Source organism: Rousettus aegyptiacus, unplaced genomic scaffold (assembly GCF_014176215.1).
Source record: "Rousettus aegyptiacus isolate mRouAeg1 unplaced genomic scaffold, mRouAeg1.p scaffold_m13_p_2, whole genome shotgun sequence".
Lineage (NCBI taxonomy): Eukaryota > Metazoa > Chordata > Mammalia > Chiroptera > Pteropodidae > Rousettus > Rousettus aegyptiacus.
Window position 1 is genome coordinate 122,702,370 of NW_023416295.1, and position 72,089 is coordinate 122,774,458.

Here is a 72,089-nt window from a genome sequence, read left to right on the forward strand (position 1 = left end):
ATTATACAGAACTCCATCCCCAGATTTCTTCTATCATTGTTCTTCAAATAGGGTTTTAGATCCCTGATTCATTTGAAGCTTATTCTTATCTACTGAGTAAGGTATAGACTTAATTTTATACTTTTTTCCAAATGGTTCCAGCACCATTATAATACTCATGTTTGTGCCAGTGATTTGAGTCACCTTTAATGTAATAAATGTTCATTACTATGGTCTATTTTGGGACTTTCTCTTCTATTCCACTGGCCTGTTTATCTACACATATGCCAGTGCCAACCTGGTTTGCTGTAGCAAATCTCTAGTATGTTTTAATGTCTGGTAAGACTAATCTCCCTTTTTAATTTTCTTGACTATCTCCCTGGATATTTTTGCTTTTTATATTTTTCTTCCTGCACAGACCTCTAGTATCAGTATACGCCACTATAAATATTTCATTGTTAATTTAATTGGGATCGTACTATGCTTATAAAATGATAGAAGTGGGATATTTATAATATTCAACTATTCTGTCTAAGCACAGGGATGTCTTTCCATTTGCTTGAGTCTATTTTTTGTATCTTTCACAAGTGTTGTAAATTTTCTTCACATATGATTTTTTAAAAATATTTTTAAGCTAATTATTAACCTAAATATTTAATATTTTTTAATATTACAAATAGAATTTTCTCTGTCATCATGCCCTCTATTTACTGAGAGCTAGAGGTTAACTCTAACTAGTTAAAGGCAGAAAGCTCTTTTTATTGTGAATCTCAAAATGTCACCATGTACACATCTTTTCTCTTCAGTTGTCTGGTTTTCCCTAAAGTCATTCTTCCATCTCCTGCCAGGAATATATAATATTGTTCACTTATATTGTATATTGGTCTTCCAATAGTATAATAGTGAAAGAAGCTGAGGATTTTATCAAGAAAAGGCAGAGTTATATTTAATCTTTCTATTTTAAATATAATGTCGCATTTATACTTTCAGCTATACCAAATAAGCACTGCCCCCTCACAAAAAAAAACACTCTAGGATTTGTCTCTTTCCTCCTTCATATCCTCTACTCTCTATTCCTTCTCCACTCCACTTCTTTCTTCTTAGTATTATTTGTTAGATTTCCAAGACATCTTTTTTTTCTTATGATTTTTTTGAATAATATATATACCTTTTATTTTGATGTAGTTAATGTTTACATATTAGTATTTTATATTTCTATTATATGTGAATTATTGTTTCTTCCATTTTGTTTTCCTTTTTAGTACAACTATGATTGGAGGAAAAGGAAGGAAGAAAGAAGGTAGGTGAAAAGGAAGAAAGGAAGGAAAGAAGAAATGAAGAAAGGTGGGATAAAAGGAAGGAAGGAAGGAAGGAAGGAAGGAAGGAAGGAAGGAAGGAAGGAAGGAAGGAAGGAAGGAAAGAAGGGAAAGAAGGAAGGAAAAAAGAAAAAAGACTAGAAAAAAGAAATGAAAGAGAGGGTGGGAAGAGAGGGAGAGGAATATAAGATTGTATTTTATCTGGCAACCCTAGGTACAACTCTAATTTATAGATTGGTTCTTTCTTTTTATCTTTATATTAATGATCTTTTTAAAAATTTTCTCTTTCTGTATTCTGACTTATTTCTAATTATTTTTTAAGATCTATGATTTAGTTTTTTGCAGCATCTTATCTTCTCTTTACTCAAACTAATGCATATTTTAATAATTATCTTAGAGTCCTAGCCACAGCAATCAGATAAAAAACAGAAATAAAACCCATTTAAATCAGTAAGGTAGAACTAAAACTGTCATGCTTTGCAGATGATCTGATATTATATACAGAAAACGCTAAAGACTCCACCAAAAAACTATTAGAACAAATGAATGAATAAAATTACAGGACATAAAATCAGTATACAAAAATCTATGGTTTCCATACACCAATAACAAATGATCATAAACAAATTAAGAAAACAATCTCATTTATAATTGCATCAAAAAGTATAAAATACATAGGAATAAATTTAATCAAGAAGGTGAAAGCTCTATACTCTGAAAACTGTACGACATTGAAGAAAGAAATTGAAGGGGATACAAACAAATGAAGAGCTATACCATGCTCTTGGATTGGAAGCATGAGTATTGTTAAAATGTTCTTACTACCAAAAGCAATATACAGACTCAGTGTAATCCCTATTAAAATAGCAATCACATTCTTCTCAGAACTAGAACTAGGCTAAAATTTAAATGGAATGGTAAAATTCCTAGAATAGCCAAAGAAACTCCAAGAAAGGACGAAGTGTGAGATATCATGTTCCCTGATTTCAAACTATGCTACAGAACTACAATTATCAAAACAGTATGGTACTGGTATAAAAATGAATACATAGATCAATGGAGTAGTATAGAATCCAGAAATAAATCCCCCCTTATGTGGTAAATTATACTATGACAAAGAAAGCAAGGATATTCAACTAAGTAAAAACAGTCTCTTTAATAAGTGGTGCTGGGAAACTGGACAGAAACATGCAAAAAAAATTGAATTAAATCACCTTCTTAAACCAAAAACAACTCAAAAATGGATTAAAGGCTTAAATGTAAGACTTGAAACTATAAATCTTCTAGAAGGAAAAATAGGCAGTAAACTCTTTGACACTAGTCTTAGCAATATCTTTTTGGATATGCCTCCCTGGGAAAGGGCAACAAAAGTAAAAATAAACAGATGAGTCTACATCAAATTTAAATATCTTTGTATAGTGAAGGAAACCATCAACAAAAGTAAAAGACAAATGAATGGGAAAAGATATTTGCAAATGTTAATATCCAAGATATATAAGGAACTTAATACAGGTTAACATTTTAAAAAAAAATCCTATTTAAAAATGTTCAGGGGATCTGAATATATATTTCTCCAAAGAAGACAAACAAATGGCCAATAGTCATAGATGCTCAACATCACATATCAACAGGGAATGCAAAACATCAAAATCACCATGAGGTACCATGTCACACTGGTCAGAATGGTTATCATTAGAAAATATCAACAAATAACAATTGCTGGCAAGAATATAAATGGGTACCTTTGTATACTGTTGGGTTAAATTGTAAGTGGTGAAGGCAATATGAAAAATATTATGGGAATTCCTCAAAAAATTAAATATAAAGCTGCTATACAACCTAGTATATGACTTCTGGGTATTTATTCAAAGAAAAGAAAAACAGTAATTTGAAAAGATATATGAACCCCTATGTTCATTGCAGCATTGTTTACAATAGCCAAGATATAGAAGCAACCTAGGTGTCTACCAACAGATGAATGGATAAAAATGTGGTATATCTACACACTAAAATATTACTCAGTAATAAAGAAACAAAATCTTTACATCGGTGACAACCTGATGGATCTAGAGGATTTTATGCTAATTGAAATAAGACAAAGACAAGTACTTATATGTGGAATCTAAAAAAAAAAATAAAAAACAAAAACATAATAAATAAAGAGAACAAAACAGAAATAGACTCATAGATTAAGAACCAGCTGATAATATGTCAAAGGGGCAGGGGTGGGGGATAGGTGAATAGAAAAAATTAATAATATATTTTAAAAATTAAAAAATTATCTTCATTCATTTTATGATTTTTCGTATTTTTTTATTTTAAGGTGCAATAGTTTCTCTGTAATTATTTTAGCTTATTCCTTCTGGTTTTGTTTTATTTAAACTATCTTCTTCATTTTATTCATTACTTCATATTTCTTTTGAATCAAATAGATAATTTGTAAAGTGTTATTTTGTTTCTTCCTAAAAAAATTTGGATATTCCTTTATAAACCCTCTGAGTTTTCAGAGTAATGCTTTCTTTCCCTTGTGCTTCAGGGTAATTTTGTAAATTAATGTTGTTACTCCCCGCCCCCTCCCCCAGGTTATATATTTATAAGTAAGGGATATTATCTACATATGGTAAATTCATAGGTGAGTACAATATGTGAAATACTGTTGCCCCTCCTAACTGTTCATTTGAGTGAATGCATATTTATATGTTCAGAACAAAATTTGGAGGTCAGTACTTCACTCTATTTCTAAGTTTTTAAGTCATTTACCATGAGCAAATTATAATACTTTTTTAATTTTCAGAATTTCTGATTATGACAGAATTAAAATAGTTTATCATTCTTTGATGAAATACTATGCCACTTAAAATCTATGCCACCCACATCCATATCTGAGTGATATTTCTGAATCTTAGGGTTTTAGAAATACAATTATTCTACTATAAATTATAAAAGACTTATGTCACCAATTGGCCTACCTGCTCCTGTATCCTTGCAGGTATAATTTTCAAATAGATATAACATAAAAATAATAGAGGTGAAAGGTTGTAAGACCAAATGACCAGTAAAAAAATTTATTTGCAAAGCAGTGAACCAGGATCTCATGGTTTTATTTTTCCACATTCATAAAATTTTAAATATTTGAAAAACTATTTTTCTCAATATTTTGTTTTATACTTCAAAATAATTAGAGAAAACTGTTTAAAGAACACAAAATTATTTGTTATAAAATATTCTTCTGTAGTTAGATATGAAAGTTAAATTTATAAATGTAATGCAATATATTACCTTGAAAAACTCATATTAATTTTTTCCATCTATCTGGTTAAAAGTGAGCTTTCTAAAATCTATGGTATAGTTGCAAATTGGGAAAAATAGATCCCAACATCTATTTATAGTATATAATATTTTGAATACTTCATTTCCTTTATCTAATACACTTTAAAGGAAAGTACTTTTAAATACTTTGTTATTTTTTGATAGAATATTTTTTCCATTATAAAATTTATGTCAGATATAATTTGAACCTATGCCAATAATAGAGATATAGCTATCTAATTACCCATCATAGCTTGGAAACAAGTGGATCCAGGACAGGCAGAAAGAGAGCTGGTTACCTGAAGATGTATTTGGATGAACTAAAGGGATATACATATTAAATGGTGACATAGACAAGTCGAAGACACTGAGAGCAATGACTACATACAAAGTGTTCAAATGAGCAAGTATCTGTTTGATCCATGGGAGATATGATCAAGGAATGCTACGAAGAAAGATGTAACCTACTGAAGAGAGTAGAAGCATTTTGTGTTGTCAGCCCTGTGTTGCATTTGGAAGGGATTGTTCCATATTAAATCTTGGTATAAGGAAGACAATATGGACTTGCTAAGGACATAGGTTAAATAAACATGAACAAAAAGGAATTGGCTGATCACCTTATAAGAGGCAGGTAAGATGATGACTGTTTTAATCACCAGAAGTTAAGCATGACTCCTCATCGGTAGGTTTCAAGAGTGTTTAAAGAATCACTGCTCAATCTGGGTAGGACTCTTAATTCAGAAAGAATGATTTTATTCAAAGCTTGTACAGTTGAAAGGTTCAGTTCAAGGTGAATTTTGTTCCAGTAGGCAAATCTGGCCATGGAGAAAACCCTCATATGGTTAGGGAGAGAGTCAAGTCCCATGGCTTATTTGGCTCAAGTATTTCTTATATTTTATATCTTATAGTCAAATCTCTGAACACCTGCTGTATATTTAATGGGACCCATCTGACTACAGAAAGTTTAAAAAATGAATATGCTGCAATAAAGATGAAATTTTTTTCAAGTATTAATAATAACTGAAAGTTTTTTTTTAAGGCTTCTAATTATATCCTTGAAGACCTGTGCTTTGAATTTTTGGAAATATCTTAATGTAATTGTATGAATTTGATTTTTATATACATTAATCATAAATGGCTCTACTATAGTAAATGCTGTAATTAAGAATATTAGTAGAACTTGTAAGCTATAATTAATAAGTAGATATTTCAATATATTGCAGTGACTTCAGGGACATAGCACAAATTTATATATGTAAAAGTTATACAATTTCCTTTATTTTTAAAGTCTTTAGAAATGTTAGGACTCGTATGATTTCCTTAGATATTTATGGAATTATTCTTTATAATAGTAGGTAAGTGTAGGACAGAGAGTGAAATCAAATATTTTTTGCAAATTAAGGAAGTTAAGAAGTTTATTTTTTTGCACATCTTTAATTGTAAGTAAGGATTAGATACTGCATAAGGCTCCTCTAGACCATTAACTATGCAGAGACTTTTCAGTGGTTGATTATTTATTTTCAATTAATAAAAAAAAAATTTTATTTATGCTTTGAGAAGTTTTCAATGAATAAACATATTTCTCCTAACAATTAAGTTTATATGGACAAAAACAAAATTAGCCACAAATCTAATTTTATCCAGAAGTTTCTTCTCTTGACTCCTACAACAGTTCTTAATTAGCTAAATTGGCTAATGATCTTTTTTATTTTTGTCTTATTTACCCTGACCACACTTTAGCAAAGTTGACAGTAACTGAAAAAGTAGGTATGTGTAATAGAAATAAAAAAGGTGTGTTACTGGATACATGATTTAAGCTCATAATAGTGAATCCAAGTTTCATATGATATACTGAAATAGAACAACTAATAGTTATGTAAAATCAAACTTTTAATATATGGAGTTATGTTTAGGAGGTGCAATTTGGGTGACAGTGTATCTGACACTGTTAACAAAGATCACTATTAAAATGTGAAAGAAATCATGTAACCACTAAATGAAATGTCTAAAAGGTAAGTATTAAAATTTAATTTTGAATTTGGTTGAACTTAACTAAAATTATGATGATGATGATATATATTTGTGAGTTACTGAAAACATTTCAAATCATTTTTAAACAAAAATAAACTGTGAAATTCTAGTAATTAACTTCTAAAAACATTTTACACAATTGTTGATCCTTTCATTCATAATACTCCTTTATTGAAAGAATCCTTTCTTATTTGGACTTCCCATTTTTCCCCTTACACGGCATCTTTGGTCTTATACCTCTTATAACTGAATCTTCTTTTTCTTTGGCTAAGGTTCTCTTGGCTGCTCTTGAAGGCCACCAGAAACACCTTTTTTCATTCAGTCACAGGGGTAACTGCTTACTTACAATCCATGTTTTACTATACAAAGTCATATGATTTTGCTTCTTGTCATAAGGGTAGAAATTCATAATAGTATTGTACAAAATTCTGTTTGCAAATTTTGCTTTATTATGAATTTACTTAGGTCGAATTGAACAAAACTGTAATGACATATTTGAAAAATAATTAAAATTAAATTAAAAGACATTCCAGTTTGTGTCCAAAGGTTCTCATTCAAAAAGGACAAGTCTACTAAAGGCAAGGAACACTTTATAAGAACTGAGTCATCAACTTGATCTTCTAAAGTAATCATATACTGAGAGCAGAGGGCAATAGTTGCTGTTTAAACTCATTATGAGTCATCAGTCAAAGTTAAATTATACTTGATATATTCTATTTACTAAAAAAGAGCTATGTGCTACATCTAAGATTTTTATCAAATCAGAAAGTAAATATTTGGAAAAGAGAATCTTTGGTAGCTGAAAAATTCTCTCCTCCAAAACAAAGCATTTGTTTATGACAGACAATGTTGGTGGTTTGATCAAATTCTTCTGTGCATTCTGATGTAAACTACAGAACTTGGGCAATACAAGGCATATAATTTAACAATGCCCATCAGCTAAAGACAGACCAATTGATACATTATAGATGCTGTTGGGATTAAAATGTATATCAAACTAAAAAGCTTCTGCAAGAGAAACTACCAACAGGTCAAAGAGACAACCATCTGGATGGGAGAATATATTTGAAAACAATGCCTCTGATTAGGGCCTAATATCTAAAATATACAAAGAATTCATACAACTCAACAACAACAAAAAACCAAACAATCCAATTAAAGAATGGGCAGAGGACCTGAACAGGCACTTCTCCCAAGAAGATATACAAATGGCCAAACAGATGACAAGATGCTCAACTTCACTAGCTATTAGGGAAATGCAAATCAAAACCACAATGAGATAACATCTCACAACTGGTAGAATGGCTGTCATCAACAGGACGTTATAATAAGTGTTGAAGAGGTTGTGGGGAAAAAGGAAGCCCCATACACTGCTAGTGGGAATGCAAACTGGTACAACCACTATAGAAATTAGAATAGATGACCCTCAAAAAACTAAGAATTGTATTACCATATGATTCAGTAACCTCTCTTCTGGGTATTTACCCCCCAAACACTGAAAACGTTTATCTGCAAAGATATATGCACCCTGATGTTCAGAGCAGCATTATTCGTGGTGGGCAGGACATGGAAGCAACTGAAGTGTCCTACAATAGATTATTGGATATTAAGAAGCTGTGATACATATACGCAATGGAATAATACTCAGCCATAAGAAAAGATGAAATGCTGCTATTTGTGACAACATGGATGGATCCTGAGATAACTATGCTAAGAGAAATAAATCAGATATAAAAAGTCGAAAACTAAATTTCACTCATATGTGGGATATAAACTGAAAGCAACAGACATGACAAACAGAGACTTGTAGACACGGACAGTGGATTAGTGCTTAACAGAGAAAGAGGGGCCGGGGAGGTAGATAGGAGTAAAAGGAATGAAATATTTGGTGACAGAAGGAAATCTAACTGGCTGGTGAATATAAAACGCAATATATATACCACTTACTATTGAATTATCACTTGAAACTTATTAGTTAATTAATGTCACCCCCAATTTTTAATAAAAAAAATGTAATGGTCTATTTAGTGCTTCCTGTTTGTAGACTAGCATAACGCACTCATTTGTGGTCAAGAATAAAAAGTGTGTTTTGGATAACATATTTAATAGCTTGTTTAGAAAATAAATCATTGGTCAAACCACTCTAGCTTTAAATATCAGATTTTATAAAAAGAAAGTAAGATTCAAGTTTAAAGCTTACTCGGACATATAGTTAAATAAATATGAAGGAATTTACAAGTTTTTCTTTTTTTTTTCTTTCTAAATCACCATTCTGGTAGCAGCAACTTAGTGTAATTTAAGAACAACAATAACAAAAAGATTTAAAATAGCCTATTCCTTAGGTGCTTGGATTCTGTTGCAGTATCAGCAGATCCGTGGTTAGAACACAAAAGGGTTACTTTTGACTTTGGTTTGTGCTCTCCTAAACAGAAATTGTTTTTGTTACTATTAATGATAGTTTTAGAAAAATGGTAAAATGAAACAAGTCATTTAATGTCAGAGTGGACTATTTTGGATCATAGTTTTATTGTAATTGAAATAAAAAGATAATAGACATATTGCTAAAAACATTGATTCTTAAGGTACAGAATTGTTTTATTAGAGTTGATAGGCAAATTAACTCTCAATTATATATAATGAAAAGAAATAGGTTAGTTAGAACAAGGTACCAAATCAAGTGCCTGAGATTTACAGCATGATTAACAACTACTGCCTCTACTGAAACATGATTAGAAAATTGCAAAACTATTACATTCATTTAGAAAACTAAAAATGAAGGCTCTTCCAATGGTGGAATAGTATCATCAGTTTAAACAGAGAGGGCTTGGTTATTTATAGTTAGAAATTCAGAAATTTTTATCTACTCTGTGCTCTTGCAGATCTTTTCAATAGAAATGTAATAAGCATGAACTAGTCTGACTTGGATGCCAACTAATTTCCCTTTCCTAAACTATCCTCTGGGGCAAATACTAAACAAGCAAAGAAGAGACAATAAATAGGTACAAGAACAGTGAGGAAAAAAAAGAGAAATCAAGGGGCCTACATCATTTACAAAATACAAAACCTGGCAACCCCTAGGTAATGGAGTACTGAAGATTTTATGTTTCAAGCAGAATAAAAAAATAAAACTCTTTTTAATTAAAAACAAAACATTTACAATAAAAAGAAAAACTTTTACAAAGAAAACTTCGAAGAAATATGAGAGCTTGGTCATTGTGGGAGGGTTTATTTCAGAAAAGGTTTATAGCAGAAAATATAAAATCATAAAATAAAATGTCTATACTATATTATATATGGCATAAATTTACTGTTATAACTATTATAATGTATTATATAAAATGCATATATTATATAAAATACTATGTATAAAATGTAGATTTTAAGTGTGTTTGAAAATGAACCAGAACAAGAGAAAATGGACTTGGATTTTGCTTCACAGGACCACGAATACAGGAAGTTAACTGGGGAACTGCAGTATTAAATGATGGATGCAAAAGAATGAGTTAACAGCAGAACAGTTGTTCTTTAAAACAAATATGATTATATAAGTCTTCTCTTTCAGACACCTTTAACATGAATCTCAATGACTTAATGTATACAAGTCTCTTTTTGATTTAGTCTAAAATATAAATTTCACAAGTTCAGATATCTCATCTTTTTTTTTTTTTCAACATATTTTAAGAGCAAAAATTTTTACTTATAAGTTAAAATCATCTGTGGAGATTCAACAAAATATCTAGTGCTCCATCTTTGCCCCATTGAAGCCATCAGAAGTTCTGGGAGTAAGACCAAGGCCTGTCTATTTCACTCCCTTGTATTATAAGATAAAACACAGATACTAAAAACCTCACCAAAATTGTTTATGTTATTATATAGATAATTATTTCCTTGTAATCGCAACACAGCCAAAATATACAATTTTGTCAGCCTCACTTCAGAAACTTCCATATGACCTATCTCAATCACATCACTTTTTATGCTCCAAAAGTAGCCACTTTTTGAATTACACATTAATTTCTTCTTTGCATTTCTTTATAATTTTATCATCCAAGACTATATTCTGACCACTGTAAGTTAGTCTTGCTCATGTTAAAAGCATTGTTATTTCTTTTATGTCTTCACCTTTTTTTCTTTACAATTTTTGTTAAAAAAGGAAAAAGAAAAAAAAAAAACCTGAGCTACTAAAGACTGAAAAATGGAGATATTCTAATTCAACCAGTTTGTTTGAACTATTATTTGGTTATCCAGTAATAAAGTTCATATAGGAAAGGCAAAATAAATGCTTGATTCTTTCCCTTTATTTACCAGTTTTCAAGATAATAAATTATTTCCCCATCACCCTCCACTTAAATTAATTTTGTGTTCATAGATTCAATCATATTTTGTTAGTTTCAATCAATTCCATTTTCTCTAAGAAGGAAATTCAAATTGAGAAGGAGTAGCTTCCTCAGATTGCCTCCTGGATTTTGACTTGAGTTTGATAACTTCTTTGCAATTGATATAAAATGTTCCAGAGTCACGTTGTGCATTTCACGACCTAGAAGGAGATAGTTTTCCAAGAGGACCTGGTTTTGTTTATTGCTTAACAGTATTTCAGCACTACAATCTATGTGCTAGGGATGCTCTAAGCTACCTGGTTTGTCATTGCTTCTAGATAAAGACATAAATATAATATATGAAACAGAGAATTAAATATCTCATAATCTCATATTGATTCTTCTAATTCAAGTTTTCTTTTAGATAATTTACTTAACCTCTTCTATATTATACACATATCTTCTTTCTTCCAAACCAAGAATCATCATTCTCAAAGGCATAAGAGAAGCCAATTTAGGATATACCATAACCACTTATTGATCTAATTTGGTAATCACAATAGTCTCAGAACAGCAATATTAATAGTACCACCACCTATCTAATTCATTCTGTGTATATATTAACCACTACACAACATGCTTTCTCCTTTTTAATCTCTTGTAACTGTAATTCTACAAGTAACTATATGTTTAATACTCACCACAAATCTGTGCCAATGCCAGTCTAGTTATTTGGCTGTCTAAAGCTTTCTCTCTAATAAATTCCTCAGAAGAGCTTGTGGAAAGATATTCTCTGAGTGTTTACATGTTGGTAACAGTTTATATCTTTTATACTTGAAAATCAGTTTTCATGAACTTAAAATTTTTGGATTACATTTCATTTCTTTTAGTGTTTTGAACATTTTGCACTATTTTCTTCTGGCAAAAAGTACTGCAGTTGAAAAGTCTGGTTTAAATGCCAATGGGTCAGCAAACAGAAGGAACTTTATTCTTTGTACAGGGCTATTAATATAGGGACAGGATAAATTTATTTATAAATAAAATTATAATTTCTTATTTTAAATGCCTGTAGTGAACTATGTGCTTTATGTGTGATATCCACACTTTTAAGGTGTCCATTAAGTCAATATGATAAACAAGGACTATAGGCTTAAATGAACATTTTACCCTAAAACGGGAGAACTGGAATTCAAACACATGTCTACTGAAAAATAAAGCCAAGATCAGTCTATCAGGCTATGCTGTCCTTTTGACCTAGGACTTTGTGTTCTGTTTTGCCAGGGAGAGGTCCAGTTTATGCCTGCTGTCCTATAATAATTCCCAAAAGGAGCTCCTTTGCTCTAAAATATTCTGTTTTGGCAGATAAATGATATATGTAGTCACAATATTTCTTGACCATTCAGTGCAGTGATAGATTCAACTTAAAGTTCTTTGATAACAAATAAGAACACTTATTGAAATCATGAACTTCTATATTTTCAGTGCCCACCCTTCATCTCAATTGTGCTGCATTGTGATCCTTTTGGTATTTACTGTACATTGCTACTGAAACCTATAGATTTAAATCCTCCGACGAATTAAAGCAAAGAAAAACAAAACATCATTTTGTTTACTTTGAATGTGTAAGCTTTTCTTTGTTATATGGTCCACATAATAGCCTTCTGACTCTCCTTTATTGGAGGAAGCTACTTCTTTCAGTGTAGAAATTGTGAGGTTCGGCTTAGTTAAAATGGTGGTGGGGTGCGGGAACCATTTTGCTGGGATAGTAAACACATTATCATTTGTGTCGTCCTCCTTGTGGGCTCTAAATTCCACTGATATTAATGGTGAAATATGGTATGGGTTGAGACTCTGATGACATGTGGTCAATCAATTTAAATTCCTAAGAAAGAGACAGAAGGTCTATAAGTGCCCTCCAGGGAAGATGGATACTGCATTAATGCACAGAACCAAGAGACAAGGAAAGAAAATGCCACCTGAGCTCCCACCCTCTGGAAGCTAACAGCAATTTCAGAAACTTATACTATGCTGCGGTTTTGTGAAATTGCCATACCAAGTAACTGGGGAAAAAGCCCTGAGGAGTTGTTTGTAAGACTGATAGCATCAGAGTTTGTTTGCCAGGGATATTCTGTCAGAAATCTAAATGGAGTTAAAATACACAGTGGATACCAGACTCCATTTTCTGGAATGTAAGTGCTCACTGGGGATGGGTGGCTTGGGTCTGGATTCCACTTGCATATAGAGATGCCATCGTGTTTATTTGGGAGAGTGTGTGCTGATCATTATATGCATTACTTTAGTATTTACAGAAGGTAAGAGGTTTATATTCTATCATTATCTAATTATTTTTAACATTAAAGTGATACACACTCATTTAAATAAAGTCAGAATAGAAAGGAACCTTTAAAAAATGAAACTGTCCCAAATCCATCTCCCCTAGCATGCCAATTAATTATATAGACGTAACCACTCTTAATATTTTAAAGTGTATCCTTCCAGAGATTTTCTAAGCACATTTGATATGCTAACATTTAATTTTAAAATAAACTTTAAAAATATACTATTTTCAGCATTTTTCTGGTTTTTCTTTTTCCAGTTAAAATTATATCAAAGACAATTTTTTGTGTCAGTATAGACACACCTACTTTGGTATTTTTTTTAACAGCTGCACATTATTCCATTGTTTGGATATACTCAGATATATGTAACCAAACCCTTTCCTTAGGTAATTACCAGTTTTTTGCTTTTATGAACACTTCTGTCTTGAACTTCTTTATGTATATTTCTATGCACATATACGAGAGTACATTAGATAAATATTGCCAAATGGCTCTTCAATTTACACTCCCAGTCACAGTGTACGGACTACCTATTTATCAATCTTTACAATTATGTTAGTTTGAGTTAAGATGCAGTACCCATTTTTGTTTAGTTTGCATTTTTCATTATGAATAAAGTGAACCTCTTTTCTTACATTTATTGTCCTTAGAGCAATGTGGAATAATGGTTAAATGTTCAGACTCTGGAGTTAGACTATCTGAATCTCAGCTCCACCATAAAATAGCAATGTGACCATGTCCTTATAACTTCTCTGCACCTCACGTTTCTCCTATGTAAAATGAAATAATGGTGATATTTACCTCTTGCTGTTGTGAGGATTAAATAGGTTAAACATTAAACTTGTATAAATTATTTATAATAGTTTTAAAGACATAATAAACACATTATAAACATCTGTTATTATTAAACATATTTTTGTGAATTACATAATTATGATCTTTGCTTTTTTATATTTATTATTTGTCTTTTTATTGGTATATAAAACCTTGTTTGAAACTAAGACCACTAGCTATCTCCCTTGATTCTTCAAAATTTTAATTTTCTTAAGCAAGAATCATATCTCTAGGGATATTAAATAACTAGTATGTTTAAGTATTTTAGAAAATTTTCCATTTATTCATTAATTCAATATTCATTGGACCCAAACTTATTTAAAAATAATTGAATAGCAATGAGAATACAGAAGTTAAAAAAAAATAGATGATCCTTGCCAGTGTGGTAGAGAGACAGAGCCAAGTTTGCTATTTTGATACAATGCAATGAATGCTATAATAGAACTAACAGAAGTACCATGATTTAATATTCAAAATATATTTAAAAAACTCATAAAACTCAATAACAAAAGAACCAACAACCTTCTTTAAAAATGGGCAGAGGATCTGAATAGACATTTCCCAACAAAGACATACAGATAACCAACAGGCATATGAAAAGATGCTCCACATCACAATTATTAGGAAAATGCAAATCAAAACCACAATGAGATATCATCTCACATCTATTACAATGGCTATTATCAAAAAGACAAGAAATACCAAGTGTTGGAAAGGATGCAGACCAGAGGGAACCCTCATACACTATTGGTGAGATTGTAAATTGGTGCAACCACTATGGAAAATGTATGAAGCCTTCCTTAAAAAATTAATAATAGAACCAACATATTAATCACAGTTCCTCTCCTGGGTATTTATCTGAATAATATTAAAACACTAATTCAAAAAGAAATATGTACCCCTATATTCATTGAAGCATTATTTAGAATAATGAAGATATGAAAACAACCTAAGCATCCGGCAATAGATAAAAGAATAAAGATTTGCTACACACACACACATGCACGCATGCACAAAAAATAGACTACTACTAAGCCATAAAAAAGAGGGATTATTGCCGTTTGCAAAAACATGAATGGATCTTGAAGGTATTTTGCTAAGAGAAATAAGTCAGAAGAGGACATATACATAAGTAATACACATATTACACTCACATGTGTAATAAAAAACAAAAATGTAACAAAAGAAACCTAAAAAAAAACAAGACAATCTCATAGATACAGACAATGGAATGGTGGTTACCAGAGGGGAAGGGAGATGGAGGGAGGGTGAATTGGGTAAAAGAGGTCAAATATATGGCAATGGAAGGAAACTAGACTTTGCATGCTGAGCACACAATAGAGTATACAGATATTGAATCATAATGTTGTATACCTGACACTTATATAATGTTACTAATCTTACATAAATAAATGAAAAAAATTTTTAATGAATTTATATATACATATGTATAAACACACTTATACCAATTTTACACTGTGCTGTTTGGACTGTTCTTTTGTTGTTTTTGAGAATATTGTCTTCCCTTAGTTATGAAATGATAAATTCACTGCGGATTGCTAAATCTCAAAGGGACCCCTATAAAATTATTCCATTTTATAACATTTCAGGAAGTACCATTCATTTGTATGTCATTAAACGTGTATCTCTATTAATGTGTACACTTAATCAAAAACTTCTTTCTCACTGCTGTTTTCTTTTAAAATCAGTTTCTTTAGAATGTCTTTTACCTCTTGTCTACTAAGGAGAAGGGAAAGGAAAACTATCTCCATAATTTGTCACAGAAACCAGTAAGCTTATGGTGATATTCTAACATAGAACTAGCTTTAGCATTTCTCCTTTTGTTAGCTTTTGTTAACTTTATTTTTGTACACATCATGCCATTGGCATCTCAATACCTTTTTAATTACTTTCTAGGGCCTTATTTCCCTCATGTTAGGATTCCCAATCGTGAAGGATGCTGCGCCTTGCTTTGAGTTTCACTGGGTTTAGTTTTTTCTGTCTGATGCATGCCATCACACACCAGTTATATCTGGCAGTTTATGTTTTCTATTTGACCACTCAAGGTAGAAGCACCAGAGAACACAAAGCTTTTCACTGTTGCCTATTCTGTCCTCTGTTAAAGTTATATTAATATGTTATAAGCAAACAACAAAATTGCAGAAGTATTGATACTAAATATGTTATGGGCTGTAAAATTATTTGTCTTCCTGACAAGAAAACCATAGTTGAATTTTGCTTCTACAATTAAACCTTGGCCCTTTAATATATAAAACTGTCAATTTCACAAGAATTATAAAGTATAAAACAATATCTCTTTTAGATAAAAATCTAGAAGCTATTTTTATATCCTTGTAGATCGGCAAAGATGGAAAAAGTGATTGTGGTATATTTATACCAAGAAATACCTAAGAGCAATGCAAAATAAGCCAAATACAAAGAGTATATATTTTATAATTCTATTTATATGAAGTTTAAGAATAGGCAAAACTTATCTATGATGATAGAAATCAGAATAGTTACCTTTGGGTGATAGAGACTTGGAAGGACATGAAGGTAGATTCTCGGGTATTGGTGATATATATTCTATTTCTTGATCAGGAGGATGTTACATGGAACTGTACACTTCATAAAAATTTCCTAGACAGTGTAGACTCATGTTTTGCACACTTTTGTGTTACAAAAAAATATCACTAGTAGGTCCTTCTTTCATTTTCAGTCTTTTTTCCTTGAGTGTGGAATTACATTTGTCTGCAACAGAAATAAAAAGCCTGTTAAAGAAAATGTCTTCTGTCTTCAGGCATTCATGTAAAAATGTGTCTAATGTGTGACCTTGAGCTCTATGCAACACATTCCAGACCTGGTGAGAACTATGCATGCTGTATTTGTAACATAAAACAGTACAATGACCAGGTCCTAAGACAAATTAAAATACTTCTCTTAAACTTTGTCTTTTGAAGCAATGCTTAGCCCTTCCACTTTATATCTGAGAGTCTCATTTAACTTTTTTTTGAGTGATACGGTACTGCCTTGCCTGACAAGCAATAAATTTGGCTTCCCCTCACCTCTAACTGTAGTGGTCTTAGCATTTTGATTGGGTAATTCACAATTTAGGTTCTAAAAACTTCTTGTTGTTGCTGTAGATCAGGGATTTTTCACAAAACATTTTTAGTCTCTAGCATGACATACCCAGAATTTTTGGGGGGGTTTTGTTTTGATTTCATAAGCTTAAGATTCATATATTCATGTGTTGAGCTTGTTTGTGTTCAGGCAGAGTTTAGAGTAAGTAAACATCTAAGCAAAAGTTTTTAGTATTGGAAAATACCAATAATACCTGTTTGCAAATTTAGAATGGCTTTAATATTGTTAAAATGCTACTAATAGTTGTTTATGATTAATATGTACTAGTTGCACTAGCACGTCTTCTTCCACTTATATCACTACAAAAGTGTTATAAAAAACTAAACATTTGTCCTAACTATTGACATCTTTTGCTTATCATGCCAGGGCCACTAATACACACACACACACACACACACACACACACACACACACACACACAGTATAAGAATAGTAATATTGATTTTGACTGCTTTCTTACTCAAAAATGCTAGATAGTAAAAAATTTTCAGAATCCTGTTAATAAAAAGTCATAAGGAATTAAAGATTTGCTTAAATTTAAAGGTACTTTCAAAATAATTTAGAGTTAAATGACATAAAGGCTTGCTGCTTTTGAAGTGAGTGCCAGAAGCCTGCACTAAGATATTAGTGGACCTCAAGCAAAAGTAACAAAAGGTAAAGAGAAAAAATTGTCACTAGTTGTTTAATTATTAAAAAAACATAAAAACCTATAATTTAATTTGCAATTTATAGAACAAATTGATTATGTAAAATATCAATTGATTACTGATGTATGTGTTACACACAATTCACAATATCTTATAGCCAAAAGCTATTTGCTTTAGCTCTTGGTAATCAAGAAGAGCTGAAACTTCAATCATAATGGTTTATCTTCATTAGAATCAGTTAAGAAAAATATATGTTAATAATACTTTATTATTACTGTGGCATCATATAACTAAACAATTTGTTATAATATCTGAATGTTCCCTAATTTTACTGTTATAAAACAATTGCACATATAGTGCGAGTTTTCTAGGTTAAAGAACTGCATATTAATTAATTCAATATCATGATATTTCATAAAAAATTTTCAAATACAAATAAATAAGTATGTTGTTGGATGTAGAGACATTTAGTTTAGAGAATCAATACTTTCATTTTTCAAAGCAGAGATTACACATTGGAAATATTATTTCATAAAACAAAATATTTTTGCCAAAATAACGATACAAATTGAAGACTCAGTAATTTCACATAAATTTTCTAATAGATCCTCACAGAAATGCTCAAATCAAATTTTAAAATCTCTGATCTCTTTCACACTAAATAGAACCAGTTAACTGTGAACTATTTAGCTTCTTGAGGACATTTATTGGAAAAGACATGCTTTTTGCTTTGTATTGTAGTTAACATTCCAAATCACGAGAGGTCATCCTAGAAATAAATATTTTCTGTATTGTATAAAGAATATTTATGTGAATTCTGGACACATTTCAAGAAAAAAAATGATAAATATATTTAATGTGATCCATCTTATATAACAGATTACTCATATTTTCTTTATTAATAGAAGTAGAAACTCCTGTTCAATGGAGTCATATAAATCTTTGAGTGCTGAGTGGCAACTGCTATTAGGCTGAGGATTACAAACTCACAAACATACAAGCTGAGTAACTTAGAAGTAATTGCACATGTAAATATTTTTATGTTACCTAACCAATGCCAAAATGAGAGTTAAGAACTATGGAAAAAATCTTAATGGTCTTAAGATACTCTCTGAACAGTCAAAAGCAAAGGGGAAACAAAAATTTGGCAAAGTCAAGAACAGTTTACCTCAAAATTCTACTCATAGAAAGAAGTATACTTTCTTGGTTCTAATTTCTAAACCCAAATACATTTTTATCCCATATTACCTTAAAAATTAAAATGTCATCTTGTAATTATTTGGGGGAAATCCAATTAATCAATAATTTATCTTCAAAGGAATCTTTCTTTAAGAATGCACATAAATAATCTTATTATCATGAGATTATATTCATCATGTATACATACATTAATAAGAATTTATTCCAGTACGATGATTTTACTTTTAAAGTTGAAATCAAGGCCACTGTATATTCTTAATATGACCACAGGGTCTTTATTACTTTTGCTTTCAGTGCCACATGATTCTATGTTTCTAAACTAAAAACTAGGTGTACAATAATTATTACTTTAGTTAGGTTATATTTTTCAGTTATAAAGGGGAATCAGAATTTATAGGAAGTATTTCAGTATATATAACTTAGCTTTTTTGAAAGAATAAATATAAGATTACTTTCAGCCTGTTGGAACATAACACATTTTGAAGAAAGGTTACCAATGTAAATATTTTATTGTCATCAATATAAATATTTTATTCAAAACAGTTTTTTGGGGTTGCACATATACATAATAAAAACACAAACATTTTCAAAAGAACAATATTTTTGTGGTGATACTGAAGATATTTATCTAATGATATTAACCCCACCCCCACTCATCTATTTCAAGTAAAAGTTTAAAGGTACTTAAAGAGAAAATTTAGGTGCTTATGTTTAATATATAAATTTGCTTGAAATTACTTAAGAATTGCTAGTAGACATAAAAATGCTTTCTGATTCTCAATTCCTCATTTTTGGAGAAAGATTACACTTAGTTATTCCTAAATTTAAGTGTGTCCTGTTCTTATTTTCAGTTCATGTGGAAGAGTTTCATTCCAAAAGAACAAAGAGAACAGCTAAAATTCCAAGAACTTGTTAGTCCAATTCCTTAAATAACAAAATACTATATCAATATCAATAAGGAAGCCCTGTGCTTTAAATCTAATGTTCTAACAATAAAATGTATTTGAAATACAATATTAGAATAGTTATATAATGTCATATTTTTAAAATTCTGGCTATTTTTTTTATCCTTTGAGTTTCTATTTGATTAAAATAGCAACAAAATTTATGGTAACCACAATGGAAAAATCACTGGAATTGAGACTTTCTCATTTGAATCAGAAAGAAACTGTAGGTTAGTAATAAACTAACTGGCTGACCATAAATTTATAGCTACTCTAAAATAGAACTAATACCTATCTCACATAATTGTTTGGAGGATAAAACAGAATAAATTGCAAAGCACTATTATACAAATGTAAGGTCTTGTTTTCACTGCTATTATACAGTGATTTCAAGTAGGAAGCAAAAATAATGTGTTAAAAATAAAAATTAAATAACATTGTTAATATAATTGTGTAAATTCAACTGTAATCATATTATTATGTTTTAGATATTTAGTAACACTTCTAATTCTATCTCTTAAATAAATTATGCACAAATTCAGAAAAAATATTTAAAATGATGAAAATATAAAGGCATCTATCATCATTTTCAGCTTTTATTAGATTTTTTCCTTATATGCAATCATTCTAGTTATTATAGCAGAATTCTGTGTAGGATGGGTAGTTATTAAAAACAGTGTTTGTTTTCTTATTGGGATCTCCCTACAAAAAAATGTCAGCACTCCTAGAAATAAGACTTATTTTTGCTCCTAATTGTGTAGCTGAATAAATTGTTCATGTCAGATTGCAGATTGATGAATAATATCTTTAGTTATAAGTATTTCTAACATATTCACACCGTGAATATAAGAACTTAGGGTGTATCACTGCACACAATTCTATTCTGCTGTCTAAAATCATGCCATTTTTTTTCTTGTTGTTGTTCTGAAAGTATTTTTGGTTTATCTTGGTCTCTTTTTTCTCATGACCCCTCCTTTTCCTTTTCAATCTGTTGGTCGAAGGAGTGGGGCAAACATTTCTTAACAAAGAGAGTTACTTGAATGGTGGGCCATGCATGACAACACTGACTACATATTAACTGCTGCAAGAGCATGGAATCCTGCTGCTAAAAGGTCTTCTCATTCCTGCTGTCACTGAGGAGATAAAAATCTCACCAGATGCTTGATTTGATTGAAAATCTTACAATCCCTACAAATCCTTAAGCAGTGAAAATGTTATTTAGTTATCAGAAGCTTCTACCATAATGGAAATAATTGCTTTATGACCAAAAAATTGTATGGAAATAAATGAGAAAAACTGAATTATATTAAGAATAGTTTAAGAAATAGAATGTGTATTTCGTATGATTTTCTCTCTCAAATCTTTCTGTTCTGCATTGCCAAATATTTTCTGAAAAAATGTTTAAAGTAATAAAGGGTTGACGTTTTTATGTTACTTCTATTAATATATGAATGTGATTTTTAATAGCTCTAGATGTATTCCAGGCTATCTCTGTGTGTGTGTACACACACACAAACACACATATTTATACACAGACACATATATGTGTGTGTATATATATACATTTACTCAATAAACAAAAACAACTTTTAGTAATTTTGTAGATAGCATGAAATGGTAAGCTTGAAACAATATTGATAATGTGAGCAGCTATCATCAATACCTTATAAGAAGAAACTAAAGCATAATGTTTAGGACAACAGCAACTTTTAATATCAAGACAATCTTTTAAGTTATTCAGCTTGTTGGAAGACATGAACATGAGAATCAGCACTATAACGGAACTGGCTCATTACCTTTATCACAGAATTATTTTCAAAATTAAAGAATTTATATAATCTGTTGAGAATATATTTATTCATTTGTTTTTAGCCCTTGGTTGACCTCACAGATTGCAAAGACTTTGTCAGCTTACAACCTCTTATTTTTTTATTTTTTATTTTTACATCTACAGCACCTGGTCTTCCTAGGTGGTCTCCCATCCAAGTACTAACCAAGCCCGAACCTGCCTAGCTTCCAAAATCAGATGGGATCGGGCTTGTTCAGGGGTAACATAGCTATAGACTGAGAATATGTTTTAAACCAGTGTCTGAATAGATAGTATCTTGATGATTTTGTTAATTTTCTATCATTCTTATTATCACTATGAATATTATAAACTAACTCAGATTCATTTGGTCTATAATATGTCACTGAGACTTATTGTATAACAACTCCTCCAGATGACTTGATTATCAACAAGGTTTGGGAACCTCAAGCCATGAAGTTAATAAGTTTATCTTATAGTTTCACATTGTGCTACTGTAGGCTAGGAAATTTACTTTTGGATGGAATACATATTTGTATTTATATGATAACAATACCTGAAAGCCATTTATATTTTAATCTTCTAAATATGTGATGTACTAATATTATAAATATTAGAAACAGCTTAGACTTCAGTATAGAGCTTGAATGCAAGAAAACATCAAAGTACTCATGTTTTTCATTATGATAGAAGTCTCAATTCTTCCCATGCTGCACTCTATTCAGGAGTTTTGTGATATGCATGGTTGTCTGACAATCTCAGGATTTCTGAATTTATGACATGTCCTCTGAACACTGTTTTGTTTTGTTTGGATAATCCTCCCACCCAATTGTCAGACCTACAACCAAGATTACTCTACCTAGCAAAGCTATCATTTGGAATTGAAGAACAGATAGTTTCCCAGATAAGAAAAAGCTAAAGGAGTTTATCACCACAAAACCAGTATTATAAGAAATGTTAAAGAGACTTCTTTAAAAAAAAAAAAGAAAAGTCAAAAATAGGCAGTGTGGCTACATGTATAAGAAAACAAAACCCTTACATATGCTTTCTATAAGAGACTCACTTCAGATCACAAGACACACAGAGTGATAGTAAAAGTATGGAAAAAGTATGGAAAAAGATACATTGTATAAATGGAAACAAACAAAAAGCTAGGGTAGTAACACTTATACCAGACCAAACGGACTTTAAAACAAAGGCTATAGCAAGAAACAAAGAAGGACCCAATAACTCGACTTCTGGGTATTTACCTCAAGAAACCCAATACACTACTTCAAAGAGATATGTGCATCCATATGTTCTCTGAAGCATTATTTACAGTAGCTAAGATATAGAGAAAATCTGTGTGTCCATCAGTAGATGAATGGATGAAAAAAAGGTGGTATACATACATTTTACACACACACACACACACACACACATACATACACACAATAGAATATTACTCAGGCATAAGAAAGAATAAAATTTTGCCATATGCAACAACATGGATGGACCTAGACGATATTGTGCTGAGTGAAGTAAGTCAGATAAAGACAAATATCATATGATTTTTTACATATATGTGAAATCTAAAAAACAGCATAAAGAACAATCAAAACAGAAACAAGCTCACAGATACAGAGAACATTTTGAAGGTTGTTAGATGGGGTATTTTGAAGGATGGGTGATAGGGGAGGGGATTAAGAGGTACACATTAGTACAAAAATAGTTACAAAATAGTTATGGGATGTATAGTATGGGAAATATAGTTAGTAGTGTTGTAATAACTATATGTTGTCAGATGGGTACTGGATTTACTGTGGTGATCACTTTATAAGTTATATCACTGTTTTGTACACCTGAAACTAATATGATATTGTATGGCAACTGTAATTAAAAAATCTTTAAAGTATTTTAAAAAATTGTCAATGCCCTAAGATACATCCTAAGCAGTATGGGAAATAAAAGTAAATTTAAATCAAATTAAATAAGAAGAAAATAATAAGGTTGGAGAAATTAATGAAAGAGAAAACATATGAACTTTAAAAAACTTAACAAGACCAAACTTTGATTCTTTGAACAGATTTTCATAACAGTGATAAAACCTGAACTAGATTCATCAAAGTAAAAGAGAAGGTACAAAGAACCAGTAACAGGAATGAAAGAAGGGTTATCATTAAAGATGCTCAAAAGATAATAAGGGGATACTATTAACAATTTTATTTCATGAACCTTGATAACTTAGATGAAATGGAAAAATTCCTTAAACTATGTGGCTTACCAAACTGACCCTGTGTGAAAAAAAAATCCAATAGTCCTTATATCTAATAAAAAAATTAAACTTGTTATTCAATACCTTCCTACAAAGTTCGCTTTAGATCTAAACTGTTAAATTTGTTAAGTTCTATTAAACTGAAAAGGAAGAAATAACTACAATAATCAATTATTTCAGAAAATAGATGAGAGATCACTTCCCAACTCATTTCATTAAACCAGCACACTATTAACACCAAAACCTGATACATTACCAAAAGTTAAAATTATAGATCTATGTCCCTTGTGAACACTGTTGAAAAATCCTGAGCAAAATATTAACACACACAAATTTATCAATCAAACAAAGTCTATATCATGGAGAAGCAGGTTTGATCACAGGAATATAAAATTAGTGTAACATTCAAAAACTGATCAAGAGAACTCATAGTAACAAAAGAGTGCAGAAATAAACCCACATGATCATATCAAAGATGTGAAAAAGTATTTGACAAAATTCACTTCTTTTGAGATTAAGGTTTACAACAAACTACAAATAAGAGGCTTCCTCAAGTTGATAAATGACATCTACAAAAAACATAAAGTTAACTTACTTTATGGGTGCATATTTAAAAAAAAAAATTTCTTCCAATCAGGAGAATGACAAGGATGCACAGTATCATCACATGTATTTAACCCTGAATTGGAATCTTAGCCAGTGGAAAAAGACAAGTAAAAGAAATAAAATAAATAAAGATCTTAAAGAAAGACTGTTTCAATAGAAAATTCTTGAGGGTTGAACAACACGAAACTGGAACTAATAAGAATGAATAATAAGTAGATATGTGGCTAATATGTATAGCAGAATGTTAATTGCGTAATCTAAGTGGAAAGCATATGGATGTTCAATCGTAAACTTCTTTCAATTTTTCTGTATGTTTGAATGTTTTATAATAAAATGATGGAGTAGAATACACTCAAGTCATGCATTGTAGTTTATGTAAATTCTACTTCCCAAAGGGAAAAACATTGTAACAACATAGTGAGCTCTAGCTAAAGATTTGCATGTTCAAATATTTATGGAGAAGTGATGTTTTCAAAATTAAAAAACAAACAAACATGAAATTAAAAAGAATGGTTTGATGGATCAATAGAAGAATAGGTAGCTGGACAGATATTTGCTAAGCCTGTGTTGTAAAATTTTAACTGTAGAATCTAGGTAGAGAGTATATAAATATTCACTATAAATTTCTTTCAATTTTTCTGTATTTGAACTTTTATGATACAATATTGGTGGGAAAGTGAAGGATTTGGTCTACTTAAGTGATTTTCAAACTTTTGTTTTTTGAGATCTTTGTCAATAAAATGTTTTGCAGAATTGTGATATGTAAATATTTAAAAGCTGAGCTTGCTTTTTGGTCAGAGATAGAAGATAATCAAGAATAATTTCTGTTCCTCAACTACTTTTTTTCCCACGTGCTGATATGCAGGCATGTCTGGGACATCCTAAGGCTCTCGAAAATATCATTTGAAAACAATTTTAATGATTACTGTTGTTTCGATACCTCATTTTTCCTAGTTTGCTCTTCTACATTCATGTACCTGAGAGAGACCTGTAAAAACTGAGATTTTATATTTCTACATTATGTATTTCTGAACATGTAAATTTATTCCTGTTCGGTAAAAATAAAACTGCTTAGTGTATATATATATATTTGTACATTTTTCTTAGATGGGAAACTTGAAATCTGAACTAGTGACATATTACCCACTAAGGATTTCTTAGACTCAGCATTATACTCATCTGTAGACCTCTTTTCAGGGATTGCAGTCCTGGGAGTTTGGGAACAAAATTGGAGAGTCTTTGCACTACATATTTTCAAAAAACAAATAAATATTTTGGCATCATAAATATTGTGTGCTTTGGGCTTTCAAGGTAGGTTTTCACCAGTGAATACTGTACATAACTGAATGTTTATGGGAAAGCCAAAAAAAATCTGCACTTCTATATCTTACATATTCTCTTTTCCAATGAGAAAACTTTTTATATTTTTTCTATTGCAATTGTCCTACCATTTCTATCATGCCCTTGACAGAAAGAAATCAAGAGTTAATAACAACTTTTAGTTAACTATGTTTTATATATAATCATAAAAACTAGGGAGCACTTTTCCTAGTTAGAGATTTGTTTTCCTTTGAGATTCTCATACCATACAACAAACAAGAAACTCTAAGAAAATAATATCATGAGTCACAGTAATAAGAATCATTTTCAAATTTAAAATGTGGAAATACATTATAGATGATATTTTACACAGCCATTTATCTCTGTACTTATGGAATCCCTCATTATTAAAGATCTCATTTTAAAAATTATATTTGTCATGCAAGTCTTCTTTACTTCATGGTATTTGGTTTATGCAAACTGTTGCCTCTCAAATTTTCTTAGAATGCTAAGATTTTGCCTATATTCATTTACCTTTCTCTAGCTTCTTGACTTTTGCCTAATGTTTCTGTTCCCTGATCAACATTTCTGATGTTTTCTTGCATTTCTTCTCTGCCTTTCCCCTCTCTTCCAAAACAAATTTAAGGCCTATATATTTTCTATGCATTTTCTTTCCCCTAAAAAATTGAAATCACACTCTACCAACAGAATCTCTTCTTCCCTGATTTTGAAACAAAGAAATCTCTTTGGTTTCTTTCTGGCCCTTTTCCATTTAACTTCCCTCTATTCACAAATTTATACAAGTGAACTCATACAATTTAACACCAAAAATGCAAACAATTCGATTTAAAAAATGTGCAGAAGACCTGAGTAAATATTTCTCCAAAGAGGACATACAAATGGCCAAAAGACATATGAAAAGATACTCAACATCGCTAATCATCAGGGAAATAAAAATTAAAATCACAATGAGGTATCACTTCACACCTATTATAATGGCTATCATCAATAAATCAATAAACAACATGGGATGGGAAGGATGTGGAGAAACAGGAACCCTCAATCTCAGTTGGTACGACTGTAAATTGGTGAAGCCGCTATGAAAAACAGTATGGCACAAACTCAAAAAGTTAAAAAAAGAACTACAATACGTCCCAGCAACTCCACTTTCGAGTATTTATCTGAAGAAATCCAAAACACTAATTTAAAAAGACATCTACATTCACTGAAGCATTATTCACAGTAGCCAAGATATGGAAGCAACCTAAGTGTCCGATGAAAGACAAATGGATAAAGAAGAAGTGGTATATATATAAAATGGACTATTGCTCGACTATAAAAAGAATGAAATTTTGCAATTTGTGACAACATGGATGGGCCTACGGGGTAATATGCTAAGTGAAATAAGTCAGAAAGAGAAAGACAAATACCATGATTTCACTTATATGTGGAATCTACAAAAATAAAAATAAAAATAAAAAAATAAACAAAAGAAACAGAAATGAACTCATAAATACAAAGAACGAATTGATGGTTGCAAGATGGGAGGAAAGCTAGGGGAATGGGTGGTGAAGGTGAAGGGATTGAGAAATGCAAATTTTCAGCTATAAAAACAGTCATGGAGATGTAAACTATAGCACAGGGAACATAGTCAATAATATTGTAATAACTCTATGGTGTCAGATGGGTGCTAGACTTATCAGGGTGATAACTTCATAAGTTATATAAATGTCTAACCACTATGTTGTACACCTGAAACTAATAATGTTGTTTGTCAATTGTAATTGAAAAATTAAAAAAAATTAAAGACACTCAAAATATTCAAACTGTATATAAATACATATATACATGTATACATATATATGTCCTTGGTGATCATATTTCTTTTATCTTTTTTAATAGTTATCTTTTTATTTCTGTTCAGCTTCCTCAGAATCTAATTTGCAAATGCTCTTAGATGAAAATATAAAGAATAAAATGCCCATCTACTTTGATTTTACTTGAGGATACTTTCCTTTTACCAAAGTAGACAGAATCTTGAAATGATGAGTTGAAAGGCCATTTAAATATTATGTTATTCTTTTTGCTTATCTTTTAAAACAGGCATTGAGACATAGGGCAGTTAGACAAATTGCTTAACACTCTAGAATTCAAGTTTTCTGGCCTGTAATCTAAGATCCTTCTAATTTCTAAAAGCAGCAGGACCCAATGTGTCTCATCTAAATTATAACTAGAACCTGAAGGGAAAAAAAGGGCATCTGGTTTAGCTGAAAGATCTCTTGGTTTTACCATGGATTCAGCGGGTGACCATAGAGAACATAGTTTACTTCTCTTTCAGTTTATTTATCTCTAAAATGGGGATAATACCTGCCTCACCCAAGGTAACAAATATTAAATAGTATAGTGAATGCAAAAGTTCTTCACATGTATGTTTTCTATAATTCAGCCAGAATATTTGAGCGTCCCTGAAAATACTAAGATTTCAGTTTTATGCTCTCAGTTCAAAAGCACATGTAATCAAGAACTAGAAATTAAATTGAGTTTTGGGAAAAAGAAATTTAGGTATGTCTGGGCTATTATTTGCCTAATGGCTGGATTATGAGGATAGTGTGTAAAATATACATCCATTTTTGGTGGCAGGTATCCACAATTCTATGAAGAATCATGCAGTGTATACCTACACTAGGGTAGCATTACAAAGTCAAGTTACCTGGAGGCAATAGCTGCTACTCTGTGAAAAAAAGTTTTACAGAGATAAAACAAAGCTTTAGAAATCATTGTTGATTTGCAAATGTTCCTGGACAATTATAAGAGTGAATCTGAAAGGGGAGGTACAGGGTGATAAGCCGAAAGAAGGGATACAGAGCAAATGTTAGAGAAGCTAAGGAAACTGATCTCAAACTCTGTCTCAAGTAACATCTCTGAAAAATAAGAATAAATCAAGCAGAGGTCAAGTATGACATGATAGAACAGACTGATATGCTGGCAGAGACCTGACTCCAAAGCCAGGTTAGAGAGAACACTGCTTACTCTGGAAAAGATTAAGGCAACTGCTGGAAAAAGTGGAAGCTTCCATCTTTCTGGTTTGCTTGTTGTGAAATCAAACCTTTCAGAGTATAACACTTTCTGAAAGTAGTGTAGAAATTCTAGTAAGCCTGGAAAGAATCAAGAAGCAGAGAGGGGCCAAAGGGGCTTTCCCAGTCTCAGAGAGTCCAGGTGTCCAGCTACCAGTGCCTATTTGCAAACATAAGCAGAAGGGCTGGGAGGAGAAGCACATGGCAGGAGATTTCAGCCAGGGTGCCAGTTCACGAGGGCTTTGGATTGGTAAAGACACTTGCTCGCATGTCATCACTCAAATTCCACAAAGCTCTTCTCACAAAATGGAGGCTTGGCCCTGACAGCAACGTGTTCCTTGTGTCAGGAGCAGACATGCAAATAAGAGAGATCCTCTGAGCAATTAGTCACACAATTATGTACCACTTTGCATGAATTTCCATCCTGCAAATAGTGCAGATAACTGGGTCTAGCCTCCTGAAAGTAGAAACTCCCACATAAAAATATGTACCCTGGGCACTGGCCAAAATATTTACCATTATTATAATTGTAACGGAATGATATTTTGAAATTTTAATAACATTTTTATTTTCAGTCTTTCTTTTAGTGTGTAATATTTCACTGAGTCAATGGTCTTTTTTGAGATATTTTATTATCACAGGGTAGGTAAGAAGAAATGAAGAAACAAAAATATTTAAAGTATAGCAGATAAAGTAGTCCTGAAGGCCTAGTAAAAACTCTATACAATAAATAATAAATCTGAAAAAAAAAATGGCAAAATGTGTAAAGGATTGTGTTCTTGTCCTAAGAAAGGTAATGTTAAACAGCTAAAAGGAAGAAAATAAATAGGAAAAAAAAGAACAATAGAGTATCCTCAAAAAATGCTCCCTTCTGCCAGAATTATTCAAGTGAGATGGTGATAAAAGTCCTATTTTTGAGGGGATCTTCATGGAGTGTAGTGTAGCTCAAAGAAATCACAACAAAGAAGCCAAATATTCAGCAAAGCATCTAAAACAGTAGATTAGCAACTTAAAGTTCCAGAGAATGGTCCTAAAGGATGCCTCACTGCTCAGGTAAAAGGATAATTGCTAAATATCTATGAAACCTCAATTTCAATATGAAAGCACTGCTATACTTCAAGGAACCTGGGGTCAGGACAAAATCAGAATGTAAGGGAAAAAATCAGAATGCAAAACTGTCACCTAGAGGATACATCAAGATTTAGGCTACTTCGGCATATGCTAACATAGATGAATGCCATAGAGGTCAAATGCAAACAATGAGGAGGAAAATTACATACCATCGGATAGCAGAATAAGAGACACACCCCTTCCCAATTTGCATCTTTGCCCAGCAGGTGCCCAGATGCACTTAAGACTCCCTTGGAACTCAAATATATCTGAGGAAAAAGGCAGCCCACTGCATTTGCTGAGAGTGAATTTGGAATTGATTTATTTTAAATGTTAATGAAATGTTAAATCACTGTTAATTTCACTGAGTTGACTTAAAAATAAATATTTAATTGTCCCTATCATAATGGGTATTGAAAAACAGTTTCCATTGAGTTATAGGCAAAAAAAATATGTTTATTGTATGCTTGATTTTTTTTTTTTTTTGACTGAAGTGCCTGGGAAAGATACTGGGAACAACTGAAGCAATGATCGATTAGATTATAAAAAATGGTACAACAATTTTGGAAAACAGTTTGGCAGTTTCTTAAAAATGTTAAACCTGCACCTATCATATGACACAGCTATTCCATTCCTACATATTTACTCAAGATAAATGAAAATATGAATCTATACAAAGACTTTAGCATATGTGCTGCCGAAGCGAGCACTACACAAAGACTTTTAAACAAATATTTACAGAAGCTTTATTTATAAAAGCCCAAACTGGAAGTATCCAAATATACATAAACAGGTGAATGAATAAACATATTATAGTGATACAATAGACTAGTATTCAGCAATAAAAAGAAACAAAGTATTGATAGATTCAGCCACATAGGTGAATCTCAAAATAACAAGGCTAAGCGAAAGAAGATAAAAAAAATACATACTATATGATTCCATTCATTAAAATTTTAAACACTGCAAACTAATCTCCAGTGACAGAAAATAGATCAGTAGTTGCATATAGATGGGCGTGTTTTACCAGGAAGGGTGGTTAGGAGAGAAACAAAGAACATTTTGAAAATGACAGATTTCTTCACTGTCTTAAGTATGGTTACGATTTCAAGTGTACATATCTCAGAACTGATAAAATTCTCTACTTTTTGTAGCTCGATTATACCTCAATAAAGCTATTAAAAATATTATGCAAAGGAAAAAAGTGAAATGGAGACTTTTTCGAACATATATAACATTATAAAGGGCCTTACAAATTGTTTTAAGCAATTTGAATTTTATCCTTGAAGTAGTGGTGGAACATTTAATTGAGAAAGCTGCTTAAGGTGTCTGAGTAAGAGATAATGTTGGTCTCTATTAGAGTAATGACAGCAAAAATGGAGTAAAGTGAATGCATTTGAGATATTGCTTTCTAATTGTCTTACATAATTTTATCTTATCATTACTTTTATAGAATATTATCTTCTAAAATGACTTGGTCTTCACTTACTTAGATGCAGATATTTGTAAGATTATGTGTTAAATTGTCCTGGTTGTTAAATGATGATTAAATATCATTTTTCTGGTTGGAACTGGAACCGAAAATTATCTGTGTCCTCTGAATTATTTATTTTGCTATCTTTGACATGTTTCTTTATTATTAATGTCTTTTGATCTCAATGTCAAAATTGATTTAGCTTTATTCTAGAGTACTACTATGTTTATGAGTGTCTTTTCTCACTTGTTATTTTTATAATAATGTACACTGACATTCATTCAATAAATTTCACCCCATGAAGTAATAAATCATTAAATTCCACTACTTGAAACATCACCATATTTCACTATATTATTATTTATATGTATATTTACTCATATATGTATATATAATTTCCATGATACAAGTTCTCAGAAGGGTTTTTCATGATTACTTACGTCTACTAATATTTGTAACAATGAATTTTTAAATATTATACATATCTTATTCTTCTTTTATGCATTATACTCTGACTAGTACACTCAGTAGACATGTTTTCCTACTTTTTCATTTACTAACAAATTAGGGAGTTGGAAAATATGCCAAGATACTATAGCATTAATTAAGTCTTATCAAGAAGAAAGAGAAAGTGCTTTCTTAAAGACAACTATGCTATTACGCAATACAACTGATAAGAAGTTGGAACTCCTGAAATTATGAGTAAGTGTAAACTTTCCATTCTCACGGTCATAACGAGTTGAGATTAGTGTTTTCCTAAACTTATTTTCAAATGGAACACCCAGAATTATAAATCTCCTTGATCTTTTACATAATTATTGTAAAACTCTGCTTCTTTCTTTTTGCCTTCTAGTTCCTGTTCTCTACTCTATAACCAGAGAATGCTTTATAAAGTACACTGTCCTACCTATGTAAATATCTTCAATTCTTCATTTTCACAGAGAAATGTCAGTCTCAACATAACTGGTGTCATAGTCTATCCAGCCTTCTATTCTGTTACCTCGCCACTGCCCTCCTCCCAGTCTACCACTGGTAGTAGGTGGTGCAGCTGTGCTTTCACATGCTCAAGTGCTTCCTGCTTTCTTTCCCACTGCCAAGCCTTTGTCAAGGTTACTCCTTTGCCATGGAATGGTCTTCTGTTCAGACTTAATTTAGTTAGTTTTCTGGGCCTCTACTGAAAATACACTGCCTTCAGGAAACTTTCTTAACCCTTCCCACAAGATTCAGTTGGTTAGCACTCTAAAATCCTAGAGAAACATTTATCATGCTGCCTTCAAATTGCCTGTTAACATACGGGTCTCCTTCATAGTCTATCAGTTCCTTGAAAACTGAACCCTGTCTCAATAATCCAGTAATCATTTTTGATGTTTAATGAAACACAGCCTATATCATCTGATCTAATTTCGCTGTTTTTACAATTATTTATGGTTCATTATTATTAATGCTGCTTTTCTTAAATTCCATTTAATACAATATTATTTTTGCTATCCCAGTTTCTTTTGATTAGTAATTTGCTTGGCATAGCTTTTGTTACACATACTTGGTGCTTTTGTTCTTTCCCATCTGTGGTTCTATATTTACTGACATAAACAACAACTATTGCTAAGCGTGTTTATATGATAAAATATACCAGGATTGACATCAGTGCAACAATAGAAGTACAAAGAAGAAAATTCTTAACTTTCTACTGCCTGAATGTTTTGTCGAATAACCTACTCTTCACTACCTTTCCATTGTCAACTTGTTTCTCCAAAAGGAAAAAAAAACTGATATACAGATATGAGTAAGCTTAAAGAATAATTATAATTCAGGTTTATATAACACATTATAATTTATAAAATGCATTAAAATACATTATTTGTTTGATCCTCAATATCTAAAGAGTATACAGGGCTATTAATTTTATTCTCATTTTACAAACGTGTAATTCAAATTTCAAGATAATTAAAAACTTATCAAAAGGTGATTGTAGAAAGCAGATCCTACATGAAATCTTTAGGCTTCCATTTCACAATTCTTTTAATTTATTTAATTCTTTAGTGGAAATTATAGTTAATTTTGTTATGATATTAATGTTGAATGTTATATTGGAAAAATTTAAGTTGCCCTAGGTGAAAAGATGTTACTTTTTATTTAAATAGTTTTTCTTCTTTCTGAATAAAAACTTGGCTGAGACAAAGTTGATTCTACATCCTCATCAAAGCTATATTCTAATTGTGAATTAGTTTTCTTAATTGAATTATGTTTAAAAGTGGCCCATGATAAAATTTTGGTTAATCATTCATGAGAAAATCCTATGGTGGGTGGAGTATTTGGTGAATAAATCAGACACACGAGATGAAACAGATTTAGAATAATGTGTGTCCAAATCTAATGCTTGGAACTTCTGCATCTTGTGAGGATAAGAGGGAATCTGAGCATTTGAGATAAAACAGGTTTTCAATAGAGTCTTCGAGCCTACAAAATCACCAATCCTGTACAAACCTTACCTCAGGTTCTATATTATGTGAGATAGGAAATTACTACTTACTCAGTTCGTGTCATAATTTCTCTCTAGAAACCTGTAAGCTGATAAAATTAGGTGTTTATTAGATGTTTTTTAAAAAAGAATGATCCCTAAGCACATGGAATAGTTCCTAAAAATAAAGTTTCATTTATTTGAGAATATATACATATGTTCAGTTATATGAATTGTTATTTATTAACTAAACACTTAGCACTATTATATTGATATAAGTTGCCATAAATACCCATAACTTCTCAGGTTGATCATATAATTACTGTACTTGAGTTTGGTCTCTAAAGGTATAAAACTCAGTAGGATCTGGAAATGAGACAGAATTTATTATTTATGTGACCAAAACATCCACATGTAGCCCACATTAAACAGAAAGTTATTTTCCTTAAAATATAATTATGAAAACTTGGGGGTCTTTCAAAGAGGAAAAAGGAGGCACATTTTAAAAATTACTTTTGTTTCAACTCTTGAATTTTGGTCTTAATTTATAGTTTGGTTGTTTCAAATTTTAAAGAATTGTTCATAGTGAAGTTTTCCAATGACAAGTTCTGTGTTTCCTGACACACTTGGACTAAATTGAGTTCAATTAGTTTGCTAGTTAAAATATTTTTCCATTGATTTTTAATGTGTGGGAATGCATGGAGAAGATAAACTGACAGGTGAAAGGGAGTGGGTGGAAAGATAAAAGGAGTTCTTCACTATATGTTGAAGTTTGCATCACTCTGATTAGAGAGCATGGCTTTTAGTTTCACATACGGTCTATTACGCAATAATGTTGCTGGAGATATGCACTCTATTTTCCTATGAAGCTTTATATATTTTAACTATTCCACTTTTTCTGCCCTTTGGATAATTGATAATTTTCATTTCATGCTTTATTTAATAACCTAAAACAGATTATTTATAAAATTGGTAGATATTATATGGTGTTTCCTATTTATAGCCATCTACCAATCCCTTCATTTCATGATATTTTATCAAATTATTGTGTCTCTCGTTATTCATTTTTCAATGTATTACGATTGATTTGCAAAGATCTTTATCTAGGTCATTTATTTCTTGGAATTTTTAATTAAAATATCAAGTTGGTTGTTTCTTTTGCTGTTCAGAAGCTCTTTAGTTCGATGTAATACTACTTGCCTATTTTTGCTTTTGTAGCTTTTATTTTTGGTGTCACATCGTAAAAAAAAGCACTACCAAGACTAATGCCAAGGAGCATTTACCCTGTTTTCTGCTAGGATTTTTACACTTTCAGGTCTTATACTTAAGTTTTTGATCCACTTCAAGTTATTTATTGTGTGTGGTTTAAGAAAGGGGTCCAATTTCAATTTTATGCATATAATTATCCAATTTACCTAACACCATTTATTGAATAGATTATTCTTTCCTCATGAGTATTCTTGGCTTCTTTGTCAATTATTAGTTGACCATATACGTGAGGCAACCTGTTGAATGGGAAAAAATATTTGCAAATCATCTATCTGATAATGAGTTAAGATCCAAAATATATAAGGAACTCAATACTAAAACACAAACAATCCATATAAAAAATGGACAGAGAAACTGAACACACATTTGTCAAAGAAGACTGCAAATGGCCAATAAATAAGTACAAGAAAAGATACTCAGTATCACTTGGCATCAAGGAAATGCAAATCAAAGTCACAATAAGGAAACACCTGTTAAAATGGCTATTAGCAAAAAGACAGGAGAAAACAAATGTTGGAGAAGATGTGGAGAAAGGGAACCTTCGTACAGTGTTTGTAGAAATTGGTGTAAACACTATAGAAAACTATATGAGGTGGAGATTCCTCAAGAAATTGATCAGCAATCACACTTCTGGGTGTATATTGGAAGGCAATTAAATCAGTATATCAAAGAGATATCTGTATTCTCATGTTCAGTGCGCCATTATTCACAATAGCCGAGATATGGGAATAACCTATGTGTTCATCAACAGATCAACTGATAGACACACACACACACACACACACACACACACACACACACACACACAGGACTATCATTCAGCCACAAGAAAGAAGAAAATCCTGCCATTTGTGAAAACGTAGATGGACCCTTAGCATTATGTTAAGTGAAATAAGTTAGAGAAAGACAAATACTTTATGATCTCGCTTATATGTAGAGTCTAAAAAAACCTAATTCATAGAAACATAGAGTTAGAATGGTGGTTGCCAGGGGCTGGGGTGGGGGTGGTGAGAAATGGTAAAATGTTAGTCAAGGGGTACAAAGGTTCAATTATAAGATGAGTAAGTTCTGGGTATCTAAAGTACAACGTAGTGATTATAGTTAATAATACTCCATAACATACTTGAAAGTTGCTGAAAGTAGATCTTAAATGTTCTCACTCCAAAAAGGAATGGTAATTATATGAAGTGACAGAGGTTTTAACTCTATTTCATTCTATTGTGGTAATCGCTTTGTAAATCACATTAGCACATTGTAGACCTTAAATTTACAGAATGTTAGGTGTCACTTTTATCTCAGTAAAGCTGTGGAAAATATGTAGTTATTGTTTATTTATACAAAAGCTATATGTTTTGTATATTTTATTGTGTAATATTATTAAACTGTTACTATTTACCATAACTTTTTCAGCTGAATCTCTTGTATTGAGTTTTGACATCTGCCAATAATGATAGATAGATCTGCTTTATCTCCACTATTAAAACTGCTATAAAGTTCCTTGTCTAATATTACTGGACATAAATTCCAATCCTCTTGTCAGTGGAGATCAGTACTCCCTTTCCTATTCATATTTTTTGATTCACTGCATCCTTGTCACTCTCTCTCTCCCTCTCTCTCTGTCCTCTGACTAGTGTAGCTGACTCTGTCACACACAACTCTGTTGGTTTCAAATAAAATTAACCAACCTGACTTAAGCATATATGAGTTTTTGCTCTTGGCAGTTACTATGCTCTACTGTCAATAGAATCCTCAGATTATACTACTTTTCAAAGCTTAAAATAGCTTTAAATGGAACTCAAAGACCAATTCCACCTCTAGTCTTTCCTCATGACAACGTAAAGTATATTTGTTGGTCTAGGATCCTCAGAAGTAAATTCTAGCAAAAAGAATGAAACCCAAGAGTTTCAGGACTAATGTAGTCTTTTCTGCCTTGTAGATACCAAAAAACATCAGTGAAAGTTTTACTATTTTGATCTCTCTATCAATTTCCATAGCTAGTATAGAGTTTCTCCTATTTTTAAATTTAGTATGTCATTTCCTTTGGAGGGTGATTCTGGGTTGGGAGTAGAATAGAGAATCAAATATTTATGTGCATACTTAGGTTACTGTTTTTACCTAGAAATCTTCCTATGCTTTTTTTGAAAACACTTTTTGGCCATAGAGAGTTGATTTCTTATATTTTGAATGGTTATTAAAATAGTTTCCCATTTGGTATTAAGCCATTTCATTTATCCTTCCTTTCTATCAATTGGGAATACAAAGGTTTTTAAAAGGTGTATATACTTTTCTGATAGTGGTATAGGTTTAAATCCCATATTCTCAAGCAAATATATGAAAAGCACTCACTTTTAAGCATTATTTTCAGAAATTCTCTCACTTAACATTTTGAAATGCTCTCTTAACACAGAGACCTTTAAACTCTGAAAAGGCTTTTGGGGCATTATTACATCTATACTTTACACATTGACTTTTCTTATTTTAAATAATTTCAAAAAGAGTATATTTAACAAAAAAAAATCTTCAATCAATTCAATAAAACAATGGTTTTGTAGCTCCTCCCACTAATTTCTAGTGTCTGGTAGACAAATCTATATTTTTTCACTTTTCATTTGATTAATATATTAAAAGATGATCTTTATGATTTAAAATAATTTTAATAAAATTGTGGTTTTGGCTTTTGTAATAGATCTATTATTATCACAACAAAATTTTATACACTATGCTAATCATCATAAAAGAAATGAAGTCACTGCCTACTACAAAGTTTTAAGACATAATAAAAGTCACAAGGTAATCCAAAAATGTGCTAAGAAATGGTTTGCCTCTCTGAATATGCTTATATTAAGTAAAAACAATGACGGCATTTTGTTCTTTTTTCACATCTTGTGTTATAAAATTTTGGAGATGTAGCACGTGTCTGGTCATCTACAAAAGGTATTCAGTTTTGTTTTCTCTTTTGTTTATCTGAAGGAGATGAAGGTAAACAAATCACGAATTCTGCCTACAAGGATTTCTAGTAACAAAGAGAACATAAAGCACATACACATACAAACATAAATGTAGACACATAAATTTTGTAATAATGATATAGACACAGACAGATAAATTTGAAATTTGGAGATGGAAGGATATCCAGTTGAAGAGAGGATGTGCTAAAGTACAAAGATAGGAAAATGAGGTTTATATCTAAACCACCAAAGACTCTGGGTTAACTAGGACAAGAAGAGAATGAAGTACTAATGTTTGAAAAAGGCCAAAGTGTGAAAGGCTTTGGAAAACCTATATCTCCCCTTTATGTTTTGTTTGTTTGTTTTCAGTTTTACTTTCAGTATCACAGACATTTGTCACTCCATTAGTAGCATTTAAACATAAATACCTGCTGGTTCTGATCCATAGTGATATTCTCTAGATTTTATCTTATTCTAGGCATTTATGGAAGAATAAACTGAAATTAATACATGAAAATGCTCCTACATAATAAAGTTATAGGATTGCATATACACAAGTAAGAAGCTTGATACAATTGCTACTCTGAATTCTAGGGCTTATTTCATGGGCTAGAGTCCTAGTTTATTTCTCTGTTAAATTCAGATGTTTAAAAGTTTTCTTTAGTGCCAAGTCAAAGTGGTAATTTTTCATAAATTTTGAGGGAGAAATTGAAAAAGAAATCAGTCTATTTCTAGGTTTCTAAGGCAAAACATCTTGCTTTTCTGACAGCCATACTTCCGACTGTGAAGTCTGGTCTGCTTTGGTGTTTGCCTATGTTCTTCCTAAGCCTATTGAGAATCTGCCTTTCCTGATTAAGCATGTTACGTTTATAGGAAGTGTTCCCCGGAGTCCTTTCATTTGTAGTTATCATTATATTTCATTTGCTTCTTTACTTTGGCAACATAGTTCATCTCAGTTTTGAATGAGATTAATAATAATTTTTAAAATTAAGGTTTAAAGACATTGGCAAGAAAAATTGGGATTAACTCATTCCCTTAAAGCAGCTTGCTGTTTATCAAATATATAAATAAAGTGCCTGGTTATGGGAAACTCTTCCATGTTCAGTGTTCAGGGGCTTAACTGAGAACTGGCATCTTATATTATAAGGCCTACATCAGGGCCTTTAGTGCATTCAAATATCAGAGGTGCTATCACAGTTCTCTTCTACAACCTTTAGGTTATAAATATCAAGGCTAATACTGTTGCTCGCACTAAAAACTTTGAGGAAAATAATAATAATAAAAATCTACTTCCAACCCAGAATCTTCTCCACAAAGGTATTAGAGAGAGAAAACACTTTTATTACTAACTATGTGTTAAAAGAGAACGTGATGCACATCACAGGCAATCTGCCAAGAGATGCAAAAACAAACAAACAAACAAAACCTCACCCATTTATATATCCAAGGAGACATAACCTATTACATATATGCTTTCAAAATAAATTTTTCAACTAAGAGGAACTGACAGCACCATTTGTCCCACATACTTTATCCTAAGTTTACCTAGTAATTGTGTGACCATCTGTGTTAGCTAGCTAGCTAATTGGCTTAATCCACAGGAGAAACAAGCTACTTGTATCTTTATGACAGGGGGTAGTTTTGCAAGTTGGAGTAAGTTGCCATGAAAGTTAGGCTCCTACCCTCTCACAGAAACCCAGAGTCCAAGTTGTTCTCTCTCTTAATATTTACATTGCAAAGAAATGATGCCAGGTGCTTGAGAAAGTCATCTGATTATGAAGTTGACAAAATGCCAGCTGACATAGGCCTATTTAGTCTTCAAAAAGACTTGTATACATCTCAAAGAAAAAGTACTTTCAATTATAGTACAAGTTTTTAAAGTAAAAGCTATGAGAAAATGGAGGGAAAATAAATCTCTTCCCTCATTTTCAGAAGGAGAATTAATCCGTATTTTAAATTTATATTTGTCCTTAAAGTATTTACTCATTCACCCATTTATATATACATTCTAATACGTAAAATAATATTTATTTTTAAATAATTAAAAAAAATTAATTAAATAAAAATTAAAAGTAAATTATGAACATACTTTATTCTTGGCATTCTTTCAAGTCCAGAAAATAAACTGTGAATCTGTTTTACATAAAGTTAGCAGAGCAGCAATGATTAAAATAAAAACAAGACCTTAACCTAACATTGGCTTTTCTGATAATGCTTTTTATGATTTTTAGTTTCCCTTTGATTCAGTCAGGTTCAACCAAAACAATGAAATGAAATGACATGAAATGACTCATACTGAAGTTTAAAAAAAAAAATAAAAGGAATATAAATATACCAGGAAATAATGATATGTGAAACTGGAACTAGGCACTTTTAGAAATTAAAAACTAAATGAAGAAAAATTTAACAAACTCAAAAGTAGCAATTGCTGTAGCTCTATGAAGCTAAGCTAGCAGAGATATGTAGAACATGACTATCTAATTAACACAACATTAGCAGGTGCCTTTCTTTAAACATGCTATTATATTTTGCTGAACATACTAAACCTTACTACTGAGACTCCTCTGTACAGGTTGAATTATCTTGAAATCTATTACCACGTTGTATTTGTAATGCCATTGTTGAATGTATCTCAATACCCACATGATTAGATATAAAATAAATGGTATTTCTCAGCAAAAAGAATCCAGCATAACATTTATAAAGCATTGGTGTGCAAATATATTGTAAGCATGTATAGTATCTATCTATATCATGTGTGCTTTTGTGTACTGAACAGTTAACATATCTTACTATCTTGTTCGAAACATATTGACCACTAACATAAAAATACATAGTAATAGGAAAGTCTTTTGAAATGTTGCTTTAAGAGTCTGAGTGTAGAGGGATCGAGATGGTAGTCTAGGTAAAAGTGGAGTTTGCATCCTCCCAGGACAGCATTATAATTAAAATGCAATTATAAGACAATCAATATAGAGAACTGTCTGAAATCTAGCTGATCATAACATATATCTGATACTACAGAAAAAAAGCCATATCAAGACCAGTAAGAGAGGTGGAGACACAAAATGGGCTAGTCCTGCACCTATACATGGAGGTTGAGCCATGGAAGTAGACCACAGCTGCAGAGCACCCCTTGAATGAATGAGGAGCCATAGCCGTAAACAAGGGCTTCCCAGTCCAGGGTTCCAGTCCTGGGAAGAAGAATTCTCACAAAATCTAACTAAAAATCAGTAGGGATTCCGGCCATCTGGGCGAGACAGAAGAAATCTGAAAATTCAGACGTCCCCATTAAAGAACCCCGCGCGCAGACTCACTAGCTCACAGACACTCACCTTGGGTGCCAACAGAGCATCAGCAGCTCAGGAAGTGCAAAAGACACATGGGGAAAGATTCAGCTGTATGGCACCAGGGTGAATGGTGGAAGGACAGCTGCCATTGTTCCTTTGCTGAGACCCTCTCTGGGGCAGTCTATAGATGGCGCCATCTTGCCTATATTAAATCCTCTCCCCTGCATGGCCAATTCTGAAGCTGCATTGGCCTGATAAGATCAGTCTATCCCACTCTATGTTTCCCTGAGACCCACCCCATCCAACCCACAAATTGCCCTAGGTGGGCCTTTTGCCAGACAGATGGCCACACCCTTCCCAACCCTGGGCCACACTTTGGCTGCAGGCAATGGTCCTCAACTCACATGGCCCATGCACCGCCCACACATTTTACAAGAGACATTTGGTGGTGGGCCACTGGCACCAGCACAAGCCGCAGTGTGCCTTGGGTGGATCACAGGGGTCTGCAGGTCCAACGCAAATGTCATCTGGTCTCGCTGTGGTCTGTGACTTTTGCGGGACCCCACAGGCTCAGCACTGGCAATAATTCTGATTCTGCATTGGCCTGACAAGAATGGCTCACTCCACCCCATATCTTCCTGAGAACCCCACACCACCCAACACACAAATTACTCATAGCACAACTGTTACCAAGCAGCCAGCTCCACCCTATGCTTTCCCTGGGCCACAAATTAGACAGCAAACAAAAGCCCTCAGCTTGTATGGCCTGTGTGCAACCCATGCATCCTGGAAGAGACTTTCAGTGGCAGGCCGCAAACTCTTACCTGAGCTATGGTATTTCTTGAACAGATCTGCAGGCCTGAGGCAGACAGCAGCCGGCCTTGATGAAATCTGCAACTTTAACAGGAAGTCACATATTTAGCACTGGTACAAAAACTGACTCTGCATTGGCCAGGGGGAGATCTGCTTGCTTTACCCTGGTGACTCTCTGGATCCTTGCACCACCCAACTCACATATAATCCCAAACTCTTCCAGCTGCAGAGTCTTATGGGCAGCTGGCAGGCAGCCTCAAGCCTTGAGGTATACCGGTCCTTTTGTTGAGATGCTCTAGGCTTGATAATAGGGGTAAATGGATCTCAGCTAGCAGTGTTGTCTCTCCCACTTGCCTCTAGATCCAGCAATAGGTAGCAACCAACTGTGGATTGCTTTGTATCTCCCATTAGGTAACCCTGACCAATCAAAAGCAGTGGCTGATCTTGGCCTTCTCAAGAGCCCCACCAAAGGGCCATAGAACCAACACACTGGAGGCTGGTGTCATACCACAACAGAGAACCACCTAATTCCATAAATGACACACACAAAGGGTTGTCTCAACAGGTAAAGAAACCAGGTGGGGCAAATCACACTCTAAGGGATTAGCCCACAGCAACTCATGCCCAGTGGGCATGGCCAGTCTCCACAACCAGTCTGCCTGAAAGTCAATCCTATCCACTGACATGCTAATAGCAATCAACATTTAACTACAATAGAAGATGCACAACCCACATAAAGAAGATGCCCAGAGCCCCTAGCAGAGTTTATTAGGGAGACTGCACCACTGGGCCACACACTTACTTCATTAGGCCATCTGGCCAAGGCTAGGATATGTAACAAATCATCCTAATACATAGAAACGAGAGGCAACTAAAATGAGAAAACAAAGAAGCATGCCACAAATAAAACAATGGGGGAAAACTCCAGAAAAAAAAAAATGAAACAAAATGGAGGCAGGAAACCCACCAGAGACAGAGTTCAAAACACTGATTATAAGGATGCTCAATGAACTTAGGGGAAGAAGAGATGATCTCAGTGAAGACTTCAACCGAGATATAGTAAGTATAAAAAAGGACATAGAAATCATAAAAAATCCAGAAATGAAGACCATAATGACTGAAATGAAGAACATACTAAAAGGAATCAACAATAAATTAGATGAAGCAGAGGATTAAATCAGTGAATTGGAAGACAAGGTAGCAGAAAACAACCGATCATAACAGTAAAAAGAAAAAAGAATTGAAAAAATGAGAAAAGTTTAGGAGTACCAGAAGGACAAGAAAGGAAGCAAAGGACTGAGAACCTATTTCAAGAAATAATAACAGAAAACTTCCCTAATCTGGCAAAAGAAATAAACATACAAGTTCAGGAAGCACAAAGAGTTTCAAACAAGAGGAACCCAAATAGACCTATAGCAAGACACATCGTAATTAAAATGCCAAAGTTTAAAGTCAAAGAGAGAATCTTACAAGCAGCAAGAGAAAAGCAGCTAGTTACTTACAAGGGTACTTCCATAAGAACATTAGCTGATTTTTCTCAGGCCAGAAGAGACCGGCAAGAAATATGCAAAGTGATGATAAATAAGAGCCTACAACCAAGACTACTCTACCCAGCAAGGCTTTCAATTAAAATTGAAAGTGAAATAAAGAGCTCTACAGACAGAAAAAAGTTAAAAGAATTCATAACCAACAAGCTGGTTTTACAAGAAATGTTAAGGAAACATCTGTGAAAAGTGAGGAAAAAAGAAACCCATAAATATAAGTAATAAAATGGCAATAACTATGTACCTATCAATACTTTAAATGTAAATGGATTAAATGCTTCAATCAAAAGACAGGGTAGCTGAATGGATAAGAAAACAAGACCCATATATATGCAGTCTACAAATGACACACACAAACTGAGAGTGAAGGAATGGAAAAAGATATTTCATGTAAATGGAAATTTTTTAAAAAGCTAGGGTAGCAATATTTATACCAGATAAAATAGATTTTAAAATAAAGGCTATAATAACAGACAGAGAAGGGAATTACATAATGATAAAGGGATCAATCCAACAAGAGGACATAACCCTAGTAAACATATATGCACCCAACATAGGAGCACATACATAAATAAAGCAATTATTGACTGACATAAAATGAGAGATCAACAATAATACACTCATAGTAGGAGACTCTAACACCCCATTGAAACCAATGGACAGATCTTCCAGATAGAATCAACAAGGAAACAACAGCCTTAACTAACACACTAGACCTGATGGATTTAATTGATATTTTTAGAGCATTTCATCTCAAAGAAGCAGAATATGCATTCATCTCAAGTGCACATGGATCATTTCCAAGATAGACCAAATGTTAGGCCACAAAACAAATCTCAATAAATTTAAAAAGATTAAAATCATATCAAGCATCTTCCCTAACCACAATAGTATGAAACTAGACATCAACTACAAGAAAAAAAAAACTGGAAAATACAAACACATGGAGCATGCTTCTAAACAATGAATGGGTAAACAGGAGATAAAAAAAAAAAAAAGAAAGAAAGAAAACAAAGATACCTAGAGATAAATGAAAAGGAAAACTTGAAATTTGTTGGATACACAGAAAGCAGCACTAAGAGAGAAATTCATAGCAATACAGGCCTACCTCAAGAAACAAACAAACAAAAAAAACCCTCAAATAATCAATCCAACTTTACACTTAAAAGAACTAGAAAAAGAACAGCAAACAAAACCCAAAGTGAGTAAAAGGAAGGAAATAATAAAGATCAGAGCAGAAATAAACAAAAGAGTCTAATAAAACAATACAAAAGATCAATGATATCAAGAGCTAGTTCTTTGAAAGGATAAACAAAATTGATAAACCTTTAACCAGACTCATCAAGAAAAAAAGAGAGAAAACCCATATAAATAAAATCAGAAATGAAAGAGAAGTAACTACTGACCCCACAGAAAATCAAAGAATTAAAAAGAAAATACTAAGAGTAATTATATGCTAAAAAATTGGACAATCTGGAAGACATAGATACATTCCTAGAAACATAATCTCCTAAGAGTGAGTCAAAAAGAAATAGAAAATCTTAATCAACAGATTACCACCAACAAAATTGCATTGATAATAAAGAAACTTCCAAAAAACAAAAGTCCTAGACCGATGGCTTCATAGGTGAATTTTAACAAACATTCAAAGAAGAATTAACACCTATTCTTTTCAAACTATTCCAAAAAATTCAGGATGAGGCAAGTCTCTCTTTTAATGAGGCCACTATTACCCTATTTCCAAAACCAGACAAAACATTATGAAAAAGAAAACTATAGACCAATAATCCTGATGAACATTGATGTAAAAATCCTCAACAAAATATTAGCAAACCAAATTCAGTAATATATTAAAAATATCAAATACCATATTAAGTTGGATTTATTCCTGAGATGCAAGGTTGGCACAATATCTACAAATCAATTAAAGTGATACACCACATTAACAAATTGAAAGATAAAAATTATATGATCTTAGCAATAGATGCAGAAAATTTGACAAAATCCAGCACCCATTTATGATAAAAACTCTCAGCAAAGTGAGAATAGAAGGAACATACATACATTTAAGAAAAGCCATATATGATAAACCTACAGCTAACATACTCAAATGGGAAAGGCTAAAAGTGTTTTCCTTAATATCAGGAACAAGACAAGGATGCTCACTTTCACCACTTGTGTTCTATATAGTACTGGAAGTCCTAACTATAAAAATCAGACAAGAATGAGAAATAAAAGACATCCAAATTGGAAAGGAAGAAGTAAAACTGTCATTATTTTCAGATGACAGGATACTATATAGAGAGAACCCTGAAGATTTCACCAAAAAACTGTTAGAACTAATAAATGAATTCCGTGCAGGACCAGGATACAAAATTAATATTCAGAAGTTGTTTGCATTTGCATATACCAATGAGCTATCAGAAAGAGAATTTAAGAAAACAATCCCATTTACAATTGCATCAAAAAACAATAAAATACCTAGGATTAAATTAACCTAGAAGGTAAAAGACTTGTTCTCAGAAAATTAGGTCATTGAATAAAGAAACTGAAGAAGGTACAAATACCATGCTCATAGGTAGAAAGTATCAACATTGTTAAAATGTCCCTACTCCCCAAAGCAATCTATAGATTCAATGCAATCCCTAACAAAATACCAATGGCCTTTTTCAGAGAAGTAGAACAAATAATCCAAAAATTATATGGAACCATAAAAGATCCCTAAGAGCCACAATAATCTTGAGGAAAAAAAAACGAAGTTGGAGGCATCACACTATCTGATATCAAACTATACTACGGTAATCAAAAAAGCGTGGTACTGGCATAAAAACAGATACATTGATCAATGTAATAGAATAGAGAGCCCAGAAATAAATCAACATCTATATGCTCATTTAATATACGACAAAGGAAGCAAGAATATACAATGGGGTATAAAGACAGTCTCTTCAACAAATGGTATTGAGAAAACTAGATGGATACATACCAAAAAAATGAAACTGGACCACCTTCTTATACCATATACAAGAACAGACTCAAAATGGACTAAGACTTAAATATAAGACCTAAAACCATAAAACTTTTTGAAGAAAACCTAGGCAGTAAACTCTGTGATATTACTATTAGCAATTTTTTTTCTGATAATCTCCTTGGGCAAGGGAAATAAAGTAAAAAATAAACAAATGGGACTGTGTCAAACTAAAAAGGTTCTGTACAACAAAGGAAATCATCAACAAAAGGAAACAACAACCTACATAATAGGAGAAGATATTTGCCTAATATAACACCTGATAAGGGGTTATTATCAAAAAAATTTACAAAGAACTCATACACTCAACAACAACAACAACAACAAAACAAAAAATCCAATTAAAAAAGGGGCAGAAGACCTGAATAGGTATTTCTCCAAAGAGGAAGTACATGTGGCCAATAGACATTTGAAAAGATGCTCAAGATCACTAATCATCAAAGAAATAAAAATTCAAACTACAACGAGATATCACCTTACATCTGTCAGAATGGCTGTCATCAATAAATCAAAAAACAAGTGTTGATAAGAATGTGAAGAGAAGGGAACTCTTGTGCACTATTGGTGGGACTGCAAAATGGTAGAGCCACTGTGGTAAATAGTTTGGAGATTCATCAAAAAATTGACTCAGCAACTGCACATCTGGGCACTTATCCAAAGAAAAACAAAACACTAATTTGTAAAGATCTATGCACCCCTATGTTCACAGTAGCACTATTCACAATAGCCAATATATGGAAGCAACCTAAGTGTCCATCAACAGACAATTATGTAAAGAAGTTAGAGTACTTATAAAAATGGAATATTACCCAGCCATAAAAAATGAGATCCTTCTATTTGCAACTACATGGATGGACCTAGATGGTATTACACTGAATGAAATAAGTCAAACAGAGAAAGATAAATACCACATGATTTCACTTAAATAAGGAATCTAAGGAACAAAAGGAACTAACTAAACAAAATAGACGCAGAGAATCAGAGACCAATCTGGTGACTGCCAGAGGGGACAGAAATTGGAGTGCTGGCTGGAAAAGGTGAAGGGATGAAGAAGTACAAATTAGTAGCTACAAAATAGTTTCAGGGATGGACAGTATAGCTTAGAGAATATAAGCAACAGTATTATAAAGTCTACATAAAGAGCCAGATGGGTAATAGAGTAATTGGTGGGGATCAGTTCATATACTATATAAATGTCTGGCCAATGTACTGTACACCTGAAGCTATGTAAAATAAAAATTTATCAAAAGAGAGTCTGAGTTTATGCTATTGGAACGAGTTTAAAAGTATACTGAAAAAAGACTGAAAACGCAAAAAATCATCTCATGCCAGAAATCATTCATAAATTAAATTCCCTGATGACAAGAACAATGTCTATTTTAGTGTGATCTCCCAGAACCAAGAACAGTGCCTTGAATTAACACACTCTCAATAAATATTAAGCAAATCAAAATAAATAAAATACTGAAGTGTGAAATAGATTATTTTAAGGAAATCTATGAAATGGTTAGTGTTTTATTAAGGAAAAGATGACAGTTACAAATTTACTCATCACAAGATTAAGCTTAGTTTACATGCTAAAATACACAAAATATAAATGTGAAAAATAAATCATCGAGAGCAACATTAATTTTAATATAAGATGTGGATAATATTGTATATTTCAAAAAAAACCATTATTTTTCAATATAGTTTCTTCAATGTTATTCAAATTCTTTAATATTTTACTCACGATAAAATTACATTATTTTACAAAGGCCAATTCTGACACTGGACCTTTGAGTTTGAGCTAAAAGACAGATAATATCAGAAATTCTTTTGATCAGGGGGGTAGCCTCAAATGTTTGAAATCCTAGGAGCTCAGTGGATAAGCTCAGTAAATTTATGTAATCTATAAAATTGTATGCAATATTTTGAGTGTACAGTTTCTCTCTAACCATGGGGGATATGATCCAAGACTCTCAGTTGATGCTTGAAATCTTAGATATTATTGAACCCTATTCATGCTGTTTTTTCTTATACGAACTTATGATAAAGTTTTCCCATCTTAACTAAGCATTTACCTCACACTGTGACCATAACTTTTGCAGTTCAAGGTACAACAGTAAAACTAACATAAATTTCACTTCCCTTCTTCACAATTTCACAAATAGAAGATTCATTCTTACCATAGATCTTAGCAACCCCAGCACACAATTTTTTTCCTTCTTTACTAAGTTGAGAGCTTTCACCTTTTCACTTAAAGAAAGCACTTTACAACGTCTCTTTGGCATATCTGAATTGTCAGCATCACCACTCTTGTGCTTTGGGCCTATTATTAAGTAAAATAAGGATTTCTTGAACATAAGCATTATGATACTGTGACAGTCAATCTAATAACCAAGCCAGCTTACTAAGTGACAAATGGACAGGAAGTATCTACAGCATAGAAATGATGTACAAGGAAATGACTCCCATCCCAGGTGAATGGGGTGAGTCACGTGAGATTTCATCATGCTACTCAGAATGGTACACTATTTAAAACTTATGAACTGTTTATTTCTGGAATTTTCTATTTAATATATTCATATTGTAGTTGACTAGTGGGTACCTGAAATTAGCAGAAAGTAAAACTACAGATAAGGCAGGACTACTGTATATACATTTTGGGGGAGCTAGGGAATGTCAATAGCATTCACTTTTTAAAAATGTTCTATTACTTTTCAAAAGTTTAAGCATTATTGTTCTGTGGTCTTCAAAGTGTGGTAACCAGACCAGCAGCATAAGCACACTTGGAAACATCTTAGAAAGGTGACTCGTTGGGCCCCATCTCAGACCTAGTGAATAAAAAGCTTCTTTGTGTAAGATCCAGCAAAGTATATCTTAATAGCCTTCCTTCCAGATGACACTGCTGAATACTAATGTTTGGAGACCCACTGATTGGTCTTTAGAACAATAATTCATAGTCCTGGATTCAAATTCCAAACACCTGGAGAGTTAAAACGGAAATACCCAATCCCAGAACACATGCTGAAATGCTAAGATTAGAATTCAGAGTGACAAGGGAGGTAAGGCCAAGACTTTGGTAGTTTTTTTAAATCTCCCCAATAGAGTTAATATGCAGTAAATGCTGAGAACCACTGGTCTAGAAAAATGGCTTTTTTGTTTTAACAGCTAATATTTAAAATACTACTTTCAAGTTATCAAAATGATTTCAACCAACACCCTCACCTACCCACAAACTTCAGCAGACTTAGGTTAAGGCTATACATATTCAAATGTTGAAGTATCAAAATGTTACAAATCATCTGTTAAAATTATATTTTATATTTCTTCCTTAATAAATAAACCTATTTTTAAAAATTTTATTGACATTTATTGAGTACCTACTTTCTGTCAAGAGCCTACAAATACTATCACAGTTACTGTTTACAATAATTCTGAAGAGAAGATAACAGCTCCATGTAACTTTTAAGGAAGCTGACACTCAGAAAAAGTTAGGGAATTAATTCAAAGTGAAATAGCTAATCAAGCCCTAATTGGCATGATTCGCCTTAACTTGTCTACCTCACCTCCTAACCCTTAATATTAATAAAATAAAAACAGCTAAAGTTTATTAAGAGCCTATCATATGGCAAGTACTATGTTGTTTTTTACATATATTGCATTATCATATAATAATAATAATAATAATAATAATAATAATAATAATAAGGTTATCCCCATTTTACATGAGAACACTGAGGCACAGACAAGTAAATTACTTGCCCAAGGTCACACAACTAGTTTTTTTGGCACCAAATTTTAATCCAGGCAATCTTAACCCTGAACCTGGGAAAAAATTACTGGAGATTTGTGGCTATAGATGGTAAAGATGCTTTTAAAAAACAGACCAGCCTCAAACACCCCAGTGTTGCCAGGGCATTTCTGTCCTCTTCTCACACCTGCACCCTTCCACAGGTGACAGCCAGGTCACAAATCCTTTGATCTTGGCTGTATGTTTGACTACTTGTTTGCTCGGTTCAGGACTTTTTTTTTTTAGAATAACAAAAGATACATCAGATTGGTTTACTAGGCAGTTACAGTCCAATAATCTTCTGGGCTAATTCTCTCCTTATGTGGTTTAGACCTGACCATTATGACTGCTTTGCCAATGTTGAATGCAAAATTGAATTGAAACTATCTACTATTTTAGTGTCAGCAGAGTCAAACAGTGGATGTTTCTGGAGACCTGGATGGCATTTCAATTAGATTTGTCTTTTCCACTATAGAAGGGCAATAGTTACTATCTCCCATTTTTTATATTGTGATCTTAGGAATTTTTAATAACATCTTTTAAAGCAGTTTCTCTTACAATAAAAAAAAATGAGTCAGACTTTAAATATTGATGTCAGCTCTAGGGTGTTGCTTTGAGGTTACTCTGAGGAACTTAATTTGTCCATCCACTATTTATCAATGCTTCAGGGAATGAGGCAGAGGTAAATGGTGTGGAGTCCCTGCCATCAGAACTCACGGTTTGGTGGGCTGAGGATCAAAACATGGGTGGCAAAGATGTAATACCAGAAGTCAGGCCAGAGAGTCCTGGAAATACAGAGCTCAACTCCATTTCACAGATTCATACTTAGCTTTGGAATTTGTTCTTCTCTTTCTCCCATACAAATTTGCTTTCTTAGATTTTGTTTGGTTTTAGGACCAGTTTCTCCATCCACTGCCCTACCCCATCAACTACTAGTAAGAGGGAGATTTGGGCAGGTGGTGAGCTGAGTGGAGAAAAGAAAGACTTACAGGAATGAAACATCTGCTTCAACGCAGTCAGCTCTAAGTTTCTACCCCTCTGCTTCCTCTTCTGTAAAAGATTATACCTATTTACATATCAACTCCCTTCTCATTCACTTTTGTGTGTATTCTATAGCTTTTTAAAAGTTTGCTTACTGTAGGGCTTACATTTAGCATCCTAACATTATAACACTCTAATTTGTATTTATACCAGCTTAACATCAATATCATAAAAAATGCTCTGCCTTTATATAGCTCTATTCTCACCCCTTTCAGTTATTGATACCACATTATATCTTATATTTCCAAACAGTATTTTTTATGCATTGTCTCTTAAATCAAAACCCAAAAGTGGAGTTACGAATCACTTACAGTATAATTAGCTTTTATAATTATCCATGTATTTACTTTTATCAGAGATCTTAATTTGTTCATACAACTTTAAGTTACTATTTAGTAACCTTTTGACCTGAAAGATTCCCTTTAGAATTTTTTTTTCAGGAAGGTTTAATAGTTACAAACTTCCTCAGTTTTGTTTATCTGTGTATGTCTTAATTTCTCATTTTTGAAATATGCTTTTGCCAGATATATGATTTTCAATTGACAGTATTCTTCCTTTAGCATTTTGAATTTGTCAACTCACTGCCTTCTGGTCTCCAAGTCTTCTGATGAGAAATCCGTTCATGATTTTATTGGGGATCCTTCAATATGACAAGTCGCTTCTCTTTTCTTGTTTTCAAGATTGTTTGTTGCTCAACAGTGTGATTATAATGTGCCTTGGAGTGAGTCTCTTTAAGTTTATCCTGTTTGGAGTTTGTTAAACATCTTAGATGTTTATATTCATGTCTTTCATCAAAGTTGGGCCATTTGCAGCCATTATTTCTTCAAATAACCTCTCTTCCCCAATCTCTCTCTTCTCCTTCTGGGTGTCCCACAATGTATATGCTGGTCTACTTAACGGTGAACCACTGGTCCCTCTGTTTACTTTTCTTCAACCCTTTTTGTTTCTGTTCATTACACTCGATAGTATCCATTGTTTATCTTTAAGTTTTCTGGTCCTTTTTTTTTTGTTTGTTTTTTTTTTTGCTGTTTTAAATTTGCCATTAAATCTCTCTACTGGATTTTTTTCTTTCATTTTATTTATTATACTTTTCAGCTCCAGAATTTCTTCTTGGTTTTTTCTTTTTCTTTTTTGCTCTTTGAGCATCTTTAAGACAGTTGACCTAGAGTTGTTAGCCTAGTAAGTCCACCAGCTGACATTTCTCAAGGATTGTTTCTGTTATTTTTTTATTTTGAATGGGCCTTACTTTACTATTTCTTTGTACATCTTATATTTTTTCCCCCAGAAAACTGGGCATTTTAATCTTAGAATGTAGCAACTCTGGAGATCTAATTATTCCTCTTCCTTAGGGTTTGCTGGGGTTTTTTTGTTTTTGTTTTTGTATTTTTTGGTTGTTATATGATGTCTCTGTGCAAAGATCAGCCTGAGCTATAAACTTAAAGTTTTCTCAGGAGTTTTTCCTCAGCCTGTGACTTTTTCTGGGGATGCATGGTGATTTTCTAAATTCTCCCACATATCTGGCTGCTTTTCAATATCCTAGTCCTTAAACATCTAGCTCTTAAAAGAGGGAGAAGAGAAAAATGAAAGAAAAAACAAAGGTGCAACCCTTTAAATTTTCTGGAAGTTGCTTCAGCTAGAAGGGAAGAAGTGTGCAAAAATGATGGTGAAGGATGCAACAGTGGCTGCCCAGCTCTGTCTGCATCTCTGCAATCAGTAGCTACAATATGATCAGAGCACATATTCTGACATTTGAAAAACTTCCCATCCTGGCTTCCATAAAATGAGTACAAGCTGCTCCAGAAACCTTGAAGGGCTGACATCCTAGAACTAGGGGATAGGCAACTGCTACTGTGCCAAAAGCTGAAACAGACAAAAATTAACACAATTAACCTTCCAATACTTCCCCCTGGAAATTCCAAGCCTTCAATAGTCTCTGGAGTTCCAAAATAGTTACACCAGACATATTATACCTATGTGATCTCCAGAACTTTTTATCTTGAAAAACTGAAACTTTAAACCCAATGAACAAGTTCTCTTTTCTCTCACCCTCCAGTTCCTAGCAATCAACATTCTACTTTTTGTTTCTGTGTTTGGCTACTTTAGATGTCTCATTTCAGTGGAATCTTGCAGTATCTGTCTTTTTGTGACTGGCTTATTTCACTTAGAATAATGTCCTCAAGGTTCATTCATATTTGAATATATCTCAGAATTTCATTCTTTTTAAAGGATGAATATTATTCCATTGTATGTATACACTACATTTCCTTTATCCATTCTTTTGGTGATGGACATATGGGTTACTTCCACCCTCTTGGCTATTTGAATAATGTTGTAACAAACATGAGTGTGTAATATGTCTTTGAAATTCTGTTTTCAATTCTTTTGGATATATACCTAGAAGTAAGATTGCTGGATCATATGGTCAGTCTATTTTTAATTTTTTTGGGAGGGGGATCCTCATAATATATAATAGTTGTACAATTTTGCATTCCCACCAACTGCAAAACTGTTTTTAATAGTAGCTATCCTAATAGGTATGAGGTGAAATCTTAGTATTTTGATTTGTAATTCCCTAATGATTAGTGACAATGAGCATCTATTAATATGCTTACTGGATATTTGTTTATATACTCTGGAGAAAAGTCTATTCAAGTCTATTGAAGATATACCTGCTCCAAAGGTATCCTTGTGGTTAACTGGGCTCAAATTTATAAAGAGCCGAGTAGTCATTGCTGAACAGGGGTCTCTCATGCTCTCTGTGCTTCAGGGAAAAATTGCACTGAGCTGCCTGCCTCCTGCACTATATTCCTGCCACCTGAGCTGACCCTTATAAAGGAGTTCCTAGGTTCTTAAATAGATCAATAGCATTACGATATTCCCTTTCCAATTAGGGTTGCACTGCTATAGTCTCATTTGCTTCTTTACTAACCAATCAGAGCTGCTCCATTCTGATCAATCAGGACAGTACTTTTTAGGACCAAACTGTGAAGATTTGGAGTCCTCATTTGCAAAAAAAAAAAAAAAAATAGGCCAATCAGGGATGAGGAGTGGGAACTTCTCTTTAAGTCAGCTTTCCCTCTCTCTCAGTAGAGCACACTTTCAGTTTCCAGCGAAGACTGTGTATCCCTCCCTGGTCAGAGTTATAAAGTGGAGGTGTCTGGCTGGAATGGAGCAGATTGAAGCAAAGCCATCTCACTGGTGCTGCGCTGTGACACGGGAGCTGCCTCACCCAGGCCTCCTTGCCGGAGCTTTTTAAGGGCCCTGTTGTTCTACAGCTGGACTGTATCACAATTGAGCTGTTCCACAGTTCAGCTGAATCATAATTGAGTTGTTTACATTGAATAAAGTCTCCCTCTACCATCAAACCCCAAACTGGGGACTCCTAAACTGGCAATGATGATCTTTGGTTGACAAGTCCTTTGCCCATTTTTTAATTATTGAGTTATAGGAATTGTTTATGTATTCTGGACATTAATCTTTTATCAGATAGTTTGAAAATATTTTCTCCCATTTCACTTGTCTTTTCACTTTGTTGACTGTCTGTTTGCTGTTTGATGTAGTTCCAGTTGTTTATTTTGGCTTTGTTGCCTATGCTTTTGGTGTCAAATCAAATTTGCCAAGAAATTAATGCCAAATCCAATATCATAAAATTTTTCCCCATGTCTTCTTTTAGGAGTTTTATATTTTCAAATCTTACATTTATGTCTTTAACTTTGAGTTAATTTTTGTAGATGATGTAAGGTAAGAATCCAATTTAATTCCTTTCCACGTGGATATTCTCTTTTCTTACAAGTTATAGAATCTGTGCCGAAGAAGTTGACTTACAAGGATCAGTTCTATACCAAACACCTTGCTAAATGGCTTACATATGTTATCTAACTTAATATTCAGAGGTAGTATTTTGGACAAATAATGTTTAGTTATTCAGGTAGCAGTATATATACATTCTTCTGTGAGATAAGCATTCAGAGCATGTGGTCAATTGAAAAGTGTTACCTCACTGCAAAACCCCATCAGCCTGGATACTGGGACTGACTGAGGAAGAGGGATGCAGGGAACCTGATCCAAAACTGAACAAATAAGAGATTTTTGGACTTGAGATCAGAGAAGGATACTCTCAATTTCCTGCTAGGGACTGACACCATGGAATGTAATCAAGGGTATTGTGTAATGGAAGAAACAAATGGTCAGTAGCAGAGAATCAAGCAAATACATAACATAGTGAAAGATGGGACACTGCTAGCCTTGTGTTCTTAAATTCCTTTCAATAAGCCTTCCAATGATTTCCTTACTTGGGATAACCTTATTCTACCTGAGTTGCTATCTTTGCAGCAAACAACAACAACGACAACAACAAAAACCCTCTAAATAACAATCATAGGTAGTTTCTACCAATTTTATCATTTATGTTTCACAATAAAAAGTAGTAAAATCCAATACTTAAGTTTAAACCCAGATTAGGCAAATTATAAAGACTGTTTTCAACTATTTAAGATAGAAGACATTGAAAAGATCCTGATTATGTGAATAATATATCCATCACAGTGCATAGATATTTGATAACCAATAATTGATGGTTTTACTAATTATCATTATCACCATCACCTTAATTATTATTGCTATTCTGATGAAAACAATAGATTGTTTTGGGAAAAAGTTATTAAAATATTTAACCCTGTAATCAGTGTTATATTGCTTTTAAAAGGAAGTACTGAAAAAAGGCTGACTTTATTTTTTGCATACTTTTTCTAATCAAATCTCATTAATATGTAGCTAAAGCAGCCAAGTGATAATTTACCAAGGGAAATGAAACCTCGAAGAAAAAAAAATCTGTTAAAAGTGGGATGAAACATTTACTATTACAAAGTATACTTGCCTAAAGACTTTGAAAGAAGCAGAACAGTGGACATGGTTCACTTTCCTTTTGAATATTTACAAAACAAATCACATAAAGCCAACAGAGAGTATCATGATGTGCATGTTAGATGGAATTTTGTTGGGAAAATGGGCAAATTTCTCTTATAGAGAGTGTGAGGTCAGAAGGAAAGTTCATACAGAGTGTTAAATTTATGTAATTGTACAAATGATTGTCTTAACTTTTTAGAAGTAAAGATGTTTTTACATTGATGAAAGTTATAAAGACACTAAACAAATAATTTTGGCAGTAGTTATTTGACTCTGTAAAGAAGGCGTTATGGCAAAATTAACTAAAGGTTAATAATTACCAACAATGGACACATGCATGCAAGGTGAGCCCTGAACCTATATAAAATTCTTAATTTCCACAACAACCCTATGGCACAATTACTATTATTGTTCCTATTCTACAGGTGAAAAACTATGCAAAGGGAGTGTAAAAACTTGCTAGCAACTGATGGAGCTGAGATATAATCCAGAGTCTAGTTTAAGATCCCTTGCTCCTAGCCTCTATACTGTATTATATAGCACTATTAAAGAAACAGAATATTAAGTTCAGCTCAAATAATGATTAGATGTTTGCCATAACCATACCCATGGTGTTGTCTGAAAAGGATGATGTACTGTCGATTATTTGAATAAATCATTCAAATAAATTATCAGAATATGCACCAGTAATTTCATATTTCAAAAATTAGTGTAAAAATATTTTCTGTCAGATTTTATCTATGTACCAAGTGCATAAATTAAAGACAAGGTATATAACTGAAGAAGTTATTAACACCAAGGAAACTATTAACCCATCTCTCAACAGAGTTTGTTCTTGATATCCATTTAGGACTTAAAGATAATGAAGTAGCCTTTGAGCTTTTAAATGGCACAATGCTTTCAGTTTCAGAACAATTTAGAAAATCTTAGCTACCAGTATTTGATATTCTTATACTTAAGAAAATGTTTACTGAAGCTAAATTTGCCCTTTCTACTGAGTATATGATAGGCGCAAAAATCTGACATGTGCTTAAATTTCACACTATCACACTATCTGAACACATAAAATCTGCTCTTAGTTTCACTCTCTTTCTTTGCCCCTAGTTCATGATTACCTGTGTTTGTAAATCACTCCATTTAAAAAATAAAAAAAATTCCAATAGTAGTTTCTGGTTTCTGCTATCATTTCTATTACAGAATCTTGTTCCTCTTCACTGTTTTCTTTACCAGCAATACCTTCTTGAGATAATCAATCACCCGACAGATTTTCTTATTGAGAGAAAATCCAAAAACCAAATGTTAGTGCTGTAATCAAAATTATGCTCTAAAAAATTGACCTTCTCTGATTTTAGCACAGAAGGACATGCAACGATCAAAATAAAGTAGATACTAGCAAAAGAAAAAAACAAAATCTGTCGATTTCCTGTCTATATAGACATAGATACACCGACTGAAGGAAAATAAAAATCTGTAACACATTTGATGAGTTTTATGATTTATAAGTTATTTTTCTCTACACTATTATTAAATGACATTGAGAAATTACTCAACATTGTGAAGGTTTGTATATTAGATTCTTCTTTCAGTTTTGTTGGTTTTTTGAGCAGTTAAAGATCCCCTGGAGGTTTAATCAAGAATGTCTTAACACATGTAATGGATTTTACATAGCTAGGCAATTTCTAGGAAATGAAAGATTATCAGCAAAATACCCTTTTAGAATTAAACTTTTCTTCAAGATAGAATCATTTTTCCTGAGCACAGCTGTAACATTTTTAGGAAGTTCAAATTCAGTTACTTAGCTACATGAAAGTTAAGTGTAACTAAGTATGTCTTTACTATATTCGAAGCAATTTAGACTACAATATTACCTTGAGACCCAGTGTACGTTTGAACTTTCTCATAATTATGGAGCTTGGTAATTCTTATCAATGTGCCACTTAAATCCAGATCAAGATAAAAATCAAAACTTTTACTTTGGAGTAAGATGAGTAAGAACTGCTAACAAACCTATATTAATTTCTTCATTGAGAGAAGTTATTAATCCTGAGCACCTCCTACGAGACAGTCACGGTACTAAAGCATTTTTTAGGTATTAGCAAAACTACTTCTCAAATTCATGAGGCCCATTTTCCAGATGAATAGCCTGAGCCTCGAATCCCATAGCTGATAAGTAACAGAAAGCCACATACTGTTTGACTCTATAGGCTAAGCTCTTTCTACTCCAATTCTACAAATTCAATGTTTATCATGCTATCATTTTTATTGAATAGTTTTGATTGCCTACTCCATCTCTTCTAGAACTTTCATCCCTTCTGATAGGCTTGCTCTCTCTCTCCTGCCTTTTCTCTGAAAGAAAGAAATTTCTTTCTTTGTTTTCTTTCTAGACTTCTGTAAGTTATTTATATCCTTCTGCATTCTTAATATTAACTACTGCACTTATTCAAATTTTCCTCCTTCCTGTAAGAAGTATCTTTTTCTCTTTTTCCTTACTTCAGTAACTCTGTAACTTTCCTTAAACTTTTGTTCTTGTTTCTTTTCTGTTAAAATAATAATAGATAAGCATATTATATTATTCCATCGAAGTAAAAATATCTGATTATAATATCTATGAAAATCATGGTACATGAAAACTCAATAAATAATATAATAAAACTCAATGTATAATAATTCAAGGCCCACGTAGGCCATGGTTTTTCTAGAACCTTGAATTTATGGGAAGCTTTTTCTTTTAATCTATAGAAGTTTTAGCTGTAATTGACCCTGAAAGAATATTGCTAATAAAAGTAGTAATAGTACCCCTTAGTCAACTTAACCATTTAAAGCATACCTATCTAATTTATCTATCTATCTATCTATCATCTATCACTATCATTTATTGTTCTATCAATCTAACATTGTATCATCTGAATACCTTGAGTCTCAATATGTCCATACTACTACTTACAAAATAATTTGAAAATCTGGAAATACTTTTGTTCTTAACATAAGTAGCATAGCTGGCACTTAATAAATGAAATCCGAGGATGCCAGAATGCCTGCAAGATATGTTATACTTATTTTTAACTCATGTTTCAAAATGTCAGATATCAGAAACAGTATTAACATTTTTTGTTAATACTTAAAATATTTACTTTTTTCACAAATAGTACTGTTATATGTTTTTAAAATAAAACATAAATGTTACATATTTTATAAGAAATTATACTGATAAAGGATGTAAAGGTTTACTATATTTTAAAAATTTAAGCAAAATGTTTAAACACAGAATTCGTCACTAGACTGTTCATAAAACTTCTTGTAAAAAATACATATTATTACTTCTTACAGAAAGTATACATTTCTGAAGTGTTGTAATCCATATAGTATTAGAAAAAAACTTTCCATAATTATTAGAACTTCTCTAGTATCAACATTAAAAGGAATCAAATAAAACATAATGAAAGAAGACAAAAATCACTGAATGCTCTTCAGTAAGGGTTATTAGTAAAATCAAATATAATCCCTTGAATAATAAATTATTTCATAAACTACAGAGTGGCAATAGAGAAGAGTTTAAATATCTCATCCCACAATAAGAGAGTTTTACCCCCAAAATTGCTTAAAACCATTTTGTTTGCTATCCAGCATTTGGTGACACATTAAAATATAAATCAATAAAATTTAAACATCGAGATTGAAATATTGAAAAAACCATATATTTTATTTAAATATATTTAAAAATGTAAATGATATACAAAAAAATGGATAAATCCATTTGAAATAAAGAGAATTGTAAGACTAATAAACTTATTTACACATTTTGAAAAAGATTTTCTTGCTGAGAATGTTATTTTGTAACATTGGAAGAGTTATGGGTGAAAAATTTACTCAAAGTCTATCTATAAGGAATAGAAATTATAGGAAAATGTAGACATATTTAAAGGCACCTAAATATCTGTTAATTTAAAGAAAATACAATATGCCACAAGAAAGAAAATATCATGAAATGGTTTAAAATTCAACCATTTCTCAGGCTCACCCTTCAGCATCAGGTATGTCATAGTACCGGGCTCATATCTGATTACATAAAAGGGAGACATAGACCCTTGTGTTCATGGCCTGTGGCTTGAAAACTGAGTATTTGATTTCAGTCACCTGGTTGACATAATTGTCTTCAGGTGAGAGAAGTAAAAGTGCATCCTTCTTGCTCCCATTTATCTTTACTAACTAGCGCAATTTTGGCTCAGATGTCAACACTACTTAAATTGTATTTGAAAATGATGACAACATGATTTGGGTTAGTTGAGGAATACAAGAGTCCATTTAATAAACTTTCTCCTCACTTTTTCATTAAAATATATCTCAGAGCAAATGAAAAGAATTTTTTCACATGTGCAAATCAGCTTATACAGAAGAGACTTTTCTTCCCTCTCACAGTCACAGTCCTCTCACAGTTCTATGAAATAGTTTTTTAAGATCATCTTATATGCCAAAGGGCTTTGTGTTGTCCCTTTTTGTCCTTCGTAACCCTCAAGTAACATGGAAACTTTCTATGCTCATGACTTCCTTTTCAATGTTGAGCTCATGGGGTCATGCTACCAATATGTTTTAAGCTTCACACAATTACTCGCAACCCCAGTAAAGCAAAGAGCAACTGTTCCAAAGAAAACCCCTGTCTTAGGCAGCCCCACGGGAGACCAAATATTATACAGTGCTTATAAAAAATGTGAAGGGACAATGTAGGGATAACTTATTTAAACATCTCATTACTGCACCCTTCGATATCAGTTCTTCCAGTCTAGATTTTCTGCTCTGAAGTTAAGCTGTGTGATTCCCCTGCAGGTTACTAAAGTGGAAATTATTTCTCTATTTGTCTACCACCTATTATTTTCCAAACAAAATCATCATCCTACATTATACAAAACTGAGGAAGGGTGGTTATTAACTTTAACACATGGATCCAAGGACACTTCACAATATATTGCCACTTTGTTCCATTAAATCATGCCATTTACCTTGTTCTGAAGTAAACACAATCACATATTATGGCATAGTTTCGAAAGGAAATGTTTAGTTTTCAAACCATTGTTCTGTGCTTTATTACAGTAAAGCTTCGATCTTTTTGACTTAAAAAATAAAATGAACACAACAAAACTGATAGTTAACTGATACATAATAAAAATGTTTGAATTATGATTCTTGAAAATCTATTTCTGGAAAAATTAAATTACTTCTCTAGGATAGTAGAGCAACTGTGGTCTCGGGCAGGATAAAAAATATCAACTATACTTTCTACTCTCCCATTTGTCAGATGTGTTTTCTCAGCTAAGCTATTATATTAACCCTACTCCTTTCACAGGTGCATTTGGCTAGTATCTGTCCAGTCTGTCAATATGTATGCATGTCAAGTTTTATGCAAACAACTAGTCTAATGTGATGCATCAGATGGTTTTTTCAGAGTCTCTGAAGCTTAAAGCTTACCTTGAAGTCTCCTATGAAGCTAAATATTTTCTCTAACATCTAAGATGACACTGGATCTTTTAATGACTCTATCTCTGACTTAAACTTTTGGATCAGTGTCAGCTGAGGCTTGATTAATTATGCATATGAAGCATCTGGTCAGGAGGACTTTCCACATTCCCCCTCAATACTTACAAATATCCCTCACAATTAGAGTAATTCAAAAGCCTGATAGGAAGTCAGCAGAAAGGCCTTGGAGTATGAATTGTGAGACTACATATAAGAGGGTAGACATATGACACATACATATTTGGAATTTAGAATGTTTTCAAGCATTTTACTGTTATCAGAATGAAAATATTGTTCTTGATAGAATTTAATCACACTTAAATATCACTTTAAAAGAGATAATTCCTGATTTTTAGTGTTATATGAATTGAGGATTAAATGTAACATGGATGATCTCTATGGAATTGATATAAAGGTTTTGAACTAAAATATAAATATATGTACATATACATGTCCTGGAGAGTTTTATTTAGAATGTATAACGATATTTTTCTTTTAGATTTTAAATGTCATTTGAACTTGGTCATAAATAGACAATTCAATATTTTACACTAAATAGAAGGATGCACTATGGTAAAACTAAGGTTTTTCCTTTAAATAATTGTCTTATTGTGGTAACAATAAAACAAAACTAACAAAAATAAAACCCATACAGACATACGCTATTTCTCTTTCTCTATCTTTTCAAAATAATTTGGAAACAGATTTAGAAGAGGCAACATCTTTATATAAAGGTATTCCATCACTTGAAAATTGAAATTTACCCTAATTACAAAATAATAAATATTTATTCCAAACACTTCTGAAAATATGAAAGAACAAATAAGAAATTGTCACCCATAATGCCAAACTCAAAAATATCCATCACTAATAAGTTATCTTTATTCTCAATTTTCTCTTCAAATGTACACATATGAACAAATTTTAGGAAAAGAGGATCTTAGCTTACAAATGGTCAAAATTTCAGTTTTCTATGTATATTGTAAGTACATTTTTGGGCTAAATGTAGAAGCAGAATAGCTAAATCGAGAGATTTGCCTTCCGGACAGATTATGCCAGTGAAGAATGAAATTACTTCTGTGTGTAATCACAAAAAATGTCTCACATATGTGCACAGGTGTGTGTATGTGTGTGCCTGCATGGGGCAAGGGCTGCATATACATATATTTGCCAATTTCAAAAGGAAAAAAGTTTTAGTGCATATTTCCTTGATTGAACTTTTGATTGCTTATGAGTTTTCTCATTTCATTATAGGTTATTAGTCATTTATAATTCTTTTTGATGGTCTTGTGACTTTTTTCCATTTTCTTTTAGGGCCGTCCATTTTAAAAACTGACTTGTATGAGAGTATATTATTAAGGGCATCAGCCTTTCATCTATAATGCTTCAATTATTTGACACATTTTGTTTTGCTTTTACACTTGTTTTAAAGATAAACATTTTAAATATTATGTAAAATGTTACTTTTTAATTAATGAATTCTTCTTTTGCATATGTATTATGAAGGACTTTCTCTAGGCCAATAGAAGGTAAATATTCAGAAATTTTGGACTCAAATAATTATGCTAATGCTGTTATATTTATAGAGCTATCTAGAAAAGATGTCATTGTGAGTTCATGATTCAAATTCTTCCCTTTGTCCCCAAATGCATACCTCTGGCAAAGACTAAATTAATTAAAATATGGTTTACATTTAGTTATTAAGATAGGCATATAATTTAGTGTTATATAGTGTTATTTCTCTCAATGGTCAACAGAGTTATAGAATAATCTATTTTTTCCCATGGCTTTTTATTTTTAACAATTTTTAAAATTATTTTTATTTTTTTAATATTTTTATTTTTAATCCATTTTTATTGCATATATTGGCTCTGTTTTTGAAGATTTGCTAATGTTCAAGTTTATACTGTCGCATGATTTTGATTACTAAACCTTTATAATAGAATCATTATTTTGTAATGTGTGTTCCTCCACATTTTCATATGAAGTGGAAAAATCAACCTCATATAAAATAATGCAGATAGTAAGTTGAAAAATTTTTAATTTGAGTAAATTTCAATTTTCAAATGATGACATTGTCATGTAAAGATGTTTCCTATTTAATTTTGATTCCAAATTATAAAAAAAAGAAATAGTGAGAGAAAGAGGTTAAAAGTAATAGTGGTAATTACAGTTAAAGTGTGAATTAAATTCTCTAAAAAAATAATTGGAAGTTAGGCTAGTAATTGCTGAGGAGTTTTATGATGTTCCTATCTTTAGTCTGGTTAAGGCATTTAAAGGTAGTGATCCTTGGCTTAAGAGACTGCAGCTGGCATATTTGATTGTATGCCAATCCTATAGTCCTAATAATAACTATGTGAAGTTTAATGATGTGTTTGTTCTAAAATCAGAGGTAGAGAGACGAACGCCATGGTATCCAGACACAAAACAGCCATGTGATTAAAATGTGAAATTTCCTACCAATCAATACTTAAAGAAGTCGTATACATTTCCAATAAATTTATTGTTACCTTTCTTTAAGAATAAAAATACAAGTTAGAGATCCATTTTAAATGCATTTTTATTCCAATGGTGACACGGACCTATTAATTTATAAACATGTGGAAATAACCTTCTGATAATTGAGCATCTTTCTTCTTTCAAAATTTACCCCAGATGTGTATTTTCATTCAAGCAACTTATTTTGCATGGTATATCAGAGCACTTAAAATTCCTAAAAACTGACTGGCAAAAGTACTTTAGGTTAAAATATAGGGAATATGAGAACAAAGAGTAGCTTTTTAGAAAGCTACTTGCTATTATGGTATAGAGAATGAAGGTTAAATAAAACAATGACAAAAAGTCTAATATGGTATCTAAATCATAAGCATTATGCTTATAAGGGCTGTGATCTTTCACTTGTTAGGATACATGTAAAACATACAGGCTTTATTACTCATTTTAATACAAGTGACATGGTATTTATGGTTATGGGTTACAGCACTTTCAAGTCCAATTCAATATATTATATTTCACTTTCATACTTTTGTTTTAATGTCAAGAGATACCGACTAAACAGAATTATTGGAGCAACAATCTCACAATTGACTGGTAGTATATCAGAGAGAAAGAGAGAGAGACAGTCCATCTTGTTTTTCAGTTGAATTTTAACTTTGTGAAGATAAACAGTGGAAGGATCAAGTGTGTGTGTGTGTGTGTGTGTGTGTGTGTGTGTGTGCAGCTCAAGTAGTTTTATAATTACTTGATAACCTAATTTATGTTCAAAATTTATATACATATAATGACTTTTGCAACAAGTCATTTTAGAATATAAAATTAAAGCATATTTTTCCTTACAGATTACTCAGGGAAAAATTTGAAAATATTTTATTTTTTGACTTGGGATCCTATCCTGAACTACATTAATACTTAACCTTCACTTTCTACTTCTATGTATCCATACAATGCCATGTTTTGATTATCCTACACAAGTTGATGAGAAAGCAAACAAAAACATGTGGTACAAACAATTATCAGGATTGATAAAAACATGAGTGCACTGCCAGTAGATATGAAAATATATTTTATTATAGGGTATTGATAGATTTAGTAAATTTGTTGAGTCTGATATAGTGGTAGAAGATTTAAAATTTTATAACTTTCAAAGAACACTAAAATCAGTTGAAAGTTACTATACCTTAAACTTTCCAGATTGTAATTTCTTTAAAAATAGCAAGAGGCGAATAAACAATACTTTACATTTGAAAGATTGATGAAGCCTTGTTAGATAAGAACAAAACAAAGGAGAAATGAAAACTTGGAAATAGAAAAACAAATCGAACACTAATAAAAATATAATAACAGTACATATAAAGCTTGCAGGGGAAAGATGAGGGCAACAAAAATTGATTAAGTTAATGTTAGAATCAGAGTTGGGAAAAGAAGGTATTTATGAGAAAAATCTGTAGGGCATTATAGAGTATTCTAGTCAAAAATACCTACTTTCTAAATAATGAATGACAGTTATTTTGTAATATTTTTTATTTTCTTTCTTTGTTGATGTAAAAGAAAATAAAAAACACTGCCTAAAGGATTTTTAAGTGGATATAATAAAAATTAAGATTATGAGAGATGAAATAATTTTTATTTTTAAAGAAAAGCAAGTCTATAGAGTAAAAATTGGCTGCTTTTAATTGGACTTTAGATAATGATTTTCCTTAAAAGAAAAATATATTTTATTTTACTTTATTTTATTTTAATAGATATATTTTAATCATGATAAAAAATAATATAAAATAATAAATATGGTGAGGTCAGATAAATAAACATAAATAATATTTTACATATATGTTTTGAGATTATAGTGTCCTTTTCAAAAACTGGGCACTGGGACTGTATATGGTGAAGAAAAATTTATATTTTGGGTGAACCTATAATGATGTGCAGAATGTTACATAGGATTTATATATGTTTAATCTATAGTTTTCACTTAGATAAATGGGCTTCACTGTTCAAATCATTATCCTTTTGCCTACCTTATCTGGAAATCTTACTACAAGTTATCTCAATTTCTTTCTGCTTCTTTTTTAACAGTTTTATTGAGATATAATTCATGTACCATACAATTAGCCCATTGAGAGTATAAAATTCAATTTTTTAGCATATTCACAGGGTGTACAATCATTATCATAAGGTAATTTAGAACAGTCATTCTTCATTTCCCACAAATATCTACAAAACCAGAAGAAACCACTAATCCGAACTTTTTCCCTATAGATGTGCCTATTTTGGATGTTTTATAGAAATGGAATCACACGTGTTTATTTGTGTATGTGATTGGCTTCTTTCATGTATTATAATGTTATGAAGTTTCACCTATGTTGATTCATATATCAGAACTTCATTTCTTTTTTATTGCTAAATAATATTTGACTGTGTGTATATGTTACCTTTTGTTTATCCCTTAATCAGTTGATGGATATCTAAATTACTTCCACTTTTTAGATATTATGATGCTGCTATGAACATTTGTGTACAAATTTTTATACATTATTTTTTCATTTTTCTTGGTGTATACCTAAAAAATAGCACTAACTGATCATGTGGTAAATCTATACATAACATTTTGAGAAAATGCCAAACTGTTTTCCAAGGATTCACCATTTAATATCGACATCATTGATATATAAAGATTCTGATTTCTCTACATCCTTGTCAGCAGTGGTTACTGTCTACTTATTTAATTATAGCCATCTCAGGGGTATTATTGGTGTTTTATTATGATTTTTATTGCATTTCTCTATGACTGATGATGTTGAACATCTTCAAACCCTAGATTTGACTATAATCCCAGGAAGACTATTCTTGGCTGTCTCTTTCCCTGCTTCTCCCTATTAAACTTCCAGCTGCTTTGATATTAGTTTGCGTCTTGGAGCTATAGGCTTCTTTTACATGCTTTCAACAATGTCCTTAGGCAAGGTGTTCTCCACTACGTTCTAAATGAAGTAAATCCACTCTAAGGCGGAGCTATGCATCCCTTCATTTAAATGGCTTGCCTTCGCCCTTGGGCAGAATCCCTGTACCCCTGCACCAGAAGTGGAGGTGATTCACTTTTCCTGAAATGACACTTTCATTTCATATGTGATCATAAGAAGGAATGGTAAGTCCTGGTCTTCTGGGCTTGTCTCTTCCAGAGTGGAACTTTTACTCTGTGACCATGGTGGGGCAGCAGGAATTGAATTCCTTTTATTCTCAGCCTTTCTGAGGAGGGAGCCCCGGTTTTCTTGGTTGTACCTGCCAGAAATGGAGCTTCTAGGACATAGAACTGGAAGGATGAGAAACACAGGTGATCTTCCTAGATTGAGAGCTCAGCTCTAGGCTAGGATCTTGGGAAAGAGGGAGCCCTGTTTTCTTGGCTGCATCTGCATAGAGTAGAATGCTCAGAGTGGTTTCTGTAACATAGAGCTGGGTAGGGAAAAAGAGGGAGCAGGTTGTGGCTCAAATGCCATAGATTCTCACTGCTCCTACTGAGATTTAATGTATTTTTTTTAATGACTGTTTCCTCATATGATGATTTCTAGAGACGTTAAATATTATTTTTAAAAATAATATTCATCTGTTAAATTGTTGTGTTGCTGAGGGTCTGTAAATCTCTTTACTCTGCCATTTTGGAATTTTTCCTCTCATTCCATTTTTTACCCCAAATATATACTTTCCTGCTCCAAAAATGAACGTTCAGTTCTCCTCTCAGTGTCTTTCTCTCGGTTCCTCTCAGTGCCTTTACTCTCTCACTGTCCTTGTCTTTGTCCCTTGCTATTGCCTCTGTCCCTCTGAGTCTCTCTTAGGCTCTCTCACTCTCTGCCTCTAAGAAGAGACTATACTATCTGTAGAGTTTTACCTCTTAAAAAAAATGAATGTTTGCTCTTCTTTCATTGGTATTCAGTAATGACAGTACAAACTTAATTAATGCCCCAAAAGTGTTAGTGAGTCATTGATAGTGGAAATTCGAAATTGAATGAGATTATTTTTACTACCTGTCTCAAAGAACTTAAAACCACCGGGAGAAAGACATGCTTGCATACTGTACAAAAGCTAATACCACACTTCTTCAACATTCCAATGGCTGAAACAGGGCAGACACAGACCAAAGACTTTCATAAACTCCAGACTCAACCATGGTATATGCACAAGTTCAAGTGAGATACTCTCTTAAGAATTACAGAATGAGAAATTAAAGTTTCCCTCCATGAGTTAAACTGAAAATGAGAAGCATATATTGCAAATAGAGTTATGCAAAGATACCCTAACAGAAAAAAAGATGCCTAAACAGAAAACTAGATTTTCTGCCTAATTAAATTTATGTCTATAAAATGCATATGCAATTAAAAAATATAATAAGGACATAGAAAAATTTTAACTCTAGGTGATGATAGTTATTAACGAATGGATCCCATGTATATTGACAATGTCATTTCTGGTGTTATGGATAAAGAAAGTTTTAGTCACTAGTTTTAAGTATTTTCATTCCACTCCACATTTATAAGACAGGGTGTCTTTCTCAGACTAATTACTTTAGATATTTGATTCAGTTAAATATCTACTTGTGTTTGGTTTACTTGTTCATTAAGAAACTTATAATTTTGCTCTATTTCCCTATGTAGTTCTATCTACTAGGTGTGAGTAGCCTTTTAACATAGATACTCTATAATACATGTTAATTTTATTTTTGTTTTATAATTATAGATTTGTATTCAGGTTTTATGTATCATTCATATAACTGTGGATAATGTGGGCATACCTCTGAGAAATGAAGGGTGTATTTATTATGATGATAAAATTAGGTTTCTGTTCACATACAGTTGCAATTTAAATACTGGATTATGATAAATGAATCAAGGTAATTAAAGGAATTCTGGGAATTCTCTCAGAAGAAAGTGAATTTCTGGAATGCCCCAGAAAACATTCTTCTCCACTTGCCACAAGGGAAATGTTCAGTATACTTTTCTCACTTAAAATTTCTACACAAACTAAATTGATAAATTAAATGATGATTATTATGACTATTATTTTGAATATTAGGTCTCAGTTCTAAACTCCATAAACTGGCAAAATATATAATAATGAACTGTAGAGTAATTTCGGTCATTGTAAATGAAGTATTTTGTTGATTTCTTTGTATGTTTCTGAAGTTTTGACTTTAGTGAATTTAGCTCCATTATGCTTTCAGTTTCTATTTAAAAGCTTTCCTTATTTTAAGCTGGTCTGGTTTGGTTCCTTGGTGTATAAGTAATGTAAACATTTTGTGAAGCCTTATGGGAAGTTAATATAAGTTAGCTTTGAGAACCTCATATGCAAGTCAGGAGAACATGCCAAGGAAAACATTTTCTGCTGTTTACCTTATACTCAGTGAAAACATGCAACATACAAATAAAACCACATACAAATACTGATCCTGCTAGCAAATGGAAATATATATACATATGCGACACACTCAAGTTCACATAGAGCCATGAACTTATATACACAAATACAAACTCAGACATGCACACATACATTAAACACACAAACACAGATACACATAGGGAGATATGCAAACACAGAAGCACATACACATACGTACATATATTTACAAACACTAATACACACTTAGTTCACATTTTCTCCCAGATTATCATTTTAACAGTTATTTAAGAGGCCACAGCTTCCTGCAGAGATATTTAGCCCTTACAAGATGATCATTTCAACTCAGGAACTAAATCCAGTCATTCTAACCTCAAGGCAAAATCATGTCCTTTTGTGGGAGGTGGTGAGTTAGATAGGTCTATCCAAGCATTTTCATGTATACACATAACAAACAAAAAGCAAAGAAAAGCAAAACGATAATTCATGAAGATCTATGCACTCCTATGTTCATGGCAGTACAATTTACAATAGCCAAGATATAGAAGCAACCTAAATGACCATCAAACAATGACTAGATAAAGAAGTTATTGTTCATATATACAATGGGATATTACTCAACCATTAAAAAAAAAAAAAAATGAAATCCTACCATTTGCAACAACATGGATAGATCTAGAGGTTATTATACTGAGTGAACTAAGTCAGAGAGAGAAAGATAAATACCATATGATTTCATTTCTATGTGAAATCTAAGGAACAAAAAGAACAAACTAATTGAAAACAGACTCACAAATATAGAAAACAATCTGGTGACAACCAAGAGCAGGGGCGGGGGGTAGTTGGGACACTGGGAGAAAGGGGTGAAGGGTTAAAGAAGTACAAATTAGTAGTTGATAGATGGTCACAGGGATGGGGAGCACAACATAAGGAATGCAGTTAGCATTAACGTAATGACTAAGTGGAGAGCCATAGGAGAGAAAGAGTAATTAGGGGAATCATTTCATAAACTATATAAATGTCCAACCAATGTACTGTATACTTGAAACAAATAAGATAAAATTACAAAAAAAGTGATTAAATAGCAAAATGAGGAGCAAACTTCTCAATTAAGAAATGGATATTTTATCTTTATTACTATATTATGTATAATTACATGTAATTTTGTCATATGTGAAAATGTTTAGTTAAAAAAAGTAAATAAAAAATAAAATAAACATAAATAAAGAAAACATATTTATAAGTCAGGAGAATTAAAAATGGTTCCTGATTGCAAATAATCAACTATGATAACTTTGTAAAGATACACGCATATTCCTTATGTCTTTTCTCTTAATTAGGGTACTTCATTAGACTAATTAGGGGGACAAAAATCTCACCTTTGCCTACTTTAGCAGGGACCACCTGAAAACAGTTATAGATTCCAGGTAAAGAGCCAATGGGTTACAAGAGAGCTGAAAATGAAGTATCATCGAAAAGCACTAAGAGCAATGGGGGTATGGAAACTTTGTTAGAAGATACTACTTTATATAACTTCAAGAGTTAACACAATTGGGCAAGTATATTCTATAAATAGTATATTTTTCCTCTAATGCTGAAATAAGTAATCTTATTTTTCCTGGAAAATTCTTCAATGAAAATGATCCTGGGAACAGGAGAGTTAACATGCTCAATTCCAGGCTTAGAATAGCTGTGACACTGATGGGTAACTCACTGTTTTATGAAGTAATTTTTTTTTCAGTCTATTCTTTTTCATAACATAATTTTAAGAATATAAGGCACAATAAAATTACAGTACTCATTCAGATGAGACTACTGTTAACATAAAAAATTAGCAGTTAGGTAAAAAATAAACAGTTTTGAGTCAATATAGATCTATGTGGAAATAAGATTTAGTGTAACTAATATGCTATTTTCGTCTATAAAACTCT

General features: G+C 32.2%; 1 pseudogene; it reads right to left on the reverse strand.

The window, feature by feature from the left end:
• Positions 1-22,001: 22,001 nt before the first annotated feature.
• LOC118614312 lies at positions 22,002-22,121 on the reverse strand (annotated as a pseudogene).
• Positions 22,122-72,089: the final 49,968 nt, after the last annotated feature.